Source organism: Trichosurus vulpecula, chromosome 3 (genome assembly GCF_011100635.1).
Source record: "Trichosurus vulpecula isolate mTriVul1 chromosome 3, mTriVul1.pri, whole genome shotgun sequence".
NCBI classification, from domain to species: Eukaryota; Metazoa; Chordata; class Mammalia; order Diprotodontia; family Phalangeridae; genus Trichosurus; species Trichosurus vulpecula.
In genome coordinates this window covers 173405123-173477211 of record NC_050575.1, presented here as the reverse complement: position 1 = coordinate 173477211, position 72089 = coordinate 173405123, and the positions used below count along the sequence as shown (strand labels likewise).

At 40.0% G+C, this 72089-nt stretch overlaps 1 protein-coding gene and 1 pseudogene across 1 annotated transcript; both read left to right on the top strand.

Moving 5' to 3' along the window:
• Positions 1 to 22058: 22058 nt before the first annotated feature.
• LCN9 (lipocalin 9) lies at positions 22059 to 26034 on the top strand. The gene is made up of 6 exons (XM_036749871.1): positions 22059 to 22160; positions 22663 to 22796; positions 23193 to 23266; positions 24547 to 24657; positions 25657 to 25758; positions 26009 to 26034. Exons 1-6 carry the CDS (start codon positions 22059 to 22061, stop codon positions 26032 to 26034), a joined length of 549 nt encoding a protein of 182 aa, XP_036605766.1.
• A 110-nt stretch (positions 26035 to 26144) lies between these two features.
• LOC118842293 lies at positions 26145 to 30169 on the top strand (annotated as a pseudogene).
• Positions 30170 to 72089: the final 41920 nt, after the last annotated feature.

Here is a 72089-nt window from a genome sequence, read left to right as displayed (position 1 = left end):
ACTTCCTTTTCCAAATCCTTTTTGAGCTCTTCCATGGCCTGAGACCAGTTCATGTTTTTCTTGGAGGCTTTTGTTGTAGGTTCTTTGACTTTGTTGACTTCTTCTGGCTGTATGTTTTAGTCTTCTTGTCACCAAAGAAAGATTCCAAAGTATGAGACTGAATCTGGGTGCATTTTTGCTGCCTGGCCATGTTCCCAGCCAACTTACCTGACCCTTGAGTTTTTCAGTGGGATATGACTGCTTGTAGAGTGAAGAGTTCTATGTTCTAAGCTTGGGGCGATGCGCTGTTGATTTCAGAGCTATTACAGCCAGCTCTGCAACACCAGCACTCCTCCTTCCCCAAGAACTCCCAACCCAGACTGGACTTAGATCTTCAGCAGACTCTGCACTCCTGCTCTGATCCGCCACTTAATTCCTCCCACCAGGTGGGCCTGGGGCTGGAAGCAACTGCAGCTGTAGTTCTGTAGCTGCCACACCTCCGCTGCCCCTGGGGCAGTGGCTGAACCTCGAACTCTATCACCCTTTCCCCAGCAGCTTTTCCCACTAACCTTCTCTGTTGTCTTTGGTGTTTGTGGGTTGAGAAGTCTGGTAACTGCTGCAGCTCACAGATTCAGGGTGCTAGGGCCCGCTCCGCCCAGCTGCCGGTCTGGTTGGTCCGAGCAGCCCACGCTGGGTTCTGCTCCACTCCGCTCCCAGCTCTGTGAGGGACAGACCTTACCCAGAGACCATCCAGGATGTCCTGGGCTAGAGCCCTGCTTCCCTCCACTATTTTGTGGGTTCTGCAGTTCTTCTCTGTTGTCTTTGGTGTTTGTGGGTTGAGAAGTCTGGCAACTGCCACAGCTCACTGATTCAGGGCGCTAGAGCCCGCTCCGCCTGGCTCCTGGTCTGTTTGGTCTGCATGGCCCGTGCTGGGCTCTGCTCCACTCTGCTCCACTCCCAGCTCCCTGCACGAAAGACCTCACCTAGCAACTATCCAGGCTGTCCTGGACTGGAGCCCTGCTTCCCTCTGCTCTTTTGTGGGTTCTGCAGTTCTAGAATCGGTTCAGAGCCATTTTTTAAATGTTTTCGGAGGAACTTGGCAGGGAGTCATGCTAGTCCCTGCTTTCCAGACACCATCTTGTCTCCGCCCCCTCAATTCATTTTTAAAAGCCTGAAAGCAGGTAGAAAAATCGCTCAGGTATTTTTATGCTATATTGAAAGAATCATTATTCCTAAGTCTTAACAGTGAAAGGGCCTTTCATGGAGGGTTGAAAGTGGCTTTTCATCCCATAGCTCCAGCCCCTAGCTCCCACCACCACCGTATACCAGGTGACAATATTTCTTACACTGACTTTTCAGCTAATTCTTCAACATAGCAACTACTTTAACACATATCTTTATTACCTGCTCTTTCTCAGGTATAAATGATAAGATTCCCTTTCTTAAATAAGAAGAAATGGAATTACACAGAAACAAGAAATTTAAATATACAAGACCATGACCCACACCCCAATGGATAAGATAGTCAAAACATATGAAAAATAGTTCTTAAATATTTGCAAACTGTTTTTAAAAAATGAAATATTGACCTAAATAAATAACATTAGGGAAATGAAAACAAACACAATCTTCAACAACCCGACTTATAACCATCAAATTAACAAAGATGACAAAAGATGGAAATAATGTTAAAGGGGCAGTGGAAAGACAGGCATACTGATACTCTGTTGGTGGAGTTGTAAACCTGTCCAACCATTCTGGAGAGCATATTGAAATTATGCCAATAAAATGAGACACTTACTAGCTGTGTGACCTTGGGCAAGTCACTTAATCCTGATTGCCTTGCCTCTCCCCCTCCCAAAAAAAGAAAAGTGACTTAATGTCAACACCCCAGAAGTCCCACTATTAAGCATACCACCCCCGACCTTCCAGGAGGTCAAAGACATAAAGCCCCCATATGCATGAAAATACTTAGGGCAGTGTTTTTTTAATATAATGACAAAGAAGTGGAAACAATAGATATTCATCAATTGGGGAATATTTAAACAAATTATGATTCAAGTATTAAATATTTGTTGTGCTACAAGAAATAATGTACAGAAAGAAACCAGAGATGCCTGAGAAAATTTACATGAATTGATGAAGAATTATACAAGTAGAACCAGAAAATCAATGTAGACAATTGCTACAACAGTGTAAATAAGAAAAATTAACAAAACTGAACACTATATTGTTATAATGACCAAATTTATTCCTGAAGAAAAGATGTGAAAATGCACTTCACTTCGTTTTTGTAGAACTGGAACACTGTGGACATAGAACATTCCAAAGAATCTTATGTTGGTAAACATGTTCATTAGTTTGAGGGAACTGATTTTTGTTTTTGTTTTACCTTTCTCTTTCTTATTCTTTGTTATAAAAGGTAGATCTCTCTATAGAAGAAAATGAAAGGACATATGTGAAAATTAAGATGATGTCAAAAAATTTTAAGACAAGAAGTAGATGATCATAAGGGAAAACAGGACAATAAGACATTTGAAAAGGGTCCTACTGGGTGGACATTGAAGTCCCAATCATGAAGAATTACAAGATAAGAATCAATTAGCTGTATATGTCATCCCTCTTTATCCTCAGCCCCTCTCTTTTAGTAGGGATCAGCCAACTTCAAGTGCTTGGAAGGTAACTGGTAGCCCATCTATAAAACATGGGCAGAAACTATACAAATATATATATACAAAACACAATTTACAGAAAGAAAAGAAGACAAATAAAGAGATATTAAATGATCTATGAGTAATGTTAATGTATTAACAATGGTAGATTCACTTCCTAAACACATTTACATATGTAGTATCATATGAATCAAATTACCAAAGGATTACTTCATAAAACCAGGGGCACAAGAGAGGGGGAGGATAGCAAAATTTATCTTGAGGGGGAAAAAGTCAAGAATCTCAGGTGAAATAATGTAAAAATATGGAAAGCAATGGAGGCTTAGCAATGCCAAATCTCAAACTCTGCTGCAAAGCAATAATCATCAAAACTATTTAGTCCTAGTTAAAAAATAGGAAACCTGGTCAGTGAAGAAGATTGGGCTAACAAGTTTTGGAAAGAAGAGAAAACAGTAGAATAGCATTTGATAGAACTAAAGATACCAACTCATGGTGGTCAGGAATAATTATTTGACAAAAATTTCTGGACAAACTAGAAAGCAATCAAGTAAAAGTTAAGTACATACCAACATGTCACACCACATATTACAAAGAGCTCTAAACAGATACATGACCAATATAAAAAAAATAATATCATAAATTAATTGAAGAAGAAAAAAATGCATTTTAGAACTATGGATAGGCAAAGAGTCATCAACCTAACAAGAGATAGAGAAAATCATAAATAATAGAATGTACAATTTTGATTATATATTCTGTATATACTTATGCAGCATGGACATTGTGTTAACCTCTTTTCTCTCCCCCTTGCCCTCCTATCTCTCTGGGCAAGGGCCAACTAATCTATCACACCAATGCCCATGCCAAGGGCTAAGGTAGTTTCCCAGAGCAGGCAACCATATTGCTATAATTTACTCTCAAGGGTCTAGGGTGCATCCTGCTGTAGGACCATTATATTTGCCCCTAGTCTTGTCCTCTGTGGACAGAGTGATAAAGTCTAGCCCCTCCCCTAGGTCATGATCCTTTAAATATTCGAAGACAGCTCTCATGACCCCCTCTTACTCTTCTCTTCTCCAGGTTAAACATCACAGTTCCTTCAATCTATTTACATATGATATAAACTCAAGAGTTCAGCATTCTGGTCACTCTCCTGGCATGCGGCCCTAGAGAATGTGTATCTGTTTCTGCAAGCATTCCAAAACCATCCAAATAACCAACTATAGTAATTAAAGGATCAGGGAAAAGATCAGAAAAAAAATCAATTTCTATTTTCCAATTGGCTTCACATTTGTATGTCTATGTTGAGGGTAGGGTCAGACATTTTGAAATCTACCTGTCACTCTTCCCCTTAATTGATGTGGACAATACAAATCTGATATTTACAGTTGTTGTCGCTGTTGTTCAGTAATATCCAACTCTTTGTGACCCCATTTAGGGTTTTCTTGGCAAAATACTGGAGTGGTTTGCTATTTCTTTCTTCAGCTCATTTTACAGATGAGGAAAATGAGGCAAACAGGATTAAGTGACTTGCCCAGCTAGTAAGCGTCTGAGGTCAGATTTGAACTCAGTTCTTCCTGACTCCAGGCCCAGCCCTCTAGCCACTATGCCACCCAGCTGCCCTAATATTCACATTAAAAACAGAAAGTTGTTAAAGGGAGTCTCATTCATGTATGTCCTAATGCAAGCTCAAGGATAACAGAAAATATTCTGTGTTATAGTAAGATGGTTGCAACAAAGGTAGTATAATTAGAAATTAAGAATTTTTTGCTTCAGGAATCATTCTTATATTTTTCTTTCAGGTTATTTTCACACAAAACAAAAGAAGGAAAGAAGAGAAAAGAAAAGAAAAGAAAAGCTTCTCTCTTTTAGCTTGCAATTGAACCATATTGGTAGGAGGCAGAGGAATTAGAAAGAGGGAAGAGCCAGAAGTCCTTAAAGGATGTCTTAGAGGTTTTAAAGGTCTTAGAAGTTTAAGGAGGTGTCATGAAGAAAAGGGAGCAGCAGCAAAGAATTCAGTAGTTTAAAAGGATGGTCTCCCTAACCCCTGATTATGTTACTGTCATTAATTTTTTTTACATTAATTACTCTTGACCAGGTCCTGATATTTTCTGTCTTCCCCTAGGCAGTGGGGTCAATGAGTGGAGGAGAAAATCACCCTACTGTTTGGTTGTCTCTGAAATTCTTACTATGTTCCTTATGATCTAGTCAGGTCACTATCCTGCTGAACAAGGACATGAGAGAGGACAGATACATTGGAGAGAGATGGATCTGTGGAACGAGGGGACAGGAAAAAATTTTAAAAGTTGACTACTTGAGGTATGATAAAGCCAATCAGGGAAGAACAAAAGGATTTCCATGGAAAGAGATCAGATGAGACTAGATAACATAATTTTTTTAATGAACCTACCCATCATGGTTTCATTGCTTCCTCCAAGGACACTGAGTATTCCAGAGTAGGAGTGGAGAAGCTAGAGGATAAAATTAACCCATGGTTAAGAATAGGGAGGAAGTGATTGTCAGAAAGAAAAGTGGATAAGGGATTCAATGATAAAACAGGATATTTATGTGTACTAGTTAACCACAGGGTCAAGACTATGAAGGCAGGAAAATGAGGCAAGAAAGGAGAATAAAACTAATTCCATGTTGAACAAACAGGTGTATTAGCAAAATGATTTTGTTAGCCATGTCAGCTACAGAAACAGATTATGAAGCAAAATATACCAGAATAAGATGAAAACCAAAGAAAGTTCTAATCTTTATAGATATTTCTCTTCTTGATGGGGTAGCATTCAGAAGTATACAAAATACGTGTATGCTTTGAATGATTGAATCTATGGTCAGAGCAATCAGACTCTTCCTTGCCCTTTTAACAAGTAAAATCTTGACTAGCTTTATAGAAGTGAAGTTGTATTAGTTTATGGTCAGAAATCAGAGCAATAGTAACAAACAAGGCTAAGAGAGAGGGACTGGAGATCAGGGTGAGAAAATTTGCTTAAGAAAAGAGAGAGAATGTCTTGGACACCAGTAGATTTCAGCCACCTGAACCTGTAATGGTGATATAAATGAATGGAGTTAACCTAAAAAGAGAGGTTGCTGAGTACTAACAGTAATGTGTGGACCAAAAACTCAATGGATTCCTCTTGGTCCAGTGTGCCAGGAGCCACAGAGAAAGAGCAAGCATCAGTATAGGAGTTGGCCAGAGATGTAGTCAGAGCCAGGTTTCCATGAGCACAAGAAGGAGAGGATAATTAGATAGAAACATTAAGAAGGAGTGGAATGAAGGAGCACAGTGAAAGGGGGAAAACAGAAGAGGTTAGGAATTGGGAACACATGAGGTAAAACTGATGACAAAATGTGTGTGTGTGTGTGTGTGTGTGTGTGTGTGTGTGTGTGTGTGTGTAAAAGCAGAAAGTTTTTCTCCTCTGCTGATGGTGACTCTGTATCACAGGAATTAGGTAAAAAAATGACCAGAGTTTGCCAGGCATGGGGAAAGAGGAACATCAGTTAATTGGCAAGCATTCTGTATAGGATCCTATGATGGCAGTTTTGTGTAAGATGTGCTATCTCATTAAGGCCCTATTCGTAAGGAGTAATAATTAATGATGAAAAGGACAAAAAAGGTATTTTTATGTAAAAGAAATGATTTGTAGTGATTGTTAAATGATGTAGGACATTGACGTTGTACGTGAACACTTTGATATTTAATTCAGGTAGAAAAAAGACTTTGTTTTAATATATGTGCCAAAATAGGGATATTATGAAGCACAGCTTTCATGTACGATTTTTAAAATCCTATAGTTGGTAAAAAAAATTATCTGCAGTATAGATTTGAGGAATTGAATCGCTTTGTTAACAATTTAGAGACAGTGATGTCTCATTTGCATGGGAACAGTTTAGTGCTACAAAGAGGCAGAGAATAATCTTTTTTTAATGAAAAAGAAATATGATTGTGAAGAAACATAGTTTTAAGGGCACCAGACAGCCCAATGTGTTGGAAACTTCAGAGCTAAGGCATGATGTGCACATCCCTTTGCTTGAATATATGTTGTAAGAATAAATGAGAAGACAAAGAGATAATAAAAAAGGGAAAAGGAATCACATTTACAAAAATATTTATAGCAGCTCTTTTTGTGGTGCCAAAAAATTGAAAATTGAGGAAATGCCCATCAATTGCGGAATGGTTGAACAAGTTGTGGTATATGAATATAATGGAAATCTATTGCATTATAAGAAATAATGAGCAGGCAGACTTCAGAAAAACTTGGAAAGACTTATATGAATTGATGCTGAATGAAGTGAGAGCAGAACCAGTATACCACTGTATATACTAACAGCAACATTGTGTGATGATCAACTGTGATATACTTAGCCAGTTGTGGGATTCAAATGAATTAACAACCAGTTCTCCACGGAACTGAGCCAAGGCCCCACCCCCACTAACAACTGGTTTGCTGAACTCAACCTAAAATTAGGTACTGGTTCTACCCAACCTGTGCAACAGGCTGAATCCCACCACTGGACTTAGCTCTTCTCAGCGGTACAAAGATCCAAGACAATTCCAAAAGAATCGTGATGGATAATGGTATCCACATCCACAGAAAGAATTGATGGAGTCTGAATGCAGATCAAAGCATATTCTTTTCACTTTCTTTGGGTTTTTTTCATGGTTTTTTTTTCTTTTGTTCCATTTCTTCTTTCACAACATGACTAATATGCAAATATTTTAACATGATTAGCCAAGTATAACCTATATCAGACTGCTTGCCATCTTCAGGAGGGGGGTGGGAAGGGAGGGAGAGAAAAATGGAACTAAAAAATCTTATAAAAATGAATGTTGAAAACTATCTTTACACGTAATTGGAAAAATAAAATACTATTTACATAAAAATAAATTTATAATCTAATGAAAGAATTAATGGGGGAAAAGAATAAATGGGGGAAATTAAGAAAAGAATAAATCATATAAGCATTTGGAGACTGAGACATGATTTTAAAAGGACTATCATTTTGATAGGGGAACTGTGGAAAAGTGGTGTGTTATGACATGTCAAGCAATAGATGAGTCACCAAGAATCAAGGATCTTCAATCAAACAAAATGACAAAGAGTTAGCACCATCATGCAAGAAAGCAACAGAAGAACCTAAAGAAAAAAAATGAAGACACAGAAGAGGGCATGGAGGAGTTGGTTGAGGGGAGGGGGGTGCGGCGAGAGACACTTAAAAGTTCCATTGGATCTGATGTAATTAAAAGTAAATTGCTGAGAGAAGCCTTCAGCTGAGTCATTCCTGATTGGTCAGAGAGAACTGATTTCATTGATCAATAGTTCAGTGATAGTCACTGCCCATTTACAATCATAGAAAAGTGAAATTTTTCCTAAGGTCTCATTATTCTCTGCTGCTACTTCTGGCTTGCGAAGGAAAAGCAGAGAGGGGTTTTTGTGATAGTCTGATTAACTGTCTTGAAGAGTGAACTTGAGCTGCACTGTTAAGAGCTCCATTCTAATTGGGCAGCCCAGAATTTGAGTGAGTAAATAACTGGCTAGACTGATCTGTACAAACCCAGAGATGTAGCCAGTTTGATGAGTTTAGCAGTTGTCTGACTTAGAGAGAAGAACTGTTCAGATTAAGAGCATACCCTTTCAAAACACCTTTTAGGGATGATTGTTCATTGAAAAAGCTTATCAAAGCTGTGTTAGAGTAAAAAGAAGATTGATCCAGTTAAGCAGTGAGCACAGAAGTAGCTTTGTGTGATGCAGATTTCCTCTATAGATTAATAACACTGAAGCCTAAAGTCTTGAATTGTAAGTTGCCCTATCCACACAAATTTTCCTCTTTCATGTGTTTCTCTGCAAAGTTATTCACCACAGCTATTGAGTACATTGGCGGAAGCATGGTATGAATTTATATTTATACTGAATTTATTTTTATATTATGACATCTTTCATTACTTATGTATTAGTGTATTATTTAAAATATTGTTTCTTTTGCTTTATTAAGTAAATAATATTATTTTTAAAATATAAAATTGTCATTATTGAGAATGGCTAGTTGATTAAGTACCACGTACTGGATATGCATTGTCTTTTGAGTGTCTAGTTGTAGAAATAGAAAACACATTGGATGAGGTCTTAAGTGAGCAGGGGCTTGTATTTCTCCTCAACAGAATTATCCCAAAATTCCTGAGAGTTTGAATGTAAGCATTCAGTAATGGTCAATCTTTGGAAACAGGCTAGAGAAGAGCAGTTTGGAGCAGAGTCAAAGCTGGAGAGTATGCTTGTCTTGGGAGCCTAGGTGAGCAAGTGAGTGGTTTAGATGTTAGGATTGTGCTAAATGTGTTACAGTTACATAAGAGTGAGCATTAATGCTTTTTTGTCCACTGTCTATTCTTTCTCCAAGTACCAAGAGTGCAAGAGGTAGAGGTAGCTGAAGTAGAGCCCAGTGAAAGGATATGGAATCTGACTGACCTCTCTTTTGAATGATTCCCCCAAAATGATATATAGCTGCATGGGTGGGCACCATGATCCAACATCTCAGACACAAGCTCTCAGGATTTATTGCATCAGTAGGGTTGCCATCTTCACACTTGCCTCAGCATGTCCTCTCTCTACACCCTCTTGAATTAAATCTTTGTCCTATTCACAAGTTGATGCATAAATTGCTAGGGCTCCCAAGCACCAACATTCTTTCATACACTTTGCAGGGACTCTGAATCTAATTTTGTTCCCTCTCTCTATCATTCATACCACTGTTGTTCTCTTCACTAATTCCTGAACTGCTTCATAAAAACAACAGTTCTTTTGCTTCCTTATTGGCTCCTCCTCTATAGCCAGGAGGTATTCTCTGCAGCCATACCTACTAGATCACAAGAACAGTATAATGTGTAGATACTCCTAAATTAGTCTGCAAATTATAACAAGCCAAGAGCATTACCTCCATATAACTTCATTGCCTTGGTGCATGGTTATTCCCTTCAGAATCTGGCATCTCCAGTCTAGCAATCGCTCATCTAAGTATTCTGTGCTTCAACTGAAATAAAGAATTCTCTGTCTTCCAAAGAAATATGCTCTGCTTTATCCTGCTTCCATACCTATGCTTGCAATGTTCTCTTTCTCAATCTTTACTGGTTGAATTCTTATACATATTTTAAAACTTCACTCCAGTGCTACCTACCCTGAAAAACCTTCTCTGATCTCCACTATCAAGTAATAAGCATTTATTGAGTTTGCTATATGCCAGGCACTGTGCTGAATGGTGAGAATACAAAAAGAGGAAAAGGAAAGTCCCTGACTTCAAGGAACTTACAATCTAATAAGGGAGACAATATACAAACAAATATATACAAAGCAAGCTATGTAAAGGATAAATAAGAGATAATTAATAGAAGGAAGGCACTAGAATTAAGGAAAATTGGGGAAGACTTCCTGTATAAGTTAAAAGAACCCAGGTCAATAGTCAGAGGAGAAGAGGGCTCCAGACCTAGGGGAGAGCCAGAGAAAATGCCCAAGAGGAGAAAGTATCTTGTTTGTGGAACAGCAAAAGGCCAGTGTCACTGGATCAAAGAGCACATACTGGGGAGTAAGGTGTAAGAAGAATGGAAAGGTAGGAGGGGACTAGGTTATGAAGGGCTTTGAATTACAAACAGAGCATTTTGTATTTTATCCTGGAGACAACTGGGGGCCACTAGAATTTACTGAGTAGAAGGTGACATGGTCAGATCTGTACTTTAGGAAGATTAATTTGACAGATAAGTGGAGAATGACTGAAAGTGGGGAGATAATCAAGGCAGGGAAACTAACCTGCAGTCTGTTGCAGTCATCCAGGCATGAGGTGATAAGAGCCTGCACCAGAGTGGTGGAAGTGTCAAAGGAGAAAATGGTGCATATTGGAGAGATTTTGCAAAGGTTAGATCAATGGGCAACAGATTATATATGAGGGGTAAGAGATAGTGAGAAGTTGAGGCTGACTTCTAGATTGTGAGTCTGAAAGACTCCACTTTAATAGGGAAGGCAGGAAGAAGAGAGGATTTAAGGGAAAAGAGAGTGAGTTATGTTTTGTACAAGTTGAGTTTAAGATGTCTATTGGACATCTTAAGGCAGTTGGAGATGTGAGGTAGGAGATCAGCACAGAGGTTGGGTAGATTTGAGAATCAGTAGGTAGGTAGGTAGCTTTGAGAATCATCAGAGTAGAGTTGATACTAAATCCATGTGAACTAATGAAATCACCAAGTGAAGTAGTAAGGAGGGAGAAGAGAAAAGGGTCCAGGACAGAAGCCTCAGGGACACTTATGATTACAGGGCATGATCTGGAAGAGAATCCAACAAAGGAGACAGAGAAGGAGCAGAGAAGGTAATCAGAGAACTAGGAAAGAATGATGTCCAGAAAAACCTAGAGAAAAGCGTATATCAAGGAGAAGGTAATCAATAGTGTCAAAGCCTGCAGAGAGATCAAAGAGAATGAGAAAAGGCTATTGGATCTGGCAACTAAATGAGCATTAGAAATTTTGGAAAGTTCAGTTTCAGGGGAATGCCAGTCAGAAGCCAGATTGCAAGGGGTTAAGAAGAAAGTAAGAGAAGAGGAAGTGGAGGCACCTATTGTAGATGCCTTTTCAAGGAGTTTAGTTACAGAGGGCAGGACTGTAGGATAATAGTTAATGGGGATGGGAGGATTAAGTGAGGGTTGGTTTCTTTTTTGTTTTTTTTTTCCCAAGATGAGGGAGACATGGGCAATAGAGAATGAGAGAGTAGGCAGAAAGAGAATGAAAATAAGAGATGGAGTTCAGATTACAGAGGTGGGAATCTGATGGGATCTGGAATCTGGTCACTTGAACAGGTAGAGAGGTTAACCTTGGTAAGAAGTAAGGGCACCTCATCATATGAGACAAGGAGGAGTTGGTGGGCAGAAGACATCTGAGTGATAGGATGTGAAAAAGAGGGGAGAAGAGGGAGCTTATGGAGAATGGCCTTAATTTTTCTGTAAAGTATGAGACAAGGTTCTTAGCTGAGACAGTGGAAGGGAGGAGGAGCCATGGGTGGTCTGAGGAGAGATGAAAAGACTTGTGAGAGCCTCTCTGGAGAATTAGATAATGAGTCAATGAGGCAGATGTAGAAGGATCACCTAGTGGCAGTGAAGCCAGATTATAAGGAGTTGTAAGGTTAGTTGGCTTCATGTAACATAAATTTGTAGTGGGCCCGGTCAGAACAATTGTGTGATTTTCTCCACCTTCATTCGGCAGCACATGTGTAGGAGTGAAAGCAGCAAATGATAAGAGAGATCCAAGGCCAAAGGTTCGTAGGGTATAATCAGACAAATTATAAAGAGACTAGAGATTCAAGAAAGGAGAGCAGCATAGACTTATATTGGTTCACCAAGGGATCAAGATGGGGAAAAGAGGAGAGTGTGGCAATGGGAAGCAAGGAATATTCCAACTCCCGTAAGTTAAGGGGAATTAGTGAAAATGCTGCCGTTACTGAAAAGGGAGGCCAGGGAGGCTGTGTCATCTGGGGTGAGCCAGATTTCAGAATAACTAAAACACAGGAGTGGAAGAGGAGGATGAAAGGAAATTTATTGCCTATAGCACAGGTTCTAGACATTCCCGTTGGAAGATGAGGTTGGGAGCAAGAAGAAGGTTGAAGTTACCTTGTGCTGACGCATATAGAAATCCTTTCTTTGGGGCAAATGGAAGATACTTAGCCAGCCCTCTTGATACCTTCCCTCAAAGGATATGCTGCACCTGGTAGGAGATGAAAGACACAAGGTACAATCAGAAAAGCATTGGGCTCTTCTTCTGACTTGAGGAGGCTGACTATGAGGCAGCACCTCTGTTGTGCAGCATTCATTTCCCTCTCCTTCTTCCTCCTTTCCTGCTCAGCATATTGCCTTCTCCTAAGACTATTAAAATGGAACATAACTATCCATAGACCTTCTATCATTTTAACTTTTCTCTATTACCCTTAAAGATTTTAGAATTCTGAAAAAGAAATTTGTCCTTATCCTCCATTAATATATAAACAATTCATCTCCACCTATTCCCTTTCAATTATACAAACATGTTTACTTTTTTTATATTTCTCTTGATACCTGTATTTTCCGTGTCTACTCAGTTCTGGTTCATTCACCAAGAATGCTCAGGAATGCTCTATTTTTAAGGTCTTTTTTCTCTCCTTGTAGAATTATACTTAGTTTTTCTGGGTAAAACTATATTTAGTTTTGTTGGAAGGGGCAAAATGGTAGAACGGGAAGTGCTGAGAAATTTATTAGTAGAAAGCTACTTTGAAATGTCCCTGGAGCTGCTTTCCTTAATCCCTGTGAACAATGCAACTCAGAGAGCAGAGAAGTCAGATAAACATCATAAAGATCCTCAGTTTAGGACACATGACCTAAGTAGATTTGAAGCTAAGAGAGGATTTTTTGTGTTAAAGTGAAACTTTTGTAACAAAGCAAGGGCTGTTGGAAACCCAAAAATTTCCTGCTCCAGTATTAGTTCTTTGTTTATGTTCCAAGATTAAGTCATTAAAGACAACATATGATATTTGATTGGAGAGAGAAACATTGGGAAAGACCGAGGAGCAGGAAAGAAAGAAGTAGTTCCAAAAAGTTTATTAATATTGAGGGTAGGGGGAGGAACTAAGCAGGGATCTTGTAGAGAAGGGACAGCAGTAAAAGAATTGGGCATAAGGGTCTCTCCTGGCCTATTATACCCTTGCCATGGTCACCATATTAACCTGCACATGCAAAAATTTTCTTAGGCTGCCCTAGCCAGTGAGATATATCATATGTGATTTTTTTCTAAGATGAGTCCTATAGTATTTGTTCATAGATTTGGTCAAGTTACTCTTCTGCTCAAATACCTTTACTAGCTCCCTATTGCCTACTTAGTAAAGTTCAACATCCTTTGTTGGACATTCATGACCCTCCACAATCCAGTGCCACCATACCTAACTGCCACCACTGACATGCTCTGCCCTAAGCTCTGGTTCTGTCTATATTACACTACCATCCTGCTCCCTGAACTTTTAACTACTCTCTTTTCCCCATGTGGAAACTAGGCTGAGAAAGGCAGCTAATTTTTATTAAGCACCTACTATGTGAAATAAGTGCTGAAATTAAAAGGACAAAGGTGAAACAATTCCTGCCTTGAAGGAATTTCAATTCCAATCAAGTATATATTATTAATTATACAAATATAAATATTAACTTCTGTTTGATATTTTAAAGCTTTTCATTGCCTGGCCTTGCTTCTCTTTATACACACTATGGTCCAACCAAACTGGACTTCTTATAATACGAGGCCACACAGCACTCCACCACACTGGCTGCCCTCCATGCCTAGAATCAATGCCCTACAGACAGGAGGACTCAGACGGGAAGATTTAGGGAAAGGTACGGTAGGACTAGGGAATGGGCCTGTGGAGTATAAACAGTATAGACAGTGGGATAAGGGTTTAGAAGGAGGTCAGTGTGAGAGATCAGGCGAGGGTATGTATGAAAGGATTCAGGCATGAAGAATGGGATGAGGTTGAACGCTCACCGCACTGCGAAAACTTGAGTTCAAATCCTGGCCTCAGATACCTACTAGCTGTGAGACACTAGCAACTCATTTAATCCTGTTTGCTCATCTATAAAATGGAAAAGGAAATGGCAAAGCACTCCAGTATCTTTTCCAAGGAAACTCCAAATTGGGTCATAAAGAGTTGGACACAATTGAAATGACTGAAGAACAAAAATAGAGGAATGGTGATTAGAAATTGGGGTAAAAGTATGGATTGGGTTCAAGGCTAGAAACTGGGATAAGATTTTGGAGGGAATCAGAGATAAAGATGAAGGTGAGAATATAAAAAGGGTTCAGGGATAGGAATTGATGTCAAGTTTTTAGGTTTAATAATACATTAAACGTGTTATCATCTCCTATCCTCCTGAAGGCATCTGTTTTCCAACTTGGAGTATTTTTATGCTACTCTCTCCTTGGACTTACCATCATCCTTATCCCTCTCCACCACACCTTCTCTATTTCCCCCACTCCTACCCCCCAGCAATGGGCCTTCCATTCGGCTATGGCATTATTTGCTGAAACTCTCACAGTTCATCTCTCTCTAACTACCTTCTTGTAGAAAAAAAAAATCTACATGTAAATTTCCTGTGGATCCAAGTCCCTACACTTTCTCTGAGTTAACTTCTGACCACATTGTGCAACTAGATGTCTACCATTGTCTCAGAGGGACTCCCAGGATACAGCATTCCTATATTGCTAAGAACCTACTTGCTTCCACCAGAGGATCTTCAACATAGATAATCAAAAGCTTCATTGGTTTCCCAGTCTCTTCTAAACTTTCCAAGGGGATTGTTTATCTCTTTATATTCTTTCTGTACCTCTTTATCCTTACTCAGAAAGCAGTCTTGGGTGACATACATTCCTGCCAATGTTTAATAAATGATTCACCCTATAAACTTGGTTTCCTGAATGTTTTGGGGGAAGTTACACATGGATCAAGTCAAAGCAGCCAAAGGAAGGATACTTGTCACTGGAAGTGAAGCTCACCCTTGACGCTTTTTTTATATGTAGTCTTTCCTGATTATAAATGTCCATCTCCCACTCTCACCCTCCACCCTGTCTTCCAATTGTACTCTTCCTCATAACAAAGAAAAGTTAAGCAAAAACTTTTTTTTTAAAATTAAGCAAGCCCAATGGCTACACCTGACAATGAAACATTCTATCTTACCTATTTCCCCACTTCTCCAATTAAAGGAAAGAACTATATATCATTCTACGGAATCACTATTGATTTCTAAATTATGTAGAGTCCACTTTCCTTTTGGTCTCTTCTTTTTTTAAATTTGCACTGACGTAACTATTGTGCATGTTATTCCTATGCTTCTGTTTATTTCACTCTATCAATTCACAAAAATCTTCACGTTTCTCTGAATATTCTCATTTTCAACATTTCTTACTATACAATGTATTCCATTACACTCATACAATACCACAGTTTGTTTCCCATTCAAAAGGTACTCATTTTGCAATTCTTTGCAAGTGCAAACACACAAAGCCATTGTGAATAGGGTGGTATACATGGGACATTTACTTCCATCTTTTTAATCTCCATGGGCTCTGCATAACCGGTAGTAGAATTTAACAAGAAAAGTTGGACTAGATAATGTCAATCAACAATATATTAGTTCACACCTGTCTTCCTATAGCCTCTCCAGTATTTACTGTCCCCAGCTATTATCGTCTGTGTGAATTTACCAGTTTGTTCCTTATCCTGTTGCAAAATCATGAGTCACTGAACCTCGGTGCTGGATTATTCCACTCATCTACCCTTTTCCTTGTACTTATGCTGATGAATGGAAGCTAGAGAAAATCATGAAACAATGCTTCCTTGGTCCACTACAAATTGTTGTCTAATCTAAACTGGGACCTTAGCTCAATCCAATCCTACTACTCCCTAATTGATTCTCTAACTACTCACTCACATTGAACTGCACGTCCCATAAACATTTCAAACTTGCCATTTTCAAAGCATAACTTTTCTTTTTCAACTCAGACCCTCCCTTTTCCCAAATTTCGCTATTATTGTCAGGGGTACTACCATCTTCCCAGTATGCCATGGTCACATCCTTGGTATCATCCTCAACTTCTCACTCTCACTCCACATAACCAATCCATTGCAAAATCTTGTAATTTCCATCCTCACAACATCTCCATATTCATCCCTTTCTCACACACACTCAACACTAAATCAAGCTCTCATCACCTCTCACCTGGACTATTGCAAGTTTTCTAACTTGTCTTTTTGACCCAAATCCCTTGCTACTCCAATTCATCATTCACTTAGAAACTAAGGCCCAGATCACATAAGTGACCTTGTCAAAAGTCATTCATATAGCAGACGTAGAATTTGAACACAAAGTTCTTGGACCCCAAATCTAGAACACTTTCTAATGTTGCAATCTCAAAAGGAATTGGAGAGGGTGCCTACTAAGTAGAAGGAAATTGGAAATGCGAATAAAAGAAGTTCAGAATTGTGGAAAAGAGGGACAGAGATTTAAACTGGGGAAGAGAAATTTGGGAGAATTTTAGGAAAGGTTGGTGAATGACCTAAATTAAAGGAGGTGTAAGAAAAGGGATCAATCTGTAGCTATTTAAGTACTGAGACAAAAGACATGAAGAGGACAAGAGCCCAAGAAAAGGGAAAAGGAAATGGGCAAGGAAAAGAAAAGTAAAATAAGACAAAGCAAGGTAAGGTAAGATAAGAAAAGAATACTAAGCAAAATCAATTGGTAAGACTAGAGATTAGTTAAAGCAGGGGAATGTGGCAATCAAGCAATTAAGAGATTCCGAAGAAGCCTTCCTAAAGAAGCTAAAGGACCCAGCCTTTCTTCATTCTGCAGACCACCGTCATGCCTCAATTGCTTTCTGCTCCTGCCCCTGTAGGTCTCCTCCTCCTACTGTTGAGTTCTTCCTGCAACTTCCATTTTGAGGAAGAGCCAAGATCAGCTGTCCTTCAGTTCCCATGCATGTGTTGTCCTCCCTCCTTGAAGGAATGGACTGTCTTTCTTTTTGCTTGTATTGGTATCCTCGGTGCTCAGCACAGTTGGCACATGGTAATAAATGCTTGTTGATTTAACTAACAGGATGCCGAGGGGAGGAGCTGTAATCACCCATAAGCAACTTGAAAGACAAAAACTAAGAATCTCAGTTACAAAGAAGGAAAATTTTTGCAGTGACTTGCATTGTGTATAAAACATTTGCATCTGATATTCCAATTGAGGCTCCCTGTAAGAAGAAGTGAAGGAGCTCAAGAAATTCTTGCTCATGCTCCAGGTTATCAAGAATATGCTATGTAAAAAACAAACATGGAACTTCATTATGAAAAGAAGGAACTAAAAGAATCTAGATGAGTAGAGGAGATACCTGACCTTTATCAGAAGGTTGGCATCAGGGAAGGAATCACTAAATAAGATAGATTGAAGATTAGAATACTGAATATTAGAAAGGGGGGTGACAAGTGGAGACAATCATCACCTGTAGGGTGACTGGGTTACTTCCACCCACCCCAACAATTTGTCAGAAAATCTTCTGCCAAACTAGGGAAGATTTCACACTCATTTTCAGGACATTTATTGGCTACAATTGCCCAAAGTTTCTATTTGGTTTATTGGCTCTATTGCAGACCCTTTTTTATCCATGTCCTTCTATTCCTCAGTCAACCCTTGTCCTACTTTCCCTTTATACCACATAGATAACAGACAAGGGAGACTTCGAGATCACTTATACTCTGAAAGCAAGCTATATATCAAATCTGATTAAATAAATTTATTATTTAAATTTAAAACAAATTTTAAAATGGAGTTGGAAAGGAAAATATAATTGACTTTACCATGGGTATTATAAAAACCAAATGCAATAATGGAAGCAAAGTACTTTGGAAATCTTGAAGTGCTATATAAATGCCAGTTATTATTATCCTTAAAGTGCTAAATAAATGCCAGTTATTATTATTTTGTTGCTGTTATTATTATCCTTAAAGTGCTATAAAAATGCCAGTTATTGGTATTATTAGCCTGCAGTCACTAGTCCTCCAGTCTGGTGACAATTTCATTCCTTGAGCCCTCTCCTGAACTCTTACCACAAGGTATACTAGTAAATGAATAGCAACTTCAGTGGGGGCAGGGGAAATGTATATACACACACTTTTAAGTTTAATTTGCATTATATATATGTACCTATGTTTAATATGTATATGTATATATATTATATATATATATGTATTCACCACCCCATTTGTGGTTTTCTTAGCAAAGACACTGGAGTGGTTTGCTGTTTCCTTCTCCAGCTCATTTTACAGATGAGGAAACTGAGTCAAACAGGGTTAAGTGACTTGCCTAGGATCACACAGCTCGTAAGTGTCTGAGGCCAGATTTGAACTCACAAAGATGAGTCTTCCTGACTCCAGGCCCAGCACTCTACCCACTGTGCTGCCTAGCTGCCCTGAGATAGAGAGAGATTTTCAAAGGACCTGGATTCAAATGCTAGCGCCGCTATTTACAAGGTGGGTAAATCCCTTACCTTTTCTGGGCCCCAATTTCCTTATCTATAAAATAAAGCAGTTAGACTAGATGTCATCAAAGGTCTCTTCTAATTCCAAATGATATGACTCCAGAGATGAAAGAACTTGGTAACCTGCTGTTGATCTGAGCGCAGGGCCATAACTGGGGACAAAAAATAAACAAATCAAAGATTATCTTTCACCCCCAGTAGTTCTACCACTACCACCCCCACATTCACCCTCACCCTCTTTGTGAGACCTCTCCTTCAAATAATGAAGAAATGACTCAAGCTGGGATCAGTGTGACCTGAGTGCATTTTATGAGAATTGGAAGAAAACAGGAGTAAGGGGAGAGGGAGAGAAAGAGGTAACTTTCATAATCAGACTCTATGCCTTATTCTGACTGTTCTGCTAAAGGTTTAGAAGGGGGCAGAAACAACAAAAACAATAACTTATGCTTCTCTGCCTTGTTGAGATTCACAAATCACTTTCTTCCCTTGAGATGGCTAAAATAAATATTATTATTTAATAAAATAAATAATCAATAAATAATAAAAAATTAATAAAAATAAATATTATTTTACAGATGATGAGATGGAAGCATGATTTTTCCAAGGCTTTCCTTAGTTCCATTATTTAATATTGGAAGGAGATCAGTCAGTTTGTCCTCTGCCTAGGGCCAGCAGAAGGCACAAGGAGCAGTAATCATGTGTTTATCTCAGTCAATGGCCTAAACTGTGAGGCATTTCTTTTTTAATAAGTTTCTGAGTGATGCCTTCCCCGTTGATTTGTCAGTGTGGAACCTGCTTACCAATACTCCTGTAGATTTGTGATTTTAGCCAAAGATAACACTAATCTAGAACACAAGCTTGCTTGTGAAATCTTACTAACAAGGATGATGGAAAATAATGAGCATTTTAATGTCATAAAACAATGAGAAGCAGTGGAGGGGAAAACAAGATTAAAGAAAGGCTGGCAAAAGACCCAATTGAGCAAAGTCATATCAAGGGCATTTAAAAGCAAAACTGGAAAGAGGGCAACAAACTGAACAAAAGTGGATTTTTTTATAATGAACTTTTTTCCTCATCAAAGATGGTGGTGCCACCGTGTTTGGATTCTAACATCATAGTCCCCAGTGTACTGCTGGAGCCAACAACAGGCACTTACTGTATGTCAGGAAGAGTGACAAGCCCTGAGAATACAAAGATAAGCAAATAGAATGATCAACTGTGACCTTAAGGAGCTTACATTCTAACAGGGGAAGACAACCCCTCAAAGGAAGCTGAAGAGAGGAGGGAGTAGGGAGAGAGAAGATATGGTAGAAAGAGAAGTCCAGAGATTACAGAGTGGAATACAGAAAGGAATGCAGGAATGAACATGGCTAGCTTGAACACTTGGCTTAAAATGGAAGTGCCGTGTGGAATCAGAGGAAGTGGTCACAGAGGCAGTGACATTCAAAGGTGAGAGGATTGCTTATTAGGCAACTAGGTGGCCCCAGGGTGAGGATCAGATAAGACAATATTTGCAAAATTGTTTGCAAACCATAAAACACTATATTAATTATTCTTGTTATTTTTTGTTTGTTTATCCTTGTCTTCCAAAGTGAGAAGGCTTTTGGGTCATGGTGGAGAAAGAAGTCCAGAGAATCAAGAGCGAAGCTGGAGTGGAACCTGGAGTGAACATGCTAAAGGAACCTATGTAGCAAGTTCCTTATCCTTTAGGCTTCTCAAAAAGCTGTGTCTGAGTTTCTGTAACAACAATGCTACTTGCTGCTACTGTGGTTGTGTAAGACCAACAACACCAGCACACAGGAGGGCTGCCAGCACAGGTTCTTTGATCTGCTTTTCTAAGGAAAGTAACTTTAAGGGGTTTACAATCTCACTCTAATTATTAAACATATATATATCATTCACTTAGTTCAGAGAGAAAACTCAGCACCCTGAACTTCAGAGAAAACACAAACACAAATTACAAGCCGAAATTACATAAACAGAGCAAATAACACAAATCAGCAGACAGGGCTTCTAACCATCTGACTGTAGCAATACAAACAGTTACCAGAGAGAGAAGCACCAACATCTGGGTTTTCAAAGCCAGGGGCTCCTTAACAGCTACTCAGAGTCTTGTCTAGACAAATCACATGACACTCTTCCAGTGAGTGAACCCCAAGCAAAATGCTAACCTCAGAGTATATAGGCACTTCTTCAAGGTCAGAGGGTATCACAACCCTTCGACTCAAAGCCCATGTGACCTAGGCCTTCCCATGACTTAAGCAGGTCATCAAAGACTCCTGATTCAATTAAAGACTCTTGATTCAAACAAAGGCAAGACTCAAAGGCACTTGATTGCCTTAGGGCTGAGAAGGCCTCCAAAACAAAAGACAACAAAAAAGTCCCACCCTGTTTGCCATTACAGTTTCTTAAGTTCTTGGGTATGCCCTAAGCCCATATGCCCAAGCTTTAATAGTTTGTTGCCCTCCTTCACTCCAGGAGTAATTTCCAAAAAGGCTGATTTTGTAGGAAAGAGGAGACTACATACTGGGAGCCAGAATGGGCCTGGCCTCATTGGCATTTCCCCAGCTCAACAGGCCGCCTCTCACTATGGGGAGGGGTGCTTCATTTATCAGGGGAGACAATCATCCTTCAGTTCTATCTAGTTGGCCCTACATTTCCTATTAGCCATTATAAATTCTGTGAACAAGGGACAAGGCAGAGGAGGTACCAAGACCATGATTGAAATCTATTGTCTGCATGCTGGGCCTGTACTCAGGCCCTCCGATAAGGTCCAGGAATCTGAATCCATTCCCCAACTCCTAGAAGATAACCTATATCTGTTCCTCCAGAATATCAGGGGGTCCAACATTTCTATGGGAATTTATAAAACTAATTCCCTGAAAGGATACAAATAACCCATAGGAAGGAGGTCTCAAGGAGTGATGATGAGGACCCTGGATCTCTGCCCGAGCCACATGGCAAACAGATATGGCAACTTGATTTTCAAGACCATGGAGGGGAAGTGCTTCATCTAGGAAGCAGGCCTATAATAATATGGCACATTATTCTTGAAAATTAGCATTTGAAAAAGGTAATATTATTAGTACCAAAGAGGACATAACCTCTAGTGTCCTTGGAACACTTGGCAAATAGATAGTAGTTGGCTGTACATTCCATTAATAAAGGATCTTTATGAGTAATTGAAAGAGGACTTGAAGTTCCTCATTGTCAAAAACACCACCTCCTCCGCCCCCTAACCCCACCTGGCCCAGAAAACAGTATAAAGGCATGTAAGCTAAGCACATGGGACACTAATCAAAACCACCATCAGCATCCTAACTGCTGTGTAAGTCCAGAAGACCAGCACCATGAAGATAAATCTTCTGCTGAGCCTAGGGCTGGCTCTAGTCTCTGCCCTCCATGCCCTCCCCACTGCATCTGATAAAAAGGCAATAGATAATTTGCAAAAGGTACCAGGGGGAATGAGGGACCAGGGGGATTATTTTTCCACTTACAACTAAGAAAGTAAAGCCTCTAGTCATTGATTAGGACCAAGACGGGGTTTGGAAAAGAATTGAAAATATCTTCTGGTGAGAATACAGGGGAAAGGAAGCCTCCTGTATCTGATCTGGCAGTCATAATGTCACCTCCTCCATGAAGGTTTCCTTAGTTGCCTCACTAACAGTAATCTCTTCATCCCTTGAGCTCATGGCATTTTCTGTTTCTTTTATGTACTTATATTTTTATTTGTATTATAGTCATTTGTGTTACCGATCTTATCTCCTGTGCTAGAGTGAGAGATCCCTGAGGGAAAGAACTATATCAAAATCCATTTTGTAATACCTCCCGCATCAGACATAGTCAGACTTAATAAATGGGTGTTCAGTGAATTATAAATGAATTCTGTACTCTAGGCTTCTGCAGATTGGGGACAAGGATAAAAGAGGAGTTTCTTCTATACTTTTTCATCAGCTTGCAGGAAAGTGGAATTCCATTTTCTTGGCTTCAACTGTACAGAAGCGGGTAGAAGATGGAGGTGACATGAAGTTTTCCATAAACAATATCGATGTGCGTGGGCATGATGTTGTATTTGACTTGGACCTCCAGTAAGTAATGGGAAAAAGATTTCAGGTGCCAGGGTCATAGATATTCTACCTGCCACACATAGACACACATAAAAACCTGACACTGGGAATAAGAGCCTTTGGCCTATGCATTTGAGTCTGTATTTGGGCCAGGACACAAAGGCTCTATTCTAAAGGAGTTGAAATGGGGGTTTGGGGGGGTGGGAAGGTGGCACAGAAAGGAGGATGTCAGAAAGCAAAGAGACCCATGTGAGGAAAATAAGAAATACACTACTCTCTTACCCCTTTAGTGATCAAGCTTGTGAAAGTCAGTGGGACTAGAAAGAATCCACGTTTCACCACTGAGAGTGACTAAAGTCCAAATTTTTTGTTCCAAAGAGTTATTTTGTTGTTGTTTGATTGTTCTTTCTATTCTAGGGAAGATGGAAAATGTATCCCATATATAATTGTTGCTAATAAAACAGAAAAAGATAATGTGCTCAAATTCGATTGTAAGTATAAAACAAACATTCTCACGGAAGTTCTTCTCCCTCCAATGACAGAAAAGTACAGCAATCCAATAACTAAGTCTAATCCAATTCAACCAAATCAAAAGAAAATCCATGAGCTCCAAAATTTATGACTTGAGACAGTCTAGAGGCTTGTTTGGAGGATCAAAATAAGACTGAGAAATTAGTATTTCTCAAAAGGACAATTCATTTCAGGAGTTTTTGAAAAGATGGGGCTAATTTTTTAGCTTTGTATCCCCGAGGGCCTAGTACAGAATATTGTACATAGTAGTCTGCAATAAATGTTCTGAATTGAATTGAAGAAAAATGATTGTTTTATTGGGGTGGGGGGCGGTCTGTATTCCAAGAATCGTCTGAGGGTATTGTTTGAGGGAGTGGATTAGTCTGGAATTGGCTGAATTGCCTAAAAGTTCTTATGTAATGTCACAGAAAATAAGGGGACCCAGATTCTAACCCTAACTCTGCTTTCAGCATTGTTATACAGCGGGAAAAGATCTGGAGTTGAATTTAAATGTTGCCTCTGACACTTAATAGCTATGCCACAATGGGTAAGTGGTTGAATATCTAGTGAGGGAGTATAATACAGTTAGAAAGAACACTGTCTCTAGAGTCAAAAGACTTGCGTTCAGATCCTCCTCCTTCAGTTATATATATATATATATGTAATATATAATAATATATAACGTTGTAATATATAATAACATATATATAATCATAACCCCTGTGCCCTTGGGCAAGTCACTTAGGCTTCTGCTATAAAATGAAGGACTTGGATAAAATAGCATCAGAGATCCCTTCCAGCTCTCAAACTATGCTCCTCAGATCTCTGATCCTTAGTGTTCCCAACCATGAAATGAGGCTAAGAATTCCTGTAGTGCCTGTCTCCTAGGACTATTAAGTGACTTTGCAAACCATGAAGCATGATATAACTGTGAGTTGTTATTATTTTCAATCTTAGAGAAGTCATTTAACTTTCGTATCTCAGTTTCCCCCTAAACAAGATGGGGAAGGATAACACTCTCTTTACCTGTCTATCAGAGCCTTGCAAAAATTAGTAGAAATAACATAGAGCTTAGGGACATTTTGAAGAGTACTAAGCTTTATAAAAGTACAAAGCATGATTATTAGAATTGACAAGTTGTGGTTAAATTAGGTCTGGTACAATCACTGAGCTAGCCCAGGAAGCATCCTAGTACATGCCAGTTCTCTTCCTTTCTTGATTCTTTGGGAATTCTGATCTTATTCTTCTGGCGATTTCACAGATGAAGGAGAAAATACTGTCTACGTGGAGAAAGCTAATCCAGATGACCATGTTATCTTTGCTACACATAACATTCAAAATGGGACAGAGACCGTGGTGCTGGAGCTTTATGGTAAGTGTCCTCCAGTATATTCCCAGCCCCTACACCATAGCATTCTCCTGTGATCTAAGGAAAACATCATAATGTGGTAGAAAGAGCATTGAATTAGACATCTCTAATTTCTAGATACTGAAATCTAAATACTACTCCCAGTTCTAGACCCTACTTAGCTTCATATTCCCTGCCTGGATCTGTTTTCCCTTCCATAAAGTGGGGATAAAAACCTCTGCTTTGCCTATCTTTAGGGGCTGTAATGATTGAGTAAGGTAATTGACACTTTTGTAAACAACAAAGTACTGTACAAATATAACCAATTATTACTGTTTTGGATCCTGGGAAGGAAATGTTTTGGCAGGATAGGATATGCAAAAATAATAATAATAACATATAAATTCTTTTTCAGAAACTCATTAGCTTTTCCATAAGTGCTTTCCTACCTCTTCTATCTCTTTTCTTTCCCTATGCTTGGCTGTACTGTTTTCTATCTTTGTTTAATCCTTTCTTTCTGTTTTCCCTCTTCTTCTCCCTTTCCTTCCCCTACCAACTCTCCCTCTCTCTCAACACAAAGTAGTATCCTTGTATCTCATGCCCAACTTACTAGATTTTTGATGCTGAGGGAGTTTCAGCTTTACTTTTCCAAAAAAAAATGACCCAGGGCAGAGAACAATGGGAAATAGGAGTGATTCTAGTTAGACCTTTAGAAGTCATTTACCTACCGCCATACTTATTGGAAATTGCAGTTTCTTTAAGAATTGCTTAAAAGGCACTATCTTATCACCTCTCTTCTCTGACTTCTACCCTACTGAGCCACTGTAAATAACACACCTAATGCCAGGGTATATGGCAGCTCTAGGCTCCTCAGAGATGCCTCATGATTTATTGAGATCTAAGGTTAGAACTCTAACTTTTTCCTCCACTCCTCGCATGTAAAATTAACTCCTTCTGATTTATCAAAAAGAATCAGTGAGAGAAACTCCACAGTCACATTCTCATTCCTCACCCTAATTGTAGGACGGTCCCAAGACGTAAAAGAAAACGCCAAAAAATCATTTAAGAAGCTTTGCAAAAAATACGGAATCAATAAGGATTATGTCATTGATATGACCCAAAATAGTAAGTTTTGTTCCCCTTCCTGTTCTCTCTTCTTCCTTGACTAGAATGAGGAATTCCATGGGATGGAAACAAAAGAGGTTGGACTAAATTGTTTCCAAGGTCCCTTCTAGCTCTCAGTCTATGATCTTATTTTTCCATGACACCCAGCTCAGGTGCTATTGTCTTAACTCAGACATGTATCTTCTCTGGGTTGGTGACATAGAAAAGATGGTGCTTGATGGTCATTCATGTCTGCTGTTTTACTCCACAGGTAAATGCAATAAAGAAAAACAATAGCAGAGTTATCATCAGCCTGCAGGTTTGTGATTTCTGACCGTGAGTCTGTACACTGGGATTTGGTGTCCTGAGGTCCACCTTTGTGACTAAGGAATAGCTAGGAATCATGGATGGGATATCCCATTGGGCCATCCAGTGAACATCTAAGGAGGAGCCTTTCTGACCAAGAGGACTTGGTGGTTCTTTTAAAAGTATTGAGTGTGACCTGAACAGTATCCCTCACTCCTTTATCCCTCTACCTGCATCCCCCAGCATCTTCCCATTCTCTCTCCTCACCTTTACCTCCAGCAGTCATTCAGTGCCTCACACTGAGCATCCATTGTGTGTCCAACAATGTCTTAAAACGACAAGAAAGGAACAGGATCCCTCTCCTCAAAGAGTTTATAATCTGATGGGGGAGATAGGACACACACATGAAAAAAGTAGGAGAGGTATAACAAAATATATACACAGAAGACTATAATGGAACTGAGAATTAAGGGAACATATTTATAAGGAAATGCTTAGAGTTCAACAGAGTTAATCAAGAAAGATTCCCTGGAGAAATGAGATTTGAAGGAAGAAAGGCATATGGTTGAAGAATGTAGTACACAAACAAATTAGTGAGGCAAAATAAGCTAAAAGTGGCATTTTACTCTCTTTCTCTGGGGGCTTACTGTTTCCCTGGTCATCTCCCTTGGACACCTTTTCCACACATACACACACAAACAAAATAACTGCTAAGCACATTTGGTCAAATGGAAAACTTATTCGGAGAAGGGGGAGTAGATGGTACAGAGAGAAGAGTAGGGCATTTTTTTAAAGTAGGACCTTCCCCTTTAGGCACATTTCCAAAGTGGAAAGGTACCAGCAATGGCCTAAGCCTCTGGAAACTACCCAGTTACTGGCCTCTAGAGAAAAATCAGTTGGCTAGCTTTGAAGATGCTTCCTGACCCTGCCTATGGCCATAAACACAATTTTTCCAGGTTATTTTTTCTCACACAACTTTCTCCTGGATTGAATTGGTATAATCCTAGATAAGAATGCATCACCTATGCTTCTGGGTTTTTTTTTGTTTTTCCCCCAATCATTATCTTTTAGTGGTGGCTAGAGCATTGAATTTTGAGTCAGCAGGACCTAAATTCAGATCTCACCTCTGATACTTGTAAGTCGTATGACCATGAACAAATTAATTAACCTCTCTGTGCTTGTTTCCCCATCTGAAATATGAGTATAATGATGTCTGTTGTATCAACTTCCCAGGGTTGTTTTGAGGATCAAATGAAATTGTGCATGTAAAACACTTGGAAAATTTTAAATCACTATATAAATTTCAGCTATAATTACAGCTGAAACACCTGATGACTGATCCCCTATCACTGTCTCACAGGAAAACCCAAGATGTACTTCCCTGACCTGCTGGAATCCTCCCTGGCTTCAGAAAAATCTTCTATTAGTTCATAGATAATCAAAGAGTCCATTTGACTTCTAGTCTCTCACTCTTCCTCCTCAGAGTCATCCATCTTTCTGTCTCTAACTTGATCCCTGGATGAAACCATTTCTATACACACTCAATAAATGATTCAACTTATTTGTATGTGTCCTTGGAGCTGAAAAGAACTAGGAGTGGGGAGGAGCCATAGGGAAGGGATATCAAGAAATAGGAGAGTGGTGGCATGTCTCTCCTCATGTGATCATAACAGTCTATATTTCTATGTTTTAAATATCTCAAGGTTTACAAAGCACTTCCCTTGTAAGGCAAGTAGTGAAAGTAACATCAACCCATTTTACAGATGAGGAAACTGAAGCAAAAACTGATCTTTTTAAAGATCCTTGACTTGTATTTAAGTGATCTGACTTCTAGTCTGGACCCTGGCACAGACAATTAACAACAGCAATGATAATAACAAAGCAAGAACAGGAATAGCAGCCAAAAAGTCTAGCCCTTTATCAATGTTGAGAAGGTGGAATAACAGCAAAGGAAGGTAAATGCAGCTGAGGTAAGATATAGAGCAAGTTCTGTGTGATCTAAGACTGCTACGATAGCTGTGAAGGCCTGGAACCCTGAGACATCGGCTAATTAATCTCTGATGATACTGCTGACCTTGTCCAAAGTGATAGAACTATTCCTAGGAATCTAGGAAATAGATGAGAAGGAAGGAAGGAAACAAGTATTTATTAAACACCTACTGTGTGCAAGGTGCTAGCTATGCTGAGTCCTTTACAAATGTTGTCTCATTTGAGTCTCACAACAAAACTAGGAGATAGGTGCTATTATCATCCCCATTTAATACTTGGAGAAACTGAATCAGATGGCAATTAAATGACTTGCCCAGGGTCATATAGCTAGTAAATGGCTAAGGCTGAATTTGAACTCAGGTCTTTCTCCCTCCAAGACCAACATTCTAGCCACTGTACCAAATTGCTACCTAAAATAGGGTTACAGGACTCCCTCCAAGAAATCAAGATGTACAGCTTATCACACATGACAGCAGACAGTGGAGCTCCTCTGTGTTCTCGTATCACAAAAGATTAAGATACATGAGAACAACCAAAAATTTCAGTGTCACATTTCCACTTACTGGAAATGTTTGAATGACAATGCTTCCAATTGTGTACTGCAATGGCAGTGGCTCCAGGGGAAAACGGTGGCCCAGGCTGGTTTCCAGTCAGTGGCTCCCAGTGGGGGCCGGAGCTGCATCAGGGGTGGGTGCAGCAGCCTCTCTAGGCCTGGGTGGGACCCCAGGGCCCCTAGTGTGAATGGGCCCAGCACCAGGCCAAGGGCTCTACCACTCCCCGATCCCTGGAGCAGTCTATCCAATTCCAGGCATGTTGCCAGGGAGCTATATGACACCTTAGGGTTCTTCTATGAGACCTCCTGGCTATGGGGGGAACCCTTCAGTTTGACCTGGTCTGGTCCAGTTAGGAACAGATGAGTCCCAAAAGAAACCAGCTCCTCAACAGATCCAACAGGTCTAGCAGCAGGCGGTCCAGAATCAAAATCACAATGCAAAGTAAAAGAAGATGGTGACAAAATTCTACCTCAAAGGACTCATGAGCTAGTACCAGAATCCCAGGCTATACGGATCTCTTGGCTTTTGAAAGGAAACTGGATCAGACCATTATGAGGAAACAGCTAGATATCCAGGAGGCCTTGGAACGACCTATCGAGCAAAAACGGAAACTTCGCATTTTCATTTCGAATCCTTTCAATCCAGCTAAATCAGATGCTGAAGATGAGGAAGGAACTGTGGTTTCCTGGGAGCTTCAGGTGGAAGGACAGCTCCTTAAGGATTCAGCCATCTAAATATTATGCTACCAAGCAGAAGCATAAATTCTCCTCTTTCCTTAAATCTTGGTGATTGAGCTGGACAAAGATTTATATGGGCCAAACAACCACCTGGTGGAATGGCACAAGACTGCTACCACCCAGATGTCAGACAGCTTCTAGGTGAAGTGGACAGGAGCTATAAATGTTCATTGCACTGTTTTGCTGATGCTAGATTACTAGCCTCCTCAGTTTATATTGGACCCCCACCTGGCCCAACTTCTGGGTATCTACACCCAGATACATCCAGTAATCATCCAAGCACTGTGAGCAGTACATCAAGATTCATAAGCTTCAGGACCCTCATGAATGGAGTATGTTATCTGTGATAAATATTTGAGTCCCAACAGATTAAATTCTCTGAGATCCCATGCCTTACTTATGCCACCAGAGCCCATCATCAGTAATCACATCATCAAATTTGACCCCATCAAGCAGAAGACTGCTTGTTATGACATTGAGCTGGAAGTAGATGATACCCTCAAGACCCAGATGAACTCCTTCCGGCCATCTCCTGCAAGCCAGCAGGAAATTGCTGCTCTAGACAACAAGATCCATAAGACAATAGAGACCACCAACTAGCTGAAAACACTGAGAAGGTTCATACTGAGTTTTGCAAGAGACCTCCAAGGCTTCATCAATGACTGACTTTAGCCCCAGTGGGATCTGAAGACCATGACTGATGTAATGGGTAACCCAGAAGAAGAGTGCTAAGCTGAGTTCTACTTCAAGCTATGGGCTCAGGATGCTGTGTGCAGATACTTCTACTCTAAAGTACAACAAAGATGGCAGGAACTGGATCAGGCCCTAGGCATCCAAAATACATAAGGCCCCTCCTCCATCCTTAGCCCAGCCACACCAATTCTTCATTTAGGCTCTTGTGCCTCCCCATAGCACCTGCCCTAGTCTTACTTGGGGGTCCCCCAGGGGAAGCTGCTGGATGAAGGATGACACCAAGACAAAGAGGGTCCCACATTTCTGTCTAAGGAGATATATATTCTCCTCCCCAGTCTCTCCAGCTCCCCGTTGCCTCACAAAACTCCCATGTGCTTCTCCCCTTTCCTGGTCTACATAGGACCTCAAGTTAGTATTAGTGAAAGAATTTATAGTGGTAATCAACGCTCTGAATGGACTGAACCTGAGGTCAAGTGATCTTCAAGGGAAACAACTAAACTCATTTTGCCTTTATGGGACCCAGGATCGAGGGCCATAGTCCCTTTTCCCAGGTCTGAACCAAGGGGCATTCTGTAAGTTAGATGGTATTGGTCATCCCTTTATAGTACTCCATTTTCTTTCATCAGTTTGGTACAAACTCTTATCTTAATGGGATGTTCTGGGACCCAAGGGAACCTTAAGACTATTTGACCTAGTTGAGCCCTAGGCCATGTTCCCCTAGGATGGCCTTCTGGTTTAGCTCTTCCCTGAGTTCCCCATATGGGGGTTCACATCAGTATTAGTTTGTTCCCTGACTGCTGCTCTCACCTGGCACACTCCCTATAGCTGCTGTTTTTTTTTCTGAGGATTCTTCCTAAGCCAGGCTGTTTGGGATGGGAGACCTGCCTTTCCATTCCCTTGTGTGTTGTCACTGCCAGCAAAGGCATCCATTCCTTCCAACTATTGCTTGGAGATGTGGCCACCAACCCTCCCACTCTACTTTTTCTCCAATAGAGAGAGACACCTCAAACCCCATGGATAAAAGCCCTGGGCCATCTCTGTTTCCTTGTCCCTTGCCCCTTTAGTTAGCACCCCATAGTGGGTCCTGGGGCATTGGGGAATAAGGAGGGCCAAGAATTGGAGAGCGGCTCTTTGTTGGGTTTGTGACTCTCTACCCCAAGCCCAACTGAAATCCTTCAGCCCCTCAGGGTAAGGAGCAGGGCCCGGTATCTGGCCCAGTGGAACTGATGGTTTGGCATCCTTCCAGGAAAGCTCCATATTCCTTTTCCAGGTTAAATTTTTCCCTTAAGTTAGCATATCTCAGGCTCAAAGAACGGGAGAGAGCCAGATGCAGAAAGGATGTTGTGTTTGACATAATCTACAAAACCCCACAATAGACTCCTGCCTCCCCACCCCTCCTCAGGCTCCTGCAAGTATACCCTTCCCCATGGCTGCTCCACATCATGTGGCAGCAGAATCTTCCTATTGTCCCTCTGAAAGCCTTTCCTTACACTACTATAATGACACCTCACAAACCTCTGTTGGGGGAAGGCAGCTGAGCCTTGGTCCCACTCCTGGCCAGGACTGTGCGAAGGAAGCTCACACACAGGCCTTCCTCCCACCACTTAGGCAGTGTCCCTGTTACAGATATCTTTTTGCTAACTGAACATTATGGGTTTTTTTCATGGACCAAAAATTTCTTTGTACCGTCCCCTTATAGATGTCACACAGTTTTAATAGAAGCATCTTCTGGAAAAAAAATGGTTCCAACCACTAGAACAGGCTAATGAGTATCCATGAAGTAGACTGGAAAGATGAATGCTTTCATTATTCTTGTTGTTATTCAGTCATTTTAGTCATGTCCAACTCTTCCTGACCCCATTTGGAGCAAATATCCTGGAGGGGTTTGCCATTTCCTTCTCCAGCTCATTTCACAGATGAGGAAACTGAGGCAAATAGGATTAAGTGACTTACCTGGTAAGTGTCTGAGGCGAGACTTGAACTTTGGAAGATGAGTCTTTGCTCTCAGCTACAAGTCACATAACAATGTATTGCCCATCAATGAGGGGTAGTCATAAAAAATAAAGCTTCATTCCTTAGCCTAGGTTAAACAAAGTAGGAGATAATTGAAGAAGGACTGAAATCTGAAGACAGAGAAATTGAAGATCTTTAAGTCCTTGGTAATTTTTGCTTAATGCTTAAACCAGAAATTACACCCACTAATGAAATGAATTACAAAATTGACAATAATAACAACAGTTGTAAAACACGAATTGTAGCAGTTTTGGAAAGCATAATTAATTACCATAATGATGAAAATAATAATTAGCTAACACTTATATAGTACTTTAAGATTTGCAGTGTTACCTTATTTTATCCTCACCACAACCCTTTGAGGGAGTTACTAATGTCATCCAAATTTTCAGAAGACAAAACTGAGGCTAAGAGTAATGAAGTAGCTTGTCAAGGGTTGCACAGCCTATTGGATATCTGAGGCAGGATTCAAACTAAGGTCTTTCTGATTCTTTTTACTTTATTTATCTTTTTGTTACATTTTAAGTTCCAAACTGTCTCCTCTCCCTCCCCACCCCACACTAGAGAAGGCCACCATTTGATACATACATACACATATATGTAAAACCATACTATGCTATGCATACTTCCATTTATCAGTTCTTTCTCCAGAGAAGGATAGCATCTTCCTTCATGGGTCTTTTGTAGTTGATTCGAGTATTTCTAATACTCAGAATAACTTAGTTTTATTCTTCAAACAATATTCTAGCAGAATAGCAACTTGTCCTAGGGATATTTCTAACAGCTCCAGGGGTGGGAAAAAAACATTTTTAAAAAGGTGAGAACACGATAACAATAGCTCAAATGTCTACTGTGTTTTGAGGTACAAAGCACTTGCCTCAGTATAATGGGGTGAAACAAGCAATTGCAATTATTATTACCCCCAATTTTATAGATGAGGGAATCAGAGCTCAGAGAGGCATAAACTTCATGTAAAGGGGAAGTATCTGTCGGGGACCTAATGACCTTCATAAAGTTATCCTAGACAATTTTCTCATGTCTTCCCTGCAAGTCAGTCTGTGAATAAATCCGATACTCCACTGAGCAGGCCTAGGCATCAGTCTCTGGAGCACTTAACCGAACCAGATTTCCTGTCATTTCCTTCTCTTTCGTTTTCTTTTTTCATTTCCTTTCTTTCTTTCTTTCTTTCTTCTCTTTTCTTTTTCACCATCTTTCCATATACTCACTACCCTTTCCCTGTCATCCTCATGTTTTCCTTTGGTCCTAGCCCTGTTTTCCTATCTTCACTCCTCACACTCAGCCTAACAAGATTGACATATTCAGGGCATAGATTAACTCGCCATTATCTCCCTATCTTCTCTCTTCTCCTTACTCTTTCAGCTTCCATTCCTTTATCTCCCTTTTCCCAATCCCATTCCCATGGGTCTCCATGGAGCTATTGCTAGTTCTGCTCTAAAAACCCTTGAACTAATCCCAGAACTAGAGTCTGTTCCTGGACTGAAAGACAGGAATTATTTGTCAGGAGAGGAGAGGAGATGAGGGGAGAGGAGGGGAGAGGAGGGGAGGTGGGGAAGGGAGAGGAGAGGAGAGGAGAGGAGAGAAGAGGAGAGGAGAGGAGAGGAGAGGAGAAGCGAGGCAGAGAGGAGAGGAGAGGAGTCTCAAAGGAAAGTCATCTTGATGTCCAGGAGAGGGCAGCATACCCTAGCATAACCAGAAAAACTCTAACAAAAATCAAAATCCCTTACTCTCAAGAATTTTAGGCAGACAGAAACTTAAAGAGTCTAAGGTTTTTAGAGCTGAATGGAACTTTAGAAATCATTTAATCCATGTTGCTAATTTTACACATAAGCAAACGGAGACCCAGAGGTGGTAAGGGACTTCTGTAAGGAAATCAGAGTGGCAGAGGCCAGAACAAAGTCCCTGGTCTTGAATGTTCTTTCCTCTGTATTGAACTGGTCCAATGTAGTGTAACCTTGCTCAAATGAAAGGCAAGAAGAGAAAGAGAATAAATATTTTTGCCTTACACAAGAGATCCAGAGCACCCTTACGTTTTTGAAAGAGGACATATTAAACACATAATTCTTAGCTGTTCCTCTTTCAGAGAAAAGCCTCACAGAAAATACTTCAAGAAGTCTGGACCTAAGAAAGTATCTTGAAATATCCTAGAAATTATTGCAATAGACTCAAGGGCTACCTTACAATACCTTGGATTCTGATTATCTTAATACAGCATGTAACCAACGGTGATTTGCTCACAAGAAACAGTATTATTGGGGATATATATAATAGGAAAAGAATATATGACCTTCTCACAAAGCAAAAATGAGGAAAAAATAGACAGCCCAAGGGATACGTTGATATCTACAAGATTTTGGAGAAGCTCTGTGATACAGAGGTTCTTAGAATCAAGAGAACAGGATTTGACCTGGATCTAAATGCCAACTATGAGATGAAATTGTTATGTAACCATGGAGAGTTACCTCACCTCCCTGACCCCCTGTTTCTTCCTCTCTAAAGTACGGATAATAAAATTTGAACTACTTATCTCTTCTAGAATATTGTCGAAATAGTTTTTTGGATACCTTAAAGCACCATGTAAAATATGAATGTTATTATATTAAGAGAACCTGAGAAAGGATTCCAGTGCGTTGGGAGGATTTATGGAAAGACATGGACAAGAATTAGATGGGCATGAGTGGTTAAATCTGCATTGGTAGAGGGAATGCATGCCTATATCAATGAGATCTTTGACTCATAATTTTTTTAAATTGATGTGCTCATGATTCAGTTAATCAATAAACATTTATTAAGCACCTACTATGTACCAGGTACTGTACTAATTGCTGAGGATACAAAAAGAGGTAAAAGACATTTCCTGCCCTCCAGGAGTTAATAGTTTAATGAGGGAGACAACACGCAAACAAATATGTACAAACAAGCTCTATACAGGAAAAACAGGAAATAATTGAAAGACAGAAGGCACTAGAATTAAGAGGGATTGAAAAAGTCTTCTTGTAAAAGATGGGAATTTAGGTGGGACTTGAAGCCAGTAGGTCAAGATGAGGAGGGAGTCCATGCATGGGATGGGGAACAGTCAGTGAAAATGTCTGGAGCCAAGAGATGGGGTGCCCTGTTGAAAGAACAATAAGGAGTTGTAACCAGAATGGCCTTTGTTTTCTTTGAGTGACTCAATTTATCTCAGTGAGCTTTACTAGGTGCTAAGCCCCAGGCCCAAACCTCATTAGGTGTTAACGTAATCCATGTGGATGTGAACCTCCCAGGATCCTAAGGGGAGGGGCCAACTCAAGAACCAATCACCAGAGCCTGAGCTCTGGTGATTCAGATGATGTCTGATGTCTGAAGCCCTATAAGAAGGGAGGACAGAGCCATTTGTTCGGGGCTCTGGAGATGGTGTTGATGAGGAGACTCTGGGCAGCTGTAGTTAAGGAGCCCTCCAGCTTGTAAACCCAGATGTTGAAACTTTGTTGAACTCTGGTAACTATCTGTTGGGACTTGAATCAGACAAAGTCTGTTGATGTCTGTAATTTGTTTTCATTTTGTTTTGAAGTTCAGGGTGCTGGTTTGTTTTTTTCCCCTGAACTAACTGAATGATATTTGAATTAAAAGTAAGCTTGTCAACCCCTTCACCTTGCTTTCCTTAATTAAGCAGATCAAAAGAACCTGTGCGGTTGGCAGCTTTCTGGGTGCTGGCTGTGGGTGAATCTTATACCCCCACAGAAACTGCTAGCCAGGTTGTTGAAATAGGAGGCCAGTGTCACTGAAGAAAAGAGTTATGATGGAAAGGGATTAAGGTATAATAAGACTAGAAAGGTGGGGAATGGGACTAAATTATGAAGGGCTTTGAACATCAAAGAGGATTTTGTATTTGATCCTGAAAGCAATAGGTGGCTACTAGAATTTTTTGGGGGGGGTCACATGGTCTTACCTACTCTTTATTTTGGTGGGGGGAGAAGGCAGGGCAATTGGGGTTAAGTGACTCACTCAAGCTCACACAGCAAGTAAGTGTGGCAAGTGTCAGAGGCCAGATTTGAACTCAAGTCCTACTAACTCCAGGGCCAGTGCTCTACTCACTGCACCACCTAGCTGCCCCCTACTCTTTATTTAAAAAAAAAATATTTTTAACATTCAATCCTTTTTTTCATTTTGATTTTCAAATTCCCTCCTTCCAAACTTGAGAAAGCAAGCAATATTATATAAATTATATATGTAAATCATGCAAAATATTTCCATATTAGTCATGTTGCAAAAAAAAAGCAAGAAAGTAAAGTGAAAAAAGTATGCTTCAATCTGCAGTCAGAATTCATCAGTTCTCTCAGTGGAGGTAGATAGCATTTTTTGTCACAGGTCTTTGCAATTCAGACCGTCATTTCAGGAAAATCACCCTGGAGGTTGGGCGAAGGATAGATTAAAGAGGGAAAAGACTTGAGGTAACCGAATGACAAACAGGCTATTGGAATAGTCCAAGCATGAGATAAAGACCCGCAATCCACAGCCCTTGGCAACAGATTGGATATGAGGTAGAGTAGAGGGGAGAAGGAGGACAGATAGTGAGGAGCCAAGGATGACACCTAAGTTTCAAACCTGGGAGCTAACTGGGAGTATAGTGGTGCTTTGAACAGTTTCAAGAAAGTTTGAAAAGGAGAGGGTTTAGAGAAAAAGATAGTTGGTATCATTTTGGATATGTCTACAGGTCATCCAATTTAAGATGCCTGAAAGGCAGTTGGAGGAGGCAAAGTCTGGAGGTCAGCAAAGAGGTTGGGGCTGGATCCCATGGGAGCTAATGAGATCACCAAGTGAAGCCATATAGAGGGAGAAGAGAAGAGGGCCCAGGCCAGAGCGCTGTGCAACAAACACCGTTAGTAGGCATGACCTAGATGAAGATCACACAAAAGGTATTGAGGAGAGGTCAGATAGTTAGGAGAACCAGGAGAGAGAGTTGTCTGGAAAGCCTAAAGAGAAATAGTATCAAAGAGAAGATGGTGATCTACAGTATCAAAGGCTGCAGAGAGGTCAAGAAGAATGAAGAGGGAGAAAAGGCCATTAGATGTAGCAATTAAGAGATTATTGATAACTATGAAGTGAGCAATTTTGATGGAATGGTGAAGTTAGAAGCCAGATTGTGAGAAAATAAGAGGAAAGAAAGTGGAGGTAACTATTGTAGGTTATCTTCTCAAGCAGTCTGGCCACGGGGTGCAGAAAAATATGTGACAATAGTTAGAGGGGGTGGAAAGATCAAGTGGGGGGGTCTTTTGAGGATGGGTGAGACATGAACATTGTGTAGGCAGTAGAGAAGGATTTAGTAGGCAAGCAGAGAATAAAGATAGAGTGGGGATGACAGAGGTAGCAATCTGTTGAAGAAGACATGATGGAATGGGATCTCCAGTGCAAGTGGAGGGGTAGTCTTTGAAAAGGTATAGGGATTCCTGACTTTTTATTCTCCTCTCTCCAAGCCACTTCTCCTACCCAGTGTCCGGCAGACCCCCATCTCTGACAGGTTGGATTGTAGGCAGTGTGACCCTCGCAGCTAAAAATCCTGACTTCTGACCTGGATTCTACTGCTCCCAGGATGTCTTTGTTAAAGTCAAGCCTTTCAGGGTCTTCGTTACTCCATCTGTAAAATGGCAATAGCAAATCCTTCTCTGACTACTTTATAGGACAGTTAAGAGGAACATAAAGGACTGGACACTTGGTTAGAATAGCTTTGGGTTTGGTCTAGTTTTTCTTTTTTTAATACCATCCAGTATAAAGCAAAATATTACAAGGACCTCGGGGAAGGTGTGGAGAGGGAAGAGTTAAACATAGGAATAAGTTTCCTCTAGTATGAGTCACTGTTGTAATAACACTGTCTTTACTTGGGTCATGTATTTGTTCATGCCCAAGTGTGTATATCTTGGTGAATGCAGTTAATCTGAGTAATTCTGATTTCAGTGAGGAATGTTATCTCTCAGCTGGAGGCCAGACCAACTCATTTCTTCACTCTGAGAAGAGAAGACATAGCTGATGAGCTTGGAATGTAGAAAAAAAATGGAGGAATGGGTGAAGATAGGAGGGGGAAGTGTTGAGGGGCTGGGAGAATAATCACCCACATATTCTGAAACTTCAGAGCCTCTAGCTTTTCCGACAGCTGTCCCAGACCCCAGGCAGGGGGAAAGGGAGAAGAGGCAGGAGTACTGCTATTTAGGGCAGTGACAAGCCCTAGCATGTGAAAGGTGTCTTGACATAGTTTGAGGTTTTCACTGTGTTTTTTTGGAAGGGAAAGAGTTATAATTAGCCTAGTGATTGGGATGAAATGGGAGTAGTCAAAAGAAATAGGAAAGTATCCCATCACTTTTTTCAAGGTCTGAAGATATCTCACCACTTGGGATCACAGATTTAGAGCTGGGCCATACCTTAGAGAGCCAATTGTCCAATTTTCAGAATGATCACTGCTTTTTAAACATTTACTAGCATGCCACTGCACCTACCCTCCTACAACCAACATACTTCATGGTTAGGGAAACCTAGAACAAAGGGAAGTCAAAATACCTTCCCAAGGTCACATAGGTAGTATGTAGCAGGCCCAAGTTTTGCACCCAAGTCCTTGGATTTCAAATCCAGTGATTTCTCTGTACTCAGTAGCAGTACCCAAAAGGGAAGAAGTTTGGGGTTGGTGGTATGGGACAGAAAGAAATGAGAAAACCACCCAGGCTTTTATCTCTTCCAACCAGGATGACTCTCCACCAGAAATGTGAGCAAGAGCACCTGTCATTGGAGAAAAGTTACTAATAAAATAAAATTACGTTTCAGCAAGGACAGCCCAGTCATTGCCAAGTGTTGAAACCCAAATCCAACAAACAGGGTCAGAACACTGCCCCGGGGAGGATGGACAGCTTTGATGAATTAGATTTAGAGGAGGAACTGTCTGCCCTAAGATCACCCCGAGTCTGTTGTTCTTACTTAGATTCTGACATCAGGGAAGGGCCATCTTCACGTGATTACTGAATTCTCCATTTTACAAATGCTACTGTTCCATGGCTATAGGCTGCATCTTGTACGACTACTTGTTGAAAAAGAGAGGGAGAGAGATAGGGACAGAGGTGGAAAGACAAACACTGCGAGAGAGAGAAAGAGGCAGAAACTGAAACATAGATGAAGACAGAGACTGAGAAAGTGACATTCAGAAAGCGGGGCAGAGATTGAGGCGGTGACAAATAGTGAGAAAAATAGAGAAAATACAATTAAGCTTAAAACTAAGTTTGTTTCTTTTTTGTTAGGAGGGAATGCCCTATGTGTTGGGGGCGGGTATTATATCGGGGAATAATTGTTACATGAAAAGCAAAAGACAGCAATATAAAACTAACAATAAGTTGTTAGTTAAGCATCAACTTGTTCCCACTATGTGCCCTTAGCTCTATTTTGAAGGGTATCAGAGTAATGAAATGTAGGATCAAAGGTTCACAGAGAGAGAACTGAAAGGCACGTGAGAAGTCATCTGTGCCACCCCCTTCATTTTACAGATAAGGAAATAAAAACCGAGGGAAGTTAAGGGACTTGCCCAAGATTACACAGAATGAATGTCAAAGGCAGTATTTGCACCCCAATTCCTCTGACTCAAGAGCCTCAGTACTCCTTCCACTTAGGGAGCCTATAACTATCTTTATGGGCTTAGTTTACCTATCTGTCAAACAAGGGATTAAAACTAGATGGGATTAAAACTAGCCTTTTCTGCTTAAGGTTTCTGAATCCATGCTCTATCTAGAACATATACCATTCTAAGTCATTTTCAGCTCCAAATATGATTCTTTTTCATTTGCTGGTGCCTCTTTATAAATTCCAATTTCATTAACAACATATATCTTCTTTCTCCTCCACCCCCCTCCCACATTTCAAGTTCCCCAAGGTCGAGTCTTATTTCTTGTTTCACAGAATATTAGAGTTGTAAGGGATCTTGAGAGGCAATGTGACACTAGCAGCTAGACTCTAGCCACTACATTGTTGGGCATTCAATCAGGAAGAATTGGGTTCAAATCCCATCCCTGACACAATGTAACTATTTCAAGGTTAGGTCATTTGGCCTCTATCATTGCCCACAACAACTCTCTAAGAGTATGGGTTGTAAATTACAGATCTTTATTGGTGGAAGGAGTTTCCATAATGGGAGCTCTCTATAGTGATTAAAACACAGGTGCAGACCTTACACACACACACACATACACACACACACACACACACTCACACCCCTTAAATATCTAATGCCCTTTATTTTCCCAAGAGGGAAACTGAGGCACATAAAGGTGAAGTGACTTGTTAATGGTCACCTAGGTAGTAAGTAGCAGAGCCAGAATTCAAATCCAGCTCCCCTGACTCCAAAATCTGTGCTCTTTCCATTCTACCATAATGCATTATCCGTACCCTATAATACCCAATAATGCCAGCATCCGTTGTTGAATTGGAATGACCACTTAGACATAAGTTAATAAAGGAAAAGCCTCTTGCCCAGTGGCCAAGGGAGTGCTCTGCATCTGACTCAACTGTTAAAAAAAGGCCAGATCAGACTTCGGACATGGCCTTTTTCCCTCCCACAGAAATGACAAAACTGACAGAACTTCAACCCTCTGCCCTCATGGAAGCAGTCGCTTCACAGAAATTAGCAATGACTGACTTCCTCAGGACTAGCCCTCTAACACAGGCAGTCAGTCTAGTGATCCCTTTAGGGAGCTTGGATTCTTTTTTATTTAATCAGACTCGGATGGCGTAAGAGTCCACATTCCCACTTCCCCTGGTTCCAAGAAGCAAGCCATTGGATAGGTGACACGGTGGGTGGAGTGCTGGGCCTGGAGTCAAGAAGACCTGAGTTCAAATCCAGCCTCAGGTACTCACTAGCTATATGACCCTGAGCAAGTCACCTAACTGCAGCTTGCCTCAGTTTTCTCATCTGTAAAATGGGGGTGATGATAACAGCAACTATCTACCAGGTTCTTGTGAGGATCAGACAAAGTAATCATTGTAAAGCATTTAACATGGTGTTTGACAAATAGTAAGCACCATATAAATATTAGTAGTTTTATTATTGTTGTTATCATTATAATTATTACTAGCTGCATGATCCTGGGCAAATAATTTAACCTCTGCATGCCTTGGTTTCCTTAACTATAAAATGTGGACAACAATAACCCCTACCTCACAGGGTTGTTGTGAGGATCAGCTGAGGTATTCATTAAGCACTTAGTACAGTGCAGGTCACATATTAGCTGCTTAATAAATGTTTTCCCGCTTCCTTCACAAAGATTTCTCCCCACAGTTCTGCCCTCTTAGAGTCATGCAAACCTGTGACTGAAAGATCACAGATCTATTGGCAAGAACCAATAGAGTGTGAACTCGTTGAGGGTAAAGACTGTTGTTTTCTTTGTTCATTTGGCTGGGCTATTTTGGATGTGGAGGAGCTAAGATTTTGTGGGAGTGTGTGTGTCTTTGTATTCCTTGTCCCTAACTCCCTGGCACATAGAATAAATTTAATAAATATTTATTGAGTGAATAAATGAACGAAGGAATCATCAGTAACCAAACCAGGTCCAGAACCTGAGCCCTCGAGTGGAGGTTTTTAAAGCAAAATGTCCTGGTAATGTATAACGGAAAACTCTCTGGGGGAGGGAGGAGGGAGTGATTTATTTGGAAATGAAAGTGACATAAAAGCGAAAGATAACAATAAATTTTTACAAGAAAAAACAGTATCTGCTGAGTACTTTGAAGGGCATGCTATTAATATAGTTTACCTGGGTTTTAGCAAATACTTGATAATATATCTCCCACTATTCTTATAGGGAATGTGGGGAGATATAGATGACACAATAATGCAATCAGAGAGATAATGAGATGAGTAAGAACAACAACCATGCCTAGAATGATCTCCAAGCCCACGTGTATCTTTTGCTTCAAGGGCCAATCCAGGTCCCACATTCTCTATGAGAACTTCACTGAATCCTTCACACACATCCTTGGATGAAAGCAATCTCTCCATAATCACATTTCCCATCAACCATTGCCTGGATCGTTCCCCTAAACTTCTCTCTTTCTTTTGTATCACAATCATTTTTGTACTTATCCTTCCTCCTTTTGGATCACAAGTTTCTTGGGAGAAGGATCATCTTCAAATCCCTAGTGCTAAGAAGAGGGCCCATCATACAGTAGATGATTAATAAATGTTTGTTGCCAATTTAATTGATTCATGCATCAGGCAGAGGGTTGAGCTAGATGATCACTAAGGTCCCTTTCAGCACTAAGATTGGGATTCTAGCCCCAGGACAAGTTTTTATAACCCTTAATTTAATTTGGTTTTCCCACTCTGAGGTCTACAGAGCACTCTCAGTGGTTTTTTCCCTCCTTGTTTTTCTGACCTGGCTCCACTGTGTGTTTAGAATCCCTAGACTTCAGTTCTCTTGAGCCTGGGCTTTCCTGAGCCCCAGCCTTCTGACTGGATGCCCAAAATCTATACTGACCTGTACCTAGAAGACCATTGCCCACATTTTATTAGCCACCTAAATCCCACCCCAATGACAGAAGACAGTGCTCCTAGGGCCAGTCTGCCTTCAATTTACACATTCATAATCATGGGGGAGGCTAAGGTTGAGATAGTGTGAATGTCTCCAGTGGGGATATATCAATGTGACACATCCCCACTGGAGACATAAGACATAACTCAGAGCACATTTTCCTTAAAGCATAGGTAATCCTGTTATCTTCTTAGAGAAAAATGGCATATCATCGGTATTAATCATCTAGACCATGCCATTATTATAAAGCGCATCCAGTTTGTATGGGGGTGAGCAGGTGAAGAAACCTGAAACTCCTGCTGAGTCTCAAACAGCAGTGGATCTGGTCATAGTGGCAAATTCCTTTCTCTAACTATCCCAGGGCCTTGGGGAGTCTCCTGACTCAGGAAACTGCTCCGAGTTGGAAGTGTGAAACAACTGACATTCCAGTACAAAGCCTTGTGGCTGGGCCCCCTCTTCTGAAGCTGGGATTGCATTCCTATTTTGGGCTTCTGCTTTCTACTATAAAAGGTGAACAGCCTCCCATCAGTAGAAGTAGCCTGTCAAAGCTCAGTTCTTTGCTCTTTGCTCTTTGCTGTGACTGGTGCCTGGGAGCGCTTGAGATGGGGGTGCTAAAAGGGTGAGTATTGAAGACTTAAATCCAGATGGGGGAAAGAAATTGTGCCCCTATTATTTAGCCTTCAACTCCATCCCAGTCTTCCTTCTGCCTGTACAGTGGGATAGGTGGTTCTTAGAGTCCTGTTTCATATTGTCTTCATATCAGATTTAGTACTGGAAGGGACCTTAGAACTCATCTAGTCAATTGTGTAGAGACAGTGATGCCTAGTGGTCAGAATATTGAACTTGGAATCCAGGAAGACATGGGCTCAGATCTCAACCTTGCTATTTCCTAGCTATATGACCATAGATAAGTCAGCAAGCCTTCATTTTCTTATCTGGAAACGGGGATAATGATACTTACAATCCCTACTTCTCAGGATTGTTGTGAGTTTCAAATGAGATACTATGCAGAAAGTGCTTTCTAAACCTTAAAACACTATATGCTACTTTCACAATGCCCATCATTTTTATACAAGAAAGGTAAAATGTGGAGTGCTTTTCCAAAGGTCATACAGGTAGACGGCCCCATTCCCACTAAGTCTTCTTCTAGCTTGACTTCAGCTATTCATTAAATCCAAAATTTCCAAGCACCTGAAAATTCTAACCCATTTCTTGAGGCAAAAATAATTAAAGGGACTAGAATAATTCAAAAAGTCTGAAAAAAAACCAGAAGCTAACTCTCTCCTATTCCTATCCCCCCCAAAAAAAATATCCCTAAAGAACCTGAAAATGCCATATGAATACAAATTGCTGTTATTAGCTAAAATCTATTTTTGCAAAGCTGCTAGAAGCATTCTAATATATTCCCTGACATAACCAATCATACGGTACATGAACTGTATTTTTTTTTTACTTTTTGCTGTGCGGGTTGTAGATGGGACGAGGACAGCTGCTGTCTCAAGACCAACTCCAGAATTCTTTCCCAGTTCTTCTCACAGCAGACAGGGGCACACTTCACTACGCTAGGCTTATGAGAGAATGGCATGTTGTCTGTTTGCTACAGGGAACAACCACCAGCAAGAGAAATCCCGCTGCCTCCGAAGATACAGCAAAGGACTGCCCAGGCTGGCCGACAAGTGGATCTGCTATTTGCTGGTAGGATTTTCTGTCTAATGCACATGTTAAGTTGTCCGTAAACTTAAAGACCTTAGAATAGGCCCACAGTCTCCACTGAGGCACATGCCAACACCTGCCTTCCGTACAGGAATACAGTATTTATTGTTTCCTTCTTCTATTCAGATTTTTCCTTTAATAGTCCAGGGGACAGAGACAGCAAGTTGAGTAAGTCCTTCTCTGTAGGTCACCCAGAAGAAATCTATGACTCATCAAGCAGATTGCAATGGCTTACTTTACTGCTTGAAGTCTAAGTTCTTAATTTTAGTGATTTTCTTCTAAAACTACTCTCATTGTGGTGTTTCCCTATTAAAATGTGATCTCTTTGAGAGCAGAGACCATTTTTTTTGCCTTTCTTTGTATCTCCAGCACTTAGCACATAGTAGCCTGACACATAGTAGGAGCTCTATAAATACTAGTTCATTCACTCACTGACTGACTTTGCCAGTCCTGGCTTCTCAAAGGCATGGGTATTCCTTTTAACAGGGCAGATTGCAACCTTCTTAACCTGCCTGATCATTGTCTGCATCCTTCTGTAACTTCTCCATAAAATGATCTCACTGAGCCTTCCTTCTAAAACTACCTCCATTGCATCTAGGATATATTTGATTTGTATATTTTGGCATGTTGTTTCACCACTAGAACATAAAGTTTTCCTTGATGGAGTGGATAGTCTGCTGAGCTTCCAGTCAGGAAGACCTGAGTTCAAATTCTCCTTCATGTACTCACTAGTCATGTGACTCCGGGCATATCACTTAATGTCTCTCAGCCTCAGTTTCCTCACAGGTAAAATGAAAAAAAAAAACCAGTACCTGCATCACAGAAGTGTTGTGAGAATCAGATAAGCTGACATGCCTAAGGAGCTTTGTAAACCTCAAAGCTGTTGCGAGAATCAAGGAAGATAACATGCCTAAGGAGCTTTGTAAACCTCAAAGTTGTGAGAATCAAGGAAGATAACGTGCCTAAGGAGCTTTGTAAACCTCAAAGTTCCATATAAATGGTATTCTATATTATATATAGAATAATATGCATATGTTATATTCTACATATATAGAATTATATATATACATTATATTCTATATATATTATACTATATATCCTTCAGACATTCATTAGCTAGAAGTATCTCTTTCCATACAAATGATATTCTATATATATGATATTCTATACCACAGTGGATAATTTTAATTTAATTTGATTATTCCTGTATTAGTTATTAATTTTCTTCTATTTACATTCTTCTTGTAAAATTGTGGGAAAAAAATTATTCTCTGGAAAGAAAAAAGGTGCTACTGCTCTCCATTTTTATTCAGAGCCCTTACTCTAATAATCCAACTCAAAGACCAATGCTGCTTACTCCCGTGAGATCACATTCCTCCCTGAACAATGGCTACATTTCTGAAGCATCTTTCTTATTTCCCTTCCTACTGTGGGAGTTGTCAGATTTGTTCAACCCTGCTGGCCGTGCTGTGAGATCCTAGCGAATTCTCAGGAAATGTTCACTAAAAAAGGATTCTTTGCTTTCCGTTTGGAGAACACTTTGAGAGGTTGGGCTTTTAGGACAGGTTTTTGTCTCAGAAAAATTAAAATGTTTCTGGGGGAATTATTCTTCAGACATTCATTAGCTAGAAGTGTCCCTTTCCTGATGCTCAAAAAAAAAAAAGAAAACAAAACAAAATAAAAGAAAAAAATAAATCCTATTGAGCTGGAAGTTTAGTTCTCATTAAAGACCATAATTATGGTTGTCGTGGATGTTTCTGATGATAATGGTAATAATAATGTTCATAATTCTATCCTAAGTAGTTAACAAAGAGATTTCCTCATAACCTTTCAGAGTAACTAACAATAATAATGACGTATGATAATAATAATACATTGTAATAACATTATAATGATATCTGATAATGATACATAGTAACAGTAATGACACATAATGATGATGATGATGCATAATGATAACAATAATAAGGACATGTTTATGTAGCAGTTTAAGGTTCCAGAGCCCTTTCCCTGCAGCATCACTATCAGGTAGGTATTTGCATATGTTACAATCCCTGTTTTATAGATAAGGAAATTGAGTTTCAGGAAGAATGTTACTTGACCACAGATGCAAGGTCTAGGATAGAAGGATCTGTTGCCCGAAGAAGGAGTAGGCTTCAGGGGATAAGCTACTTGGTGACAGAGATGAAGTCTGGTCTTGGAAAAGGGAGATCTGGGTTCAAATCCTGGATCCAATTTAGCCTGTGTGAACATCAGTAAGGCATGCTCTTTCAGAGATTATTTCTTTATCTGCAAAATAACGGGAACAACATTGATAAGACCTATCTCAGAGAGAGGTTTTGAGGAAAGAATTTGGGAAAATACTATATAATGGAAAAGAGCTGTTATAATTTGGGAATATTACTTTAGCGGTTGGGCAGATGGTTTGGAGAAGGCAGTGACCAGACAGGCAGAGCAAAGAGAAAGCTATTGCAGTAGTGCGGGTTGTAGCTGAGGAGGACCTGAAATTGACTGGTGGCCGCATGAGTGGAGAGAAGGGGATGGATGGGAGATATGCCATGAGGGTAGAGTTGAAAAGACTTGGCTACTATTTGGATATGACTTCAATGCGTGGAGCACAGCTGTCTCTGTAGTACTGAAAATCAGAGACCTCAGAGGGCAATGGAGAAGCACCTAGTGGTGTGAACAGGCTGAACCAGAGAACCAATAAGAAATTTTAAAGTGTAGGAGTAAAGGATATCATCAGGGATATATATGACAAGAGAAGATGGGTTGACTATATGGCAAGACTATGGGCATCTTTGCAATGTCAGACAAAGTGAGGAGGCTTCTAGAATATTGGCTGGACTCTCCATGGCAAACCTATGGGAAGGCATGGACCAAAGCTGAGCAGGATGGGCAGAAATAAATGGGCTGTGATCTGGATTATTGGAGGAGATATCTGCATTGATGAGTTCACAGATCCATTGGAGTATTTGAGTATTATCCTCTGAAACTTCTCCTGGAGATTTTTCTAGAGTTGAGTGACTATCTTTCATTTAGAAAGGAGAGGTTTAGTATAGTGGAAAGAGCTCTGGATTTAGAATCAGAGGGTCTGGACTCAAATCCCAGTTCTCTTACATACTTATAAGTGACCTTGCTTGGGTCACCTACCTTTTGGGGATATCTGTGCTAGGTGACTTTTGAAGTCCTTTCTAGTTTTAAATCTATGATCCCATGTTTTGCTTTGTTCTGTCTATCCAGATTTTAAATGACTTTGAAGGATTAATAGGACTTGGAGAGAAACTGGCTATAACACACCTCAACAACCAGATAATTCAGTCAAAGATATTAGTGAATTCTGTGTGTTTACTGGGTATCAGTAAAGCGATTGTTCTTCTATCTTTTTCAAAGATACTATGCTTTTACAAAGGCCACCTCCCGTGCCTGGAATGCACTCCCACCTCAACTCTACCCCTTTGAATCCCCATGTTCTTTCCATCTCACCTTTTACATTAAGATTTTTGTGATGCCCCAATTCCCTCCCACCCCAACAGCAACCTGTTTCTTCCCTCTCATTTCAAATCATCTTGCATTTATTTTGCATATATTATTATAAGTAAATCTGTTCCCTCTTCCCTCCCACCATAGAATTAAAGCCCTTGAGGGAAAGGGTTATTCTGTTTATTTCTTTTTTCTCTCTATTGCTTAGAACATAGTAAGCACTAAATAAATATTTACTGATTGATTAAAGTACACAATGCTAGGCTGTCTCATTTGAAATCATCCCTTCAGCTTTTTCTCCCTGCGTCCCACCCAACACAATCATCATTTCTCTTTCCAGTCGGAGGATGTCATTTGGCTAGTGATGTCATCAGCGGTGTGGAGTGTTACAACCCACTGTCCCACGAATGGAAATTGCTGGGCCCTTCATGCAAGCACCGATGTGGCACAGGAGTGGCTCCCTTGAATGGTTGCATTTATGCAGTGGGGGGCTATGATGGAACCACTTGCCTTAGCAGTGTGGAAAGGTAAGGAGTTCCTCTATGGAAGGGGAAGAAGGAGAGAAAAAATGTGTGGATTTTGTATAATGCGTGTGTTTTTCAATGTAGCTCATTGGCCTGGTGGTCTATAACTCATCCTTGTCAACCTTAGTCAGCTTCCAAATCAAGCACAGACCTGGCTGTGACATACAACTCAACCAGCCAAGAGAAAACTCTCCAGCCTTGAAAAGAAACCTTTCACACCAGAAAAATGTGTAATTGACAACCTAATCTTCTAAATTCTGATTCATGCATTCTTGAAATAGAGACACTGGAGAGTCCCAAGTTATCAGACTCTCAAGACAGGGAAGGAGACAACTTGTCCCTGCCTTTATCTATTAAAAGGTTCAAAGGTCCCATGATATATCCTCTTGGATTACTGGGAAAGAGGAAGCCCTTGTCTTTTGAGAGCTTCCAGAAGGGACTAGAGAGTGATGCCAGTTGTAATTTTGTATCAAAAAAGAAATACCTAGCATAGTCAAGATCTGGCAAGTCAGCCATACCTATCTTTTATACCTCTTAGCAAATGGGGGCTGGGTAGGGTTGCAAATAAGGGGAAGCAGAGGGAAGTAAATGTTTAAATTAGGTACTGTTTCTCCTTTTTCTAACATCCAGCACAATTAACTATAAGTCTTAAAAATAAGGTTATTAAATTTACTCTTCATACCAGACACATATATATTTAAAGATAAAAGGAACCCAAGAGACTATCCGGTTCAACCCTCTCATTTTAAAGTGAAGAAAACTGAAGCCCATAGAATGGAAGTACCTTGTCCAAAGACATACATGTGACTAGTAACCAAGGTGGGATTTGAATCTAGATGTCCCAACTCCAAAGCTACATTGCAGTCCTCTCAGGGCCAGATTGTCTTTCCCCATTGTTTGCTTGGGGATAATCCTAAGAGACCTCTCTAAAACTGCTTCTAAGCACTTATTTCAAATCTCTCTAGTAACGCCTACAGATTCTGGGATGGGGGTGTGGGCAGGGAGAGGAGTGATTATGAAGGCTAAAGGATGGATTTTCCCTGAACATCTCTAAATAAGGTGACAGGCACTCATTACCAGCTATCATGGCACTGTCAGTCATGTTTGATAAAGATTTCGCAGTGACTACTATGTGCAAGAAGATACAGGCTTGACATATGAACTACAGAAGAGGAATCAAATGCTCTAAATCTTCTTCCTTAAGGTTGACATCATCATGATCACATTCATCATAGGTTGCATTTACATAGTGCCTGCTAAATGCCAGGCACTGTGTGTGCTAAGTGCTCTTCAAATATTATCTCGTTTGATTTTCACAACAACTCTATAAGGTTAGTGCTATCATTATCCCCATTTTACAGTTGAGAAAACTGAGGCACACAAAGGTTAATGACTTGCCCAAAGTCACACAGCTAACGAGTGTCTGAGGTTGGATTTGAACTAAGGTCTTCTATCCACTGTGCCACCTACTTGCCTTTAATAGCCTTGATAACAGCTCTGAAGAGCAGTTGCCTTATTTTTTTTTATTAAAATACTACTTCATTCTGTTATGTCTGAGAACTCTAGCTTAGCAAAAATGTATTCCAAAAAGGGTTGACATTTTAGGAATGCAATCTGTTTGTGGCATTTAAATATCCAAGATGATTTACATGCTGCTGATTTGAAGTCTTTTACTATCATAAAACAATTTGTGTTTCAGTGCTTAAAGCATGGAACTAAGATGGACAAGGTTATAGAATCCATCCTCCTATGAGTGAGTTAACCTTACTTGTTCCCCAGTCACACAAAACACTCTTAGCCTTAACTAGACGTTCCTAAATGTGTGTGGCTAGTTATAAACAAACCTAGAGAGAGAACGTGGATAGCTGTGTTAACCAGCCTGCTGCTAGAGAATCAATTCAAAGAGAACATCCTACTGGTGATGGGTCAAAAAGACTATTTTTCTTTCTAATGTATGTAAACACACTTTGAAAATTGCAAAGGACAACATTATGTCACTGTTGATTTTAGCCTCTCTTTTGATGCATATTTGTGAGTATTAGGAAAGAAATTAAAACAAACAGCAGCATTTATTAAACCCCTACTATGTGCAAAAGGCCTAGTTGGTACTGGAGATACAGGAGTAGATCCAACACATCTCAATGAATTTATAATATAATGAAAAGAACAAATAATTATTATTCAAGGGACAGTGAAATAAATGCAACAAGAAGATCTAGCCAAAGTGTTAATAGAAATTTAAGGTTACAGAGATTATTTTCAATGGGCTGAGGGATGAAGGTAGGAGAGAGTCAAGGAAAACATGGTGTCACAGTTAGATCCTAAAGGAAGAGACCAACTTCAAACAAATGCGAAGAGATTGTGGATTAAGGACATGTAGTCCATTCTTGGTATGGTGGATAGCATAGCCATAAGCTATGCAAAAGATAGGAGAGGAGAGGATGAAAGGAGGATAAAGGATAGACTAGTTCGACTGTAATGTAGATTGCAAGATATGAGGAGAAGCAAAGTGTTACAGTGGAACGTGTTCTAGATTGGAATCAAAGGATCTGGGTTCAAATCTTGACTCTGCCATTTTCTATATGACCTTAACCTTTCTAGGTCTCAGTTTTCTCTACAATAAAATGAGTGAGATGGCCTCTCAGCTATCTTTCGGCACTAAATCTATGATACTGTGGATTTCATGTAACAGATAAATTGAAGCCAAATTTTGATGGTCCTTGAATCCCTGAGTCAGCTATATCCCACTTGCTTGCTGTTTCCCAATACCAAGTCCTTTTTCTTGGTATTTAATAGATGAATCTGATTTTGCTAACATTTTGCCCTCAAAATCTTCACCTCTCTCTAACTTCCCTATTTCTCATTGAGAGCACTACAATCCTCCTAGTCATCCTGGTTTGAAACCTTACAGTCACTCTCAATTCTCCTAAATCCTTATTCCTCATATGCAAATGGGGAGCCAAGTCTCTGGGCTAAGTTGAAAAATTCTATTTAAGTGTAACGTCTCTCCTGGGCTCACTTACCTTGTCTCTCACTGACATTGGCAGGCTAGATCCCCAGGCGGCAACTGACTATTTCTTTCTCAAATGATGTAGAGGAAATTCTAAGGGTCTGGTGTTCTAATGCTTTTGTTCATGAGTCTCCATCCACTGAGCTCCCTAATACGTGTAGAAAAATTGACATCTTCCCAATATCAATTAACCAATTGATATCAATTAGGTTTTACAAAGGGTTCTTATACTACGGATTCTGTTTCCACAATATGTCTTCCATTCATACCCTTCTTTCCACTCACAGTCACTTCCTTATTGCAGGCTGTCATTATCTTTCATCTGGACTGTTGAAGTAGCCCAATGATAGGTCTCCCTGATTTAAGTCTTTCCCTTCTTTAAATCTAGTTACCAAATTAATATTCCTAAAGCACAGGACAAACCCTGCCATTCTCCTACAGAATGCATGAAAGAGAATAATGTTCAAGAAACCTGGAAAGGAGACTAGAGCCATATTGTGAAGGTTCTTAAATACTAAATGGAGGAGTTCATATTGGATCCTTGGATCTAAGAAACCTTCACAATATGGCTCCAGTTTCCTTTTCCAGGTTTATTGAACACTGAATTCCTTTGTGAACTCTATCTTCCAGTCAAATTGGCCCGCTTCCTGCTATTTTTACACAATAGCCCATCTCTCATCTTCATATGTTTGCCTATTGTCTTACCCACACCTAGAATGCACATCCTCTTTGCCCCCACCTCAGAAAATCCCTTATTTCCCTCAAAGTTCAGTCCAAGTGCCACCTTCTACATGAATCCTTTAGTGATCCCTTCAGTTATCATTACCTTACCACCCCTACTGCAAAATAAATTAGCATTTACTCTCTACATATTTTGCATTTACTTGACTGTGTACAGGTTGTTCCTCCTGACCCTCATGCCCCTCCCAATAGAATTTAAGCCCCTCTAGGACAGAGACTTTGGTTTTTGTTTCTGTTTTTCCAATACCTAGTATAGTATCTGGTTCCTAGCAGGTGCTTAATAAATAAATAATGAATGAATGAATGGAGGCACATCACAGTCAGTAAATCTAAATAAAAACATGAGTGAGAAAGACTTTGACACATACAAAGATGTTGGCATCACATATCGCTTCTCTCCCACTCTAGATATGATCCCAAGATCAATGAATGGAGATATGATGTGGCCCCACTGGCAGAAAGCAAACGAGGTGCAGGTGTCGCCGAGCTAGGGGGTTTCCTGTATTGTGTAGGAGGTCATAATGGACTGACTTGCCTAAGTTCTGTGGAAAGGTATGATCATCAGAGAAAACAGACTGACAAACAGTAGATAGGTTTGTTGACATCTTAATGCATACAGCTTCCCAAAGCTCACCTTTGTAGGAAAATGTGTGGGGGTCAGCCCAGTCTGGGGCCTCATAATGTAAACTGTTGCCTAGTAATTTGAACACCAAGATAGGCAGAAGGAGTACCATATCATGTTTTCAACCCTGTCACTCACTACATGAGTTACCCTTGACCTCTAGTCACAGAATCTTGGAGCTATAAGCAACCACAGAGGTCATCTAGTCCAACCCCTACCTGAAACATGAATCATCACAATAGTTTATCATAACTCCTATGAGCAGTTGTATGGAATAGTAGATTAATGAAGAGTTGCTTGGAAGTTCCACGTCTGCAACACTGACTATCTGATGCTGGAAAAGCTGATGAACCTCTCAGAGTTTAAGCAACTCTCTTAAATTATAAATGGCAGAGCTGACACTTATTTGCATTGATAGAGAGATTTTTCTCACTGGGAGCTCCCTATATAAATAAAATCATATTCAGACCAAAACTTTAAAAGTCTCACGATCATAGAGAAATTAAAGTTTTACAAGGCATTCTTTTCATAACCCCGTGGGAAAGGTAGAGCTGATGAGGAAAATGAGGATATGTGATTTGCCCACTTACATTTATTAAGTTTCTACTGTGTGCCAAACCCTATGTTAGGCACTGGGGCTACAAAAACAAAAATTAAACCATTCCTACCCTCAAGGAGCTTACATTCTACTAGCAAAAAGATCATTTTATTCAAAGTATATAAAAATTATAGACAATAATTCCAAAAAAGAAAGAGGATTAACAATGAGGGCTGGGGAAGGAGAGTATTAGTAGGAAGCCTCATGTAGGAGGTGGCACCTTGGGATGTAGGGATTCCAAGAGAGGTAAGTAGGAAGCACATTAGAGACAAGAGAGATTCCCTAAAATGCTGATTATATGTGCCTTGTGAGGTCAGAAAAGAAGTAAAGGTGAGTGGTCTCAAATGATCTCGGAAAGCTCCCACAGAGGTGGGATTTCAGAAAGGATGGTGAAGTAGATATTAAAAACACATCCTAACTTGTTAACTTCAAAACCTTCTGGGTAATTGTAAGAAAACAACTGATTCTGGGCACATGATTTCTATAGGTCAGAAACCAGAATCAACAATCAATAGTATTTCACATTGTGTCAACCATTCTGGTTTCAGGTACGATCCTGAAGAGAACAGGTGGTGCAAGGTAGCTCCTCTGACTTATCGAAGATCAGGTTTGGGTGTGGCTGCCCTGGGTGGCTACCTTTATGCCATTGGGGGCTCAGATGGTCACTCTCCACTACGATCAGGTAACTAATACAGAAGGATACTTTCATGCAGAATTGAATTTAGGAATTTTTTCACCTGGGGCAAAAACATGTGCTGAGGGATGGAGACATGGCAGAGGTGGGCCCCCCACTCCTACAGGTTTGGGGGAATAAGATGGGAACTAGTTGTCACAATGATGAGACTTTAGGGTGGCAGGCCAGGGATGATTCTTCTGTAAGGGACTATGGGGAATTGCAAGAATGATGATCACCTTGCCACCCGATGTTGGCAATCTGAAGCAAAGCCCATTTTGCCCTATACTAGTTACAGTTCTCCTTGAACACAACTTTCAAAAGTAAAACTACAGTGAGGTATATAAGGACAAGAAGAAATTGGAATGATCATAGACTATTAGAGCTGGAAGGGGCTTTAGAAGTCATCTCTCTACTCCATCCTCCTAATTTTACCTGTGAAGAAACTGTGATTTCCAATAGAGAAATCAGGAAATGCAGCAGTATGCTAGGTATTTGTCAGGGACTTCCAACAGGGATTATCTCCTCCCTTACAAAGATGTCTCCTCCCTTTCAAAGATATCTCCAGTCTCTCTCCAAAGGGGCTCAACTCCATATTCCAACTGAGGGTCAAGGAAGGTTGTTGTACAGATGAATTTACCCACAGGTATTCCTATCACTGACAGGCAATCAATCAAGCAGCCTTTATTAAGCATCTATTAAGTATTATACACTGTTATATAAATTAGAACACAACAGGCACCTCTCAAACTATACATTGCAAAGAAGGTGACAATATGAAATGATAGGAAGCTCACCAGGAACTTCCCACAAAAGTCCAGTCAAGTGTTTATGTGTATATGAAGTATAGAGCACATGAAGGTTTGTGAAAGACTTCCCAAAAAGACTAGAATGGTACCTTACAGATTTCCCTATGAGGAAACTCCCTACTGATGCAAGGAATTTCTCGAGTGCTAAGAAGGTAAAAGCCTTAAGCTAGGGTCCCATAGCCAGCATATGTCTGAACCAGGACTTGATCCTGGGGCCTCCTTAAAGACCAGCTCTCTAGCCACTCTGCCACAAATCAAAATAAGTCCTACTTCACAAAGCTTTATAATTTACACAGCGGGTAGCAGACAAAACTACTGTTTTGTTTTGTTTTGTTTCTTTGTATCCCCCCAAACTAGAACAGTGCCTGGCGCTTAGTAGATGTTTGATAAATGATTGTTAAATTTAATTAAACTTAAGGAATTTATTTACCACAAGGACAAATAGGCTGAGTCAAGAGTCAACAAGCATGTATTAAGTGCCTACTATGTGCCACATACTTCAGTGCTGAGCAGTGAAGATAAAAAGAAAGGCAAAAACAGTCTTTGTTCTTAAGGAATGAATGATTATAATGGGAGAGGCAGCATGCAAAGAACTACGTGTAAATAAAATATATACAGGATAAATTGGAGCTAATCACAGAGGGAAGGCGTTAAGATTCAGGAAGACCCAAAAAGGCTTCTTGTATAAAGTGGACTTTAGCTGAGACATGAGGGAAGTCAAGAGGTGGAGATGGAGAAAGAAAGGTCTCCAGGCATAAGTACAGACAGTGGAAACTCTCAGTGTCATGATTAAGAAACATGAAGGAGTTTCTTCTTTCTCATGATTCACTCCATTGATCATGGTTCTTCTTATGACTTGACTATTGTATAAATACATTTAATGCGAAAGTATATGTAGAACATATATTGGATTCCATGCCATCTTGGGGGGAGGGGGGAGGGGAGGCAGGGGAAGAAAATTTGGAACTCAAAAACCTGTGGAATTGAGTGTTGTAAACTAAAAATAAAAAGATCTTTTAAAAAAAAAGAAACAGGGAGGAGGCCAGTGTCAATGGATCACAGAGTATATGGAGAAGAGTAAGGTTTTACAAGACTGGAAAGGTAAGAAGGGACATGATTATGAAGAATTTTGAAAGCCAGAAGACTTTATACTTTTTATGTTTGGTCGCAGAAGTAACAGGAAGTCACTGGAGTTTATTGAATGGGGGAAGAGGAAGGGGTGAAACGGTCAGACTTGTGCTTTAGGAAGATTAGTTTGACGGCTGAGTGAAGGCTTGAGTCAGGGAAACCAACCAGCACCAGCAAGCTACTGCAATCGTTCAGTGTATGAGGTGATGAGGGTCTGTGCCAGGGTTGTGCCAGTGTCAGAGGAGAGAAGGGGCATATATGAGAGATATTTTGAAGATAGAAATGACAAGATTTGGCAACTAATTGGATATGGGGAATGGGAGAGAGTGATAAGTCAAGAATGATACTTAGATTGCAAGCCTGGGCACCTGGGAAGACAGCAGCAACTGCATGGTAATAGAGAAGTTCAGAAGAAGAGGGGTTTGGTGAGGAAGATAATGAATTCAGTGTTAGACATGTTGAGTTAAAGGTCTCTATAAAACTGAGAACATAAACAGTCTCCATGTAGTTTCAGGTAAATTCCTAGACGAGTAATGCTCAGGGTGCCACTTAGGGAAGCTGAGACTCTCTGGAGACTTCCTAACTTGTAAGGCAGTATCAGAGAGAACAGCCCTAGCCTTCCCCCACATTGGCCCTCTATAGCTTCATCAGTGATGGGATGGGATGACTGGGGCTTACTGGAGTTCTTGTGTTCTTTTCCATCCACCTATCTGGGATTTGAACAACAAGAATGTTGCTTAGATCTTGTTATCCTTTTGACGGTGCTGCAAGGCTCTAATGTCTTCTCTCTCTAGTTGAACGTTATGACCCCACAGAGGACGTGTGGAGTCCCTGTGCTCCCCTGAGGGCCTGCAGGGAAACCTTTGGCTGTGCTGTGTATCAAGGGAAAATCTACGTGGCAGGTGGACGAGATGAGATCACAGAGCTATGCAGTACTGAACGTTTTGATCCCACCTCCAATGAGTGGTTGCCAATGATGCCCATGAGGACAAAGAGAAACAAGGTAGGATGAGAGAGGAAGAAAGAAGGGGTGAAGATGCATCACTCTGACAATGCTTAGTCAATTAGAATATGTTGTTAATGAGTTGTTTTCTTTCTGATACAAGTTATCTAGACTTTCAGGGAGGAAAAACTCAGACTATGTACCTTACCCTGGCTAGTCTATTTGCAAATGTTTTGACTCTGATGACAAAGGGGAAGGAAGAGGAAATGTTCCTGACACAGTATGCCATATCATGGCACTGGAAAGAAAGGGAGGGATGCTGGCTCTAACACTTCTGTGTGACCTTGGGCAAGTCACCTCACTTCTCTGGGCTTATTTTATTCATCCATCAAATGAAGATAATACTACTTGCATTTCCTACTTCATGGGTTTGTTGTGATGAAAGTGTTTTGCAAATCTTAAATCTGTAGAATGTGAGCTGCTATTATTTCCAACTGTCTGTCCTATGGTAAGTTATTTCACCCCTCTGACTCAGGGATGTGCTGGAGCCAGTTCCAACTGGAGGGATGACTGTTAAATTTTCAATGTGAGCATTCACACCTCAGAAATTGGCAAATGCTAAAAATAAAAGCCAGATTATGCTTTTGTTGATTGTCTAGGCTTAAAAAGTGATGGAGAAAATGCTTATAATGCAGATTAAACTGAAACTTGTGTGGTAGGCACATTTTTCCCCAAAGAGCCAATTATATGTTTACCAATACATACTTGCCTCCAGGCCTCTATTTCCTTACCTGTAAATGGGGATAATAACCTATTTGCATTAACTGCCTCACAGATCCATTGTGAGGAAAGCTGTTCAAAAATCTTAAGATACTAAATGAATGTGATCATCAGCATACTCATTATCATTCACACAGCTGAAGACACTGAAAGTTCTAGCTTTACTGAAGGCCAGGTCAGAAGAATCATTCTCAAATACAAGGACAATACATTTTCTAATTTTTGGACCACTCATTTCATTGGACTTAGTTAAATTAAACATTTATTACATACCTACTATATGATAGAACTGGTAAGATGACAACAGCTGAAAAAAAAGGTTCCAGCCCTCAAGGGCATTACATTCTACTGAAAGGAAGCAACAAGTACACAGATAAATAAATGCAAAATGTATACAAGATAAATACAAAGCGATTTGGGGATGGGTGCTGACAACTTGGAGAATCAGAAAAAGCCTCCTGTAGGCCTTTGAGCTAAACATTGAGGGAACTAAGGGGTTCTAAGGGGCAGCAGCTTTAAGGGAGAGGGAGTATTCCAGGGACAAGGTGCAGCCTATGAAAAGATATAGAAATAGCAGAGGAAATACCACATTTGAGATCAACCATACTAGTAGGGCAGTTGGGCTGGAACGTAGAGTATGTGAGGGAGAATAAAGTATAATCAGACTACAAACATAAATTGTAGCCAGATTGTGAAAAGGCTTCAGTACCAAATAGAAGTTATGTTTTTTATTGTTGTTCAGTCATTTTCAGTGATGTCCAACCCTCAGTGACCCCATCTGGGGTTTTCTTGGCAAAGTAACTGGAGTGGTTTGCCATTCCCTTCACTAGCTCATTTTACAGATGAAGAAACTGAGGCAAACAGGGTTAAGCGACTTGCCCAGGGTCACACAGGGTCTGAAGTCAGGAGTCTGTATTTTATTCTAGAGACCACGGGAGCCACTGAGGTTTAGCAGAAGAGTGACATTGTACTTTAGGAATACCAATCTGGCAACTATGCAGATGGCCAACTGGAGAAAAGAGAGAATGGATAAAAAGTGACCAATTTGAAGGATCTTGCAATGATCTAGATTAGAAGTCATGAGGTAGAAGTTATCAATACTCTAAATGATAGTAGCTAGAAGTAATGACTGGAGTAAGTTTGGTGTGACTGGCGATTGATGTGAGAGAAATTGTGGAAGTCAAATCTGGAAATGACAATCCCTGACAACTGAACAGATGTGAGTTTCAATTTCTTTCATAAACATAAGCAACTATCATGTGTCGAGTACTGGGTTTGGCCATGTGAGAAATAAAAAGTTTGGATAAGACTTGGTTCTTGCCCTCACACATACACAGGTAACTGAGGTGAAACAAACTACCTTATGAGTGATTTAGCCACCCCTTGTATCCATTTCAGTCAAACCTTCCCCAAATGGGACTAAATCTGAGTTCCCAGGAGCGACAAGGCAGAAGCTCCAATGCCCAGCCCTGATAATGCAAAGGGTGAAATTAAAATTGTGCTGTTGCTTGTATAGTACAAAAGCTTAATTTCCTGTTCCTAAAAATATGCACATAATCAGTAGTGTTCTTTCCTGCTTGCTCATTTCGTTTTTAAAATGCCACCTTCAGAGCACAATCTCTTCACAATTATGGTCTAGCTGAAATCTGTAATTTGATTCAAAAAAGAATCCCTGAGGTAGAGGTGGGAAGAGGCTTTTCACAGAAAAGGTTCTCCCTCCCCATGGCTACTTTCAGTTCCTGCCTGAGCCAGGGGTTGGAAAGTCAATCTCTTCCTGGCATGACACCCGACATCATTGTTTCTTTCTTCTCCATTGCCTTCCCCCCTCATTCTTTCACTCCCCATGCCAAGAAGACATACTTCATTAACGCGTCCATCATTGTCTTTTGAAATCCTGAAGGCAAAGGACGCTGCCATTCTGGAGGCTCCCATAGTGGGCAGGATTCATTCCTCTGCAAGGCACAATCATCATCATCATCATTATGATTATCACCAGGGAGTAAAACTGAAAGTTGTCTCAGAGCAATGCCACTTTGGCTTCTGATTTCAGCCCCTTGGGATCCCCATGGAGCATAATTTTTATCATGTATAGTTCTGGTTGTGTTACTCCTCTTCTCAAATAGGGGCTCCCTGTTGTCCACTGATTAAGTCTGAACTGTTTTTCTTGGCATTTAAGGCCAAGCACAGTCTTGCACTTTCCACCCTCACTTTAATTTTTCCTCATATCAATCATAAAATTGTTTTTATGCAACTTTCATCCGTTGACCATAGTTCGAATCTCTAGGGCTGAGAAGAACAAGTCTATTCTTCTTCCATGATAAGGCCATTTGAAGATATCTTTCAAATCCTCCCTCAGTTATTTCTATCTTCCAGGCTAAACATCTCTAATTTTCTTCAGATAATTTCCATATGGAACAACTGAAAAGGTATTCTAAAAGCAGACACGTAATACGCAGGTAACTGAGGTGAAATAAAATACATTATGAGTGATTTAGCCCCCTCTTGTATTCATTTCAGTCAAATCTTCCCCAAATGGGACTTAATCCAAGCTTCCAGCAGAAACAAGACAGAAGCTCCAACACCCAGCCATGCTTCCCCAATCTTGTACTTGTGAGATTCATTTTTTGAACCAAAGTGTAAGATTTTATATTTATCTTCATTAAATTTTGTCTTGTTAGATTCAACTCAGTGAAGATATATTTTAATCCTTACTCTGTCTTGCAATGTTTTAGCCATACCTCTTAGCAGTGGGCCATGTAAAAATTTTATAAGTATGGCATCTATGCCTTTATCCAAGTGATGATGAAAAACTCCTTGGGCTAAAAAAAGAACAGGGCAAAGCAAAGATTCCTGGGACATTCAATTCAAGACATCTTACAAGTTAAATTTGAACATTAATGACTACTCCATAAAGCTATTCAGCTAGTCCCAAATCTACCTAATTGTACTAAACTCTAGATCACGTCTCCAACTTTTTTTCAGAAAAAAAAATCATGAAAGGCTTTTTCAAGTGCTTTGCTAAAATTCTGAAATTATGTGTGTATATGTATACACATATGTATTTACCAATGCATGTAACATATATACAGATTACATACATGCCACATAACCATTGATTTGCTGTTACATGTATATCATGTGTGTATTGTGCATGCCAACTTGTTACATGTATTGTGTGTCTTCCCTTGATTTATCTGTTTGGTAATCCAATAAAAAAGAGAAATAAGATAACTGACACAATCTGCTTTGCCATGACTGCTTCATTTTCTGAATGATTACTAACCATCCCTTTAGTAATGCAACCTAGAATTTTGCCAGGAATCAGAATCAAGTTCATTGACCTATAGTTTTTAGATTCTTTCTTTTCTTCAAAACAAAGATATTTGCTCTTCTTCAGTCTTGAAGTGTCTTTCCCATTCCCCATGATTCCTGAAATTGTATTGATTGTAGCTCAGAAACCCTGTGTTAGCTCTTTCAGCATCTTATAATTTAATTTATTTAGCCCAGGTTAATGGAACTCTTCAAGAATAGCTAAGTGCTCTATTGCCATCTCCTGATTTAAGTTGCCTATCAATTCCCTAAAAGCCATTTTGGTTCTGTTACTCTGTTACTCTTCATGGTTTCTAACTTGGTTGATATCCACCCTTTCCCACACCACAATCCCTTTAAACACTTTGTTTTATTATTTTATTTATTTCATTAAATATTTCCCAATTATGTTTAAAACAATTTAACCATTTTTTAGAATTTTTGAGTTCCAAATTTTCTCCCACCACACCCCTCCTTGAGAAAGCAAGCAATTTGATATCAATTATACAAAGTCATGTAAAATGTATTTCCATGTTAGCCATGTTGAAAAAAACCTAACAAAATAAAACAATAAAAGTAAAGGAAACTTTAAAAGAATGTATGCTCCAATTTGCATTCAGAGTTCAGTGGTTCTCTCCCTCAAGGTGGATAGCATTTTTTTTCTTATGGGTACTTTTAAATTGTCTCAGATCATGGCCTTGATCAGAGTAACTAAGTGTTTCATAGTTTATCATCCTTACAATATTGCTGTTACTGTGTACCATGTTCTCTTGATTCTACTCTCTTCAATTTTTATGAGTTCATATAAGTCTTCCCAGGTTTTTCTGAAACCATCCCCTTAGTCATTCCTTATAGCAAAATAATATTCCATCACAATCATATAACACAACTTGTTCAGCCATTCCCCAGTTGATGGGCATTCCCCTCAATTTCCAATTCTTTGCCACCACAAAAAGAGCTGCTATAAATATTTTGTACAAATAGGTCTTTATCTTTTTTCTTTGATCTCTTTGGGATACAGACCTAGAATTGGTATTGCTGGGTCAGAAGGCATGCATAGTTTTGTATCTCTTTGGGCATAGTTCAAATTGTTTTCTAGAATAGTTGGACCAGTTCATAATTCCCCCAACAGTACATTAGTGTCCCAATTTTTCTATATCCTTTCCAGCATTTGTCATTTTTTATGTCATTAGCCAATCTGATAGGTATGAGGTAATATCTCAGAGTTGTTTTAATTTGCATTTTTTCTAATCACTAGTAACTTAGAGCATTTTTTCATGTGACTACTAATAGCTTTGATCTCTTCTTCTGACAACTACCCATTAATATTCTTTGATCTTTTATCAATGGGGGAATTCTATTTTTAGAAATTTGGCTCAGCTCCCTTTATAGTTAAGAAATGAGGCCTCTATCAGAGAAACTTCCTATAAAAAGTTTTCCCCAATTTCCTGTTCTAATTATGGCTGCATTAGTTTTGTTTTTGCAAAAGCTTTTTAATTTCATCTAATCAAAATTATATATTTTACTTCCTATAATCCTCTCTATTAGTTGTTTGGTTACAAACTCTTCCCTTTTCCATGGATCCTACAACTTTGCTAAGGTTGTTAATTGTTTCAAATTATTTGGGGGTGATTCTCTAGGGTTCCCTAAGCATAATATCATAACATCTGCAGTCATAATATTATTTTCTTATTGCCTATTCCTTCCATTTTTCCTTGTCCTATTGCTATAGCTAGCATTTGTAGCGCAATATTGAATGAAAATGGTGATAATGGTCATACTTGTTTTACTCTTGACCTTATATAAGTAGGAAGGCTTCAAGCTTATCCCCATTGCAGATAACACTTGCTCTTGGTTTCTGATGGATACTACTTATCATTTTAAGAAAGGTTCCATTAATTCCTATGCTTTCTATTGTTTAATAGGAATGGATGTTGCATTTTCGTCAAAGGCTTTTTCTGTATGTATTGATATAATTATATAATTTTTTTGTTACTGACATGGTCAATTATGCTAATAGTTTTCTAATACTGAGCCAGCCCTGAATTCCTGGTATAAATAAATCCCACCTAGTCATAGTGCATGATCTTTGTGATATATTACTGTAATCTTCTTGCTAGTATTTTAGTTAGAATTATTGCACTGATATTCATTAAGGAAATTAGTCTATAGTTTTCTTTCTCTGTTTTCTCTCTTCCTGGTTTATGTATTAACACCATATTTGTATCATAAAAGGAATTTGGTATGACTCCTTCACCTGTTTTTAAAAATAGTTTATATAATATTGGGATTAGTTGTTCCTTAAATATTTGGTAGAATCCACTTGAAAATCCATCTGATCCTGAGGGTTTTTCCCCCCTTAGGGAGCTCATTGATGGCTTGTTCAATTTCTTTCTCTAAGATGGGGTTATTTAAATATTATATTTCTTCTTCAGTTAATCTGGGCAATTTACATTTTTGTAATTTTCCATTTCACTTAGATTGTCAGTTTTACTGGCATACAATTGGGCAAAATATCTCCTAATAATTGCTTTAATTTCATCTTTATTGGTGGTGCATTCACCACCATTTTTAATACTAGTAATTCGGTTTTCTTCTTTCTTTCTTTTAAGTCAAATTAACCAATGATTTATCTGTTTTGTTGGGGATTTTTTTTTATGAAACCAGCTCCTAGTTGTATTTATTAGTTCAATGGTTTGTTACTTTCAATTTTATTAATCCCTCTTTTGATTTTCAGGATTTCAATTTTGGTGTTTAATTGGGGATTTTTACTTCATTCTTTTTCTAGTTTTTTTAGTTGCATGTCCAATTCATTGGGCTGTTCTTTCTCTCTTTCTTTGGTGTACATGCAGACAGATACAAAATTTCCCCCAAGTACTGCTTTGGCTGCATCCCATAAATTCTGGAATGTTACCTCATTGTTGTCGTTCTCTTTAATGAAATTATTGATTGTTTTTATGATTTGTTCTTTGACCCACTCATTCTTTGGGAGATTATTTAATTTCCAATTAATTTTTAATCTATGCTTCCATGGCCCTTTGTTAAATGTAATTTTATTCCATTATGGCCTGAAAAGGTTGCATTTGCTATTTCTGCTTTTCTGCATTTGCTTTTGAGGTTTGTATTCCCTAATACAGGGATGAGGCACCTGCAGCCTCAAGGCCACATGTGGCCCTCTAGGTCCTCAGGTAGGGCCCTTTGACTGAATCCAAACTTCACAGAACAAATCCCCTTAATAAAAGGATTTGTTCTATAAAACTTAGACTCAGTCAAAAGCCTGTACCCAAGGACCTAGAAGGCCACATGTGCCCTTTGAGGCCACAGGTTCCCCACCCCTGCCCTAATATATATTAATTTTTGTGAAGGTGCCATGTACAGCTCAGAAAAAGAAAACTTTCTATTCTCAATCCGTTTTCTCCAGAGGTCTACCATAGCTAACTTTCCCAAGATTCTATTCATCTCTTTGACTTCTTTCTTATTTTTTTCATGGTTAGATTCATCCAGCTCTGAGAGGGAAAAGTGAGGCCACTAGTATAGTTTTACTATTTCCTCCTATAATTCACTTAGCTTTTCCTTTAAGAATTTGGATGCTTTGCCATTTGGTGCATATATATTTAAAACTGTTCTTACTTCACTGCCTATAGTTCCTTTTAGCAAAATTTAGTTTTCCTGCTTATTGCTCTTAATTGGGTCTATTTTGGCTTTTGCTTTGTCTGAGATCAAGATTGCTATTGTTGTTGTTCGATCATGTCCAGCTCTTCACGATCCATAATGTCCAAGGGGTTTTCTTGGCAAAGATACTGGAGTGGTTTGCCATTTTCTTCTTCAGCGTATTAAGTCAAACAGAGGATAAATGACTTGCCCAGGGCAATGCAGCTAATAAGTGTCTGAGGCTGGATTTGAACTAGGGCCTTCCTGACTTCAGGCCCAGGGCTCTATCTACTTAGCCACCTAGCTGCCTCTTAAATGAGAGAGCCAGACTAAATGATCATTGCTAAGCTTTGGATCCAATGATGCTATAAAGCAAAGACAGGGCCTTTTGGAGGTGATCTGGTCCAACCCCAACCCCCAGCCTCTATTCAGGCCCCCATCTAAAGTTGCCTGGGGAAATATCCTTCCTGGTCTTTTGTTGTTGTTCAGCCTTCTTCGGTCAGGTCCAACTGTTCATGCCTCCACTTGAGATTTTCTTTGCAAAGATACTGGACTGGGTTTGCCATTTCCTTCTGTAGCTCATTTTACAGACGCGGAGACTGAAGCAAACAGGGTTTAAGTGACTTGCCCAGGGTAGCACAGCTAGTAAATGTCTGAGGCCAGATTTGAACTCGGGAAGAAGAGTCTTCCTGAATCCAGGCCAGGCACTCTATCCACTGTGCCACCTAGCTGTCCCTAATAGTTGCTACCCCTGCTTTTTTAACTTCAGCTGAAGTATAACAAACTCTGCTCCAGCCCCTTATTTTAACTTTATGTGTGTCTCTCTATTTCAGGTGTGTTTCTTGTAAACAACACATTGGTGGATTCTGGTTTCTTGGGAGAGGTGTGGTTATGGTTCTCCTGTTCTACACTCTAATCCTTACCCAGGAAGAACCCCTGATTCCTTGGGATTCCAAGCAACACTGCTCCTCTCAAGGTCTCTAATCCCTTGGGACTGGAAGAGATACTGTCCCTCAGGATTTCCACTCCCTCTTGACTGAAAGTGTTCCTTCCTACCCTTGAGCTATGACCCAGAAGTGAGTATAGGCAATGGAGTTGCCAAGCAGTGTCTGGTCCTGCATCCGATGCTAGGACAAGGGTACCCTGTAGTTTCTTTCTGACCAGTTAACAGGTCCCTTCACTGTCTGTAGCTTGAAAACTCCCTAAACTGCTGCTGCTTCTGTCACCATCACCTAGTCCCACCACGCTGGACCAACCTCCATGTCAATATCTTTTTTCTTGGAGGCTTTTGAAGTAGGCTCTTTGACTCTGTTGACTTCTTCTGACTCTATGTTTTGATCTTCTTTGTCACCAAAAACAGATTCAATAGTCTGAGTCTTTTGCTGCCTGGCCATGTTCCCAGACAACTACTTGACCCTTGAGGTTTTTGTCAGGGTATGACTGGCTTCAGAGTGGCAAGTGCTTTGTCCCAAGCTTCAGGATGTTGTGCTGCTGTTTTCAGAGCTACTTCTATAGGGCAAGCTCTGCCACACCAGCGCTCCTTCTCCCCCAAGAACTGCCAACCAGGACCGCAACCCAGATCTAAGTAGGGCAAAGCAAGAGAACCCTGCCTCTGCACCAGCAAAGTGCTCCCTGCGCTCCCATTCTGATCCACTGCTTGATTATTCCCACCAGGCCTGGGGCCCAAAGAAACTACAGCTGGAGCTCTGGAAGCAGCTGCAGTAGCTTCCTGCTGCTGCAGCCACCACACTGCACCACCTCTGCTGCCCCCAGGGCTGGAGCCGACCACACTCCAATCCAGCAGTTTTCCCACTGACCGGCCAAGTTGTCTTTGGCATTTATGGGTTGAGAAGTCTAGTAACTGCCACAGCTTAGTGATTCAGGGCCCTACAGCCTGCTCCGCCCCATCTCCTCAGTGCCTGGTCTGTTCTGGTGTAGCCTATGCTGGGCTGTGCTCTGCTCCCAGCATGATGTGATAGACCCTTCCCAGTGACCATTCAGGCCATCTTGGGCTGGAGACCTGCTTCCCTCTGTTATTTCATGGGTTCTGTAGCCCTAGAATTTGTTCAGAGCCATTTTTACAGGTGTTTGGAGGGATTTGGGGGACAGCCTGAGTCCCTGCTTTCCTGCTGCCATCTTGGCTCTGCCCCACCCTCTACCTCCATATCAATGACCTCTATTTTTGAACTCCCAAGTTGTCCTAGGTTAGAAAAATGTATCATTCTGACCTTTGTTGGTTCTGCCACTCCAGCATTTGATTTGAGGTGTTATTTTAAAGTTGTTTGGAGGGGAATGTTGCAAGGGCTCAATTGAACCCTTTCTCTACTCTGCCATTGTGGCTCCACCCCTGGAAATCTTCACCTCATCAACACTTTTCAAGAAGAAAACTATTTTTAGTCTAAAGATCAAATCTCTTTGACACACAGAGACAAAACTACAACAGGGCAGATCTGCCTTCTTTCTTGTCAATTATCATTATCCCATCCACCCTTTCCCCCAAAAGCAGCTTGATCTGTCGTTTGATATTCTTCTCCCAAATATAGCTTCAAAAACCCTTTTTGAAAAGCCTTAGCTTTGCCCAATTATTAGACTCAGCTCATCCTAAGCTTTAGCCCTCCTGATCCTATTCTGATGATTGCACCATCATTTTTATTCATACTTCTTTAGTATCCTTACTCTTTTTCTACAAATCTTTTAAAAACCTAAGTTGGTTAAGTTCCCTGTGCATTCACCATGTTTAATTTAAACAATTTCCTTTTTTCTTCTTCATGGTAATTGTTTCTCTTTGTGTCATCAGAACCTCACTGAGAACTCATCACTACTGCAAACTTTTACCCACGGGAACATACCTATTGTTCCTTTGAATCTTTTGAAATCATCACTTACAAAATGTAGGGTAGCTGCTAGATTATCCACTCATTCTCTAAATTCTAGAGTGGTCTCTCCCTGAAAGTCCCCATAATTTCCACCCTAACAACCAGTTCTTTTATGTTGGTGAGAAAGATCCATAAGGGAATTTCCTCTTATTGGTTCTTCAAGCTACTGCAGGATGAAATTGTTTCATTCAGCCTGCTCTCATTTAGTCAGTGAGAGGTAAGAGACTCAGCAGATGTTTAGACAACTGAAATGCCTCATCAAAAGCATTTCATGCCTCTGTAGCACTCCTGTGATTTGTTTTCCCAACTCTTCACCTATTTTTTTCCTATGTGGTACATAGTACTATGATAACAATATAATCTCTGTTTCTACCTCCGTTGATCTTCACCCAAATGTTCTTCCCACCATGTATGCCCATTTGCATTCTTCTATTATTTCTCATGAGTATGTCTTCCTCATGTACAATGTTACCCTAAATCTTTTTCTTTCGAAGAAACTATACCCTTCCAAAATTATATTCTAGTCACACTTCTCATCCCATTAACTCTGAGTGATACTTAAGAGGTTAAAAATAACCTTCTTGATTTGGGATCTCTAGTTCATCTTGTTTGTTACCCATACCCAGGATTTTGTGTATAGACACTTGAGGCCAAGGATTTTGTTAGTGATTTCTGTCTTGGATCTTATCTCCTATGAACTTCTGGGCACCTCTACTGCTGTTCGTCTAACTACTTTATAATTACACTCTATGGTCTCTAGCTTTGTTGATAAACATAGACAGCTTTCTCTCTTCCCTCACCCAACACTTTTCAAGGAGAAAACTATAGAAGAGGCAGGATTTGATATTTGATCCTCTGAGTCCAAGTTCAAGCTCAGGGATCTCTCCACTCTACTTTTAATTAACCCTGTCCTCCTGCACTACCTCTTCACATAGGGATATGCTAACTTATTGTCCTGGGCTTTCTCCTTAGGTTAGCCTAGTAAGTGCAAATGGCTACCTCTTGGCAGTTGGAGGCTTTGATGGAGTGGTACACTTGGCAACAGTGGAGGCTTTTGATTTTGAAGTCAATCAATGGAGGTGAGTCAAATCGAGCTTGTGAGATAGATCATTTCCAAGCTTCACTGCCCATACACTTAGAAACCAACTAAGGCAAGTTTGAGATTTTGCATATTGGCATCATTTTATGGAGCTCTGTATTTCTCTCCTTAGCTAACACTAGTGAATCACTAGGACTTCTATGGACTTCTATCATCCTTTCTATACTCCTAATCTAAAAACTGTTCAGGAAATCATAAAGACATGGTTTAAAAACAAGTTTGTGATTTACAACAGCTTCTTCCTCACTGAGCTGAGGAAATGGCAGTAGGGATGAGAAGATGAACTTTCACTCCTACATCCCACCCAGATAATTGAGTGGTGTGAAAGCAATACAAACGCACGGCAATGATTTTGGTACAGCTTTGTTCACATGTGGACACTTCTGTTTTCACATAGCTTAGCCTATATCTCCACATGGACTTATCTATTCTGTCTAAATCAAATGAAAGAACGATCAAATGAGATATTGTTTGTAAAGTGCTTAGCACAGTGCCTGGCACTATGTAAATGCTTATTTCCTTCCCCTTCCCTAAATGCAGAAAAGTTAAAGACCATTTGAATAAATTGAAATGGCACACACTTCCCTTTGAAAAAGATAACTTAGCCACATATTAAGTTACCTGGACTTGGGAGAAAGCAAATAACCACAAAATAAAACCTTAAAAAAAAGTTCTAGTTTTTGTGAAGTTCATAGTATCATAAATTTAGAGTAGGAAGGGGCTTCAAAAGTCATTTGGTCTAACTTCCTTATTTAAAAGACTGGAGATTTTAAGTGACTTGCCCAAGGTCACACATGTAGTGAGCAACAAAAAAATGATTTAAACTCCAGTCCTCTGAATAAATCAATGGCTTTAAACCACCTCCACTCAGCTAAAGCCTTGGGTCTTACCCCATGAAAATCAATTAGTCTATTGACACAGTCTCTGACCAAAGACTGAGTGTAAACTCCAACAGAGACTGAAACCCAACCCTGCCAGACTCCCACAGACATAGATGAATGAATGAAGTATTTATTAAGCACTTACAATGTGCAAAGCACTTTGCTAAGTGAATGTACTTTTTTTGTGGGAAGGACCAGGTGAAAGAGTGGGTGTCCCACACCCCAATGACAACAAGACAAGAAAGTCACATTTATTTGAAGAGGACGCCACACTAATATAGGCCAAGAGTTCTTAACATGGGGTCCATGAACTTTTAAAAAAATATTTTGAGAACCATATTTCAATATAATTGGCTTCTGTGGCAATCCTATATATTTTGTTTTATTCATTTAATAGCAGTATTCTGAGAAGTAGTTCAAAGGCTTCACCAGATTTCCAAAAGGATCCGTGCCATAAAAAAGGTTAAGATCTTCTGATATAAACCAACTAAGGACCCTGAGTGGAATCTCATGACATGAGCCATAACCAGGAATTTTTGTTTCCAGGGCAAGAAACACAAAACAATTTCCTCAATTCGTTATGGGACACCAGAGACCACAGGGACTATTGCTACAGAAACCACAGGGAACAAAAATAAAGGGTAGGAGAAGGCAGTGTAGCGCTCTGGAGGAATGAGAAATCTGCTTCCTATTTTAATTAATAATTCTTGCTAACTAGTTGTTAAGCTCAATTGTTAATAAACAAACATACTATCAATGACACTCCAAATTTTAGCACTCTTTGGCAAAATTCACACTGCCCAAGTTACATCCCTGTTCACCACTCATGTGAGTAAGAAAGGGAGTAGCATGAAATGAGAGACATGTAGTTCTGAACCAGGCCTGTTTCTATGTTCCAGAGTGTTTGGCAACATGAAGAATCGTCGTCCAGGAGGAGGTGTGGGTGTCCTGAAGATGACTATTTAGAACAGCTAACACCCAAGCTGTTTGGAATGAAGAGAAGAAAGAATAAAATAAACCTTTTCAGAAGCTTCATCCACCCATAACAGAACCATGGAGAGAGGGTTCAGGGAGAATTTGGGGTACATAGGGCCCAAGTCTGTGAATACAAAGAAAATCAGATATGGGACACTCTAAGAGCATTGACTTAACCACATGACCTCTTCTCAAGTCACTATTGGAAAAGTCTAGTCATATCATATTCAGCATCAGCCCTGGACAAGAAGGGGACCCAAGTCAGAAAGGATAGGTGAACCCCTCAAAAAAACCAACCTCTCGAAAATACTTGTTGCTATCCTGCTATCTCTCATTATCTACAAGCAGAATCATAGAATTCAGAGGTGGGTAGGAGTTTAGAGATCATCTAATCCAGTGATTACCAACCTCTGGGACCCCTGTAGATTCCTTTGGACCCTTGTGGTTACTTTTGATGATTGAGAAACCATAGGATTATTTGAAAAGGATTTATCTCATTAAATGATTCCACATAATAAATAAGCAAACATACCTTTCTAGATGAAATGTCTCAAACGCATATGTACTATTTTCAAAATTAGATGTAGCTGTGATTAATAAATACAAATTCATAAAAGTTTCATGAAATTCACAGCAGTTTTTTTGTCTCTGCATTTTTTCAATCAATAGATAATAATACCATACCTGTTATCTTGTGGAGAATCTATAAAACTATTTGAAAGCTGTAAGAGAAAGACAGCAGAAAGTCCACCTTTCCTAATCACAATTTAAAATATGATGTTTGCCTGTTACTATGTCGCAATTATCTGTAGTATTGATCTAACTAGGCCTCTGCTCTTTTCCACTAGCACAAAGCATCAGGAGTTCACTAAACATGGCCAGGATCAAAATGGACGCATACCAGCCATAGTTTCTGGGGTTCTTGGTCCAGTATATAGAAAACAGCCTTTACCCAAGGACCTCAAATACCTATATGGTCACCAATAGAATTCAATATTTGTTATGCACCTCCTCTATTCAAGGCACTGTGCTGGTTTATGGTTAGGAATAAAAATTAATGTAGTCCCTGTCTTCAATGAGCTTATATTTTACTAATGAGAAAACAGATATATACAGATAAGTATAAAGTGGCATAGGATGAGGGCAAAGGAGAGATAAAAAAGTACAGCAGGAATTTGTTGAGAGGGGCATGGATTAGGGAGGGAGGTTTCATAAAAGAGGTGGCATCTGAGCTGAATGCTGAAGGGTTCTAAAAGCTAAAGAGGAAGAAGGATCATCATAGAATCATAGATTCGTATATGGAAAAAGACCTCAGAGAACATTTTACAGAGAAAGCAACTGATGCTCAGAGAGGTTATGACTTTTCCAGGTTCATACAAGAAGTGTTTCCAGTGGAATTTAAACTCAGGTCTTACTGTTTCTATTACATCATGCTGCCAAAGAGGGGAGTCGGCATTTTGGTGGCACAGTGGGTCGAGTGCTTAACTTAAAGTGCTTAACTGGAAGACTTCAATTCAAATCCAGCCTCAGATACTTACTAGCTGTGTGAGCCCAGGGAAGTCACTTAACCTCTCTCCGAGCTGGCATTTTGTCCTTTAAGCACTAGGGAGCCATAGAAAAATGTTTGAGGTTGAGAGTTATACGGTCAGATCAATGACAGGAAGTTTCTATTCCTCAGGTTACTTCACAGAACTT

Excerpts from the sequence above, each read along its gene's own strand:
- LCN9 (XM_036749871.1), top strand. The coding sequence starts at position 22,059 with ATGAAGATAAATCTTCTGCTGAGCCTAGGGCTGGCTCTAGTCTCTGCC. Across the intron at positions 22,161-22,662 it reads CAATAGATAATTTGCAAAAG|CTTGCAGGAAAGTGGAATTC; the intron begins GTACCAGGGGGA and ends CTTTTTCATCAG. Across the intron at positions 25,759-26,008 it reads CATTGATATGACCCAAAATA|GTAAATGCAATAAAGAAAAA; the intron begins GTAAGTTTTGTT and ends TTTACTCCACAG.